General features: G+C 37.5%; 1 protein-coding gene and 1 long non-coding RNA gene across 3 annotated transcripts; one reads left to right on the top strand and one right to left on the bottom strand.

Annotated features, from left to right (window-relative positions):
* Positions 1-32,465: 32,465 nt before the first annotated feature.
* LOC136291761 (ciliary microtubule associated protein 1A-like) lies at positions 32,466-34,476 on the bottom strand. The gene is made up of 6 exons (XM_066186894.1): positions 34,365-34,476; positions 34,039-34,239; positions 33,718-33,819; positions 33,241-33,362; positions 32,701-32,838; positions 32,466-32,595 (listed from the first exon to the last, which is right to left on the bottom strand). Exons 1-6 carry the CDS (start codon positions 34,468-34,470, stop codon positions 32,500-32,502), a joined length of 765 nt encoding a protein of 254 aa, XP_066042991.1. The 5' UTR covers positions 34,471-34,476; the 3' UTR covers positions 32,466-32,499.
* Positions 34,477-42,601: 8,125 nt separating this feature from the next.
* LOC136292521 (uncharacterized) lies at positions 42,602-67,517 on the top strand. Of its 2 annotated transcripts, XR_010721916.1 has the most exons (4): positions 42,602-42,666; positions 42,779-42,933; positions 57,633-57,713; positions 65,323-67,517. It is a non-coding gene; the product is annotated as an uncharacterized lncRNA (long non-coding RNA). The 2 variants fall into 2 exon arrangements; XR_010721915.1 differs by lacking the exon at positions 42,602-42,666 and having other exon boundaries at positions 42,721-42,933.
* Positions 67,518-72,089: the final 4,572 nt, after the last annotated feature.

Genomic DNA, 72,089 nt, shown 5'->3' with positions numbered 1-72,089 from the left:
GTCTTAATTTCATTATTTCTAATAAATCAAAGAAGATACTGACTCATCATGGAAAATTGTATAAAAGTAGGGCAAAGATAGAGATAAATCCAGGAGATGTGGATGGAAGAAAGAAAATCGCTTTATTTGCAGAAAGTTTTCTGTGGAGTAAGCCTGGAAATGAGAATGTGTTGTGAAATGTGGAGGGCATTAAATCATGTCTAAGCCAACGTTAAAGCACCCCGTACACTGAAATGTTTTAAGTGAATCACAAAAATTACAGATGAAATTACAGTGCTAAAAAATACAGGCAAAATTAATGTGTGATGACCAAATATATGGTAACTGCACTAGAGTGGGAATGGTACTACTTCAAATTCTTTTGTCTTTAATTATTTCCCAAGTTTTACAATTGAGTTGTATAGCTTGAAAAAATGCTGACATCCTGCAAATGTCTACTGCAGTCTGTAGGTTGAATCCAAGGGAAATATGTATTGTGCCAGAGGTCGTTTAATAAAATTTGATTAAATCAATATTTGGGGGTAAAAATGCTCTAAAATCTTCCTGTCTGGGATAGATAGATAGGTAGATAGGTAGATAGATAGATAGATAGATAGATAGATAGATAGATAGATAGATAGACAGATAATTGGAACAGACTGAATAATTGGTAAGCTTTGCTTACCTTTTGATAATCCCTTTTGTATTGAAATTGGAAAAGTGTTCCTCCCTTTTCTTTCTTCTCTTTTTCTAGTCAATAGCAACTTGTTTGCAAAGGCAAAAAACAGTGACTTTCATGAGTCATGTAGAGTAAAATGTTCAGAATTTAGTGTCATCAAATTACTTTTTCTTTTATGCACATCACCCTAAACTATTCTGTTTTCTCTTGGGTACAAAATCAAGTCCTGTATAAATTTACAAGCTGTGAGGAGAAAATTTCACTGTACTTAGCAGTATTCTACTCAAAGCTTTCACTACAATAAGACATTTTATGTTAAACTCAGTAAAATTTTGTTTAAGTCGCATGTGCAGTCAGTTGGTTATATACTATTAAATTCATAATGGTTATACGTAAATGGCATTTTCTTCATATGTAACCATTTTGTTTCTCCATACAAGTGCTTTTTTTCTTGACAAAAAATTTCTTTATAAACAGAAAGAATTTCACTTGTGCTAAATGTTGTGACCAGAATACTTACATATGGGGAAAACAAAATCTCTAGGGCTTCTTGCCACACAGTTTGAAATTCAGAAATAAGACTATAATATGAACATCAATGAAATTATACAGACTAAATCAAGTTTTTAAGAAATAAAGTAAAAGATAATCCTTCACAGGAAGAAATCCATGTCATGTGAAAGAATATTTTATTTTCTTGCAGTGGTTTTTGCCCATTGATGGCATATATATTACTAAGAACAGGAACATCAGTATGACTGTGATTTTTGTGTGTGTGCATGTGTGAAAATAGGCATGAAGAATATTTAATTTAAAAATAATAATTTCTTAAGAAATGATGTAAATTAATGCTTCCCTTTTATCCACCAATACTAGGCTTTCTTTTTCTGTTGCATTTTTTATATTTACATTTTTCACATTCCAAAGTATTTCATTTGTACTCTCAGACACAAACACTAAAACTAATTAGTTTTGCATATTTCATGTAATGTTGAAGCAAACAGTAGCAACAAGAGCAATATTGTGGTATGAGGAAAAAAAAAGTTTACTTCTCAGTTTGGAATACCTTTTAGCTGGCAGTGAGGGCAGTTAGGACAGCTGTTGCACCTAAAACATCTACCTCTGTTGAAAGTGTCTGCGTATCCTCTGTTCTGTTCATTGGTCAAACACCCAGATTTGCAGTGTCTGCCAACTCTTAGGAGATGCTTGCAGTGCACCTGATTGGGCTGCCAGTCTTAATCTGGAGAAATCACTTTTGAGGGCATGTAACCCTAAATAGTAAAGACCTCGATCAAGCAATTACTAGGAAAAGGGTAAAAAGTGAAATCTTGTCTCACTCCCATTGAAAGTAAATTAAATAAATCAATGTTATTCACAATGAAGACTAAATATTAGCATAGTAAAATCATAAAGTATTTAACAATTTAAATCTTAAATGAAAAACCATTCTTTCAGTTTGTCATTCTAACCTTTCACCCTCTTTGGACAATAGAACAAAATCCAAAACTGTTCAATCTGAATTTATATAGATTATATGTAAAATAGAATAAACCTGGAAGCCAATACTTGCATAAATTAATTTCTTTGCTTTCAACGTGACTAATGGAAAATATTTATCAATGTATGTACTTTTGTACTGTGATGTACTTGGAAAACAGGCAGAAAGTTATGTTGACTCTGATCCATGACTTTAGATATTATTCTGTGGAGTAGAGAAGTTTGGATTTACTTCCCTGAACATCCAAGATTCAGAAGTGGCTGGAGAAAGGCTAAGGAATTTTCTTTTTCATAAATGTTGGAGGTTTTTTGCTAAGATCCAGGTTCTTATTGCATTTTCTGTCAAAAGCATGATCCATAGCATGTCTGGTTTTGAAAAAGGAAGAATCTTAGGAATGTTAGGAATATCAGCCCAGGAACTTAAAATCCTTTGTTCATCCTTACAAAGGTACCACACCTTTATCTCATTGCTCTCCCTCTTTGCTGTCTTGTGGAAAGCAAGATATTTAAGATTTTGAAGATGGGCTCTGTGTTCAGAATTCAGAAGCATAACAGGAATTTTAAAAATAAATAGTTTATAACTGTTGTTATACAGCATTATTATTCAATCATATTGAATTCATTTATTCCAGCACATATATCTAAATCTTATATTTTGTTATGATATGAAATGTATTCTATAGACCTTAAGTCAGAAACTGCTTTAAATAAAGGCATCATTTGACATATCCAATTTTTTCAATGTAGTATAAAACTTCATTATAGACTGGAATTTTTCTCCATATCCCTTCTTTTGCCTTGTTTGTTTTGTTGATTTGTTTTTGTTTTTTTTCTTGGCATAACATCTATGCTAACAACTATAATACTGTCTTGTTCTCCTTTTGTTCTATCCAAATTCTTTTCTGTTTCCCTGTTGTTTTCTTGCTGTTGTCTTCTTTACAATCTTCTTAGCATGGTTAAAACAAAATTCTTATCTCTTCCTTTGAAGTTGTTTTTGTACTTATGCATAATAATGGAGTTTCTTCCTCTGAAATTTATAATTCCTTTCCACTTATACAATCTATCAGTGCATCAGCTGGGGTATCAATGAATGCCCCTGTACATGTGCTTGGCCTTAGTGCACATCATCTTGCATTATTCTATACTGGCCAGTGTCACCTCTCAAGGCTTTTACTAAAAGTGCTTAGGGTGGTAATACCTTTCAAGAATTAAAATTTAACATGAGCTATTTCTAGCAATAAGTAACCAACACACAGGATTCTTTTACCTACTATCACTGAAAGCAATAACTAAACTTTTCCCATTCTTTATTTACCTTTATTATGTTGATAGTATCCGAAAATATCAAGGAAGCCACTTTAAAAATAGGTACAAATCTGTGATAATGGTCTATAATGTATTACCCAAACTGATGACTTTTTCTAGTATATGGCCGGCTGCAAAAAACAATACAAATTAAACAATGCATTCTTTTGGAAAAATGTGAAGTCATTGTGAAATTTAAGACAAAAATGTAAAAGGAGAGCTAGGAAAAAATAGCACATTACAAATTTCAGATAAAATTAGGATAAGAGAGTTTGAAGCTTTCTTCCCAGAGGAAAAATAACCAAGAAAATAGGACTAAGAACCATAGAAAACTATCAGAAAAGACCACTGAGAGGCATTTTTTGGACTTGTGCTATTTTTATACAAGTTATGAAAAAGTGAAGCATGGGAAGAAGACAGAACTACATATTTTTAGCATTTACTATTCTATTGCTCTTTCTGTCTTTCACTGTAATGTGTGGATACACATTTTAAAACCATATAGAAGCTTCATAGGTTGGTTTGGGGTATAATGAGAGCTTTATAAGCTGTATGTAATGGAAAATTATTAAAAATCATTTCCTTATGTGATCTCTTTATAATGTCCAGTGGTTCAGGAGGAGCACTTCCATGAGTTTTCTCACCTTCAACAAGATAGTTACTAGGGAAAAAACCCTCAAATTATAAATAGTTTAGAAGTTATTTATTTGAAGATGCATACAAATGGAGACACAGGCTTTAGTAACAACAATCCATGTAATCTCTGATGCTTGCGATTATCACTCCAGGTGTGCTGTTCTGTCCCAACTTAAATAAATTCAGAAATGCATCCTGTCCACTGATCTGTGCTTGAAGTTCTGCAAAGACACTAACATTTTATGCAAATCTACAACCTTTACATCTGAAGTTTTGTCCATAGGTGTTGACATTATGCGTCTGGGTAAAATGGAATCACTTGACCTCAATGAAATAGCTAATTCTGAAGTTGTAGATGTAATAAGGTACAGGGAGAGAATTGTATCACACATTTCTTTCTTAAATATCCCATCTTAGCTTAGGTTAGGCAATATTCAAATTAAAACAACATCCTTGTTCAGGAAAAACTGTTTCCCTGTGAAACGAGTGAGATTCCTTATGATGGAACACCCCAAAATTTTGCACCAGTGGTACAAACAGGCTTTGATCTTTGAATGCCATACATCCTCATGCCACACCCACAAAATACAGGCAACACATCTCACAGTACTCTTGTACACTCTGGTATCTTTTTACATTAATTCAGGCATTTTCAAGTGTGTAAAAATTTTGCATTATTTCTCCTGCAAATCATTTAGATGCAAAGAAGATACAGAACCAGAGATCATGTATCAGTGATATGCTCTTTTCTGTTCATAAGGTTCATTTTTTGCCTATTGTTGATTTTGAAAACAGAAATATATCCTATTAGCACTGCAAATATTCACTTAAATCTTGTCATGTACTCTCCAGTTCACACTTTTTTTCTGCTGTAGGAAGATTTCTAACAAACAGAATGAAATTTTTTATTCAAGGAGCAACATTTTTATTAGTTTTATCTAAACCTTATAATAAGAACTCACAGTGTCTTTTAAGGGAATGAAATGTGAAGTGAAAATGCTTGATTTTTGTCACACATTTATGTGACCTGCTTATCTAGAACCATTACTGTAATATTAGCATAACTGAAAGCCTTTCCTTTTAGGTTCATGTTTCTCTGTGTGTAGCAGCTGTAAACCACAAGTGAAGTTTCTTATGTTAGACAAGGTGTAGCCATTAGTTCCGCTATAAAGCTCCAGCCACCAGTACTCATTGATTTCTAGTTTCATATATCTTTAATGAGGAGATTAAATACTTGTTTAGAAAGCACAGTCTGGCTTAAGTCGTGTTTGCTCATATAGCACGGACAGTCAAAGACCTCCCTAATATTTCCCTCTGGTAATAGGAGTGAAAAACCTTTTTTGCCCCAAATATAAACCATTTAGCTCATTCTGCAGCAGCATGGAATGTCTTATTAAGGAAAAAATAATTAGAGATTAAATGCTGCAGAAAAAAACCCCCAGTTTCTAATTGATAATAGACTTTTTCCTCCCTGTTCCTTTTACTCTTTATGAACACCAGGGAGTATGCTAAATTGCCATTTCAAATCAATAAAGGTAAAAAAAAAAAAAATCTCAGGTAAGTTTCATTTTCTGATCAGTCATTAAAAAGCATAAAGGCTCTGTCCCAGAAAATGAAGTTTAATGCAGTTAAAGAAGTGTGGAGATACATCAACTAGTTCTCACTGAGAACTTAGAGTGAGAAGAGTAAGGAAAAGTGGGACAGACACTGCAGTAGCAAATACTTCTGTAATAAGTGTCAAACGGTAAGACTTGAGAAAAGCACAGAATCTCACTCTATGGGAAAAAGCAATGAAAAAATTCAGAATCTGATAGGGATACACGGAGAAAAAAAGTAGGGCTGTCCTTCTGATTGGTTTGCCTCACTAAATTCATGTCAAGTTCCTTTGCTTAGGGTATCAAAATGCTTTGGTAATGACCAAAAAAAAAAAAAAAAAAAAAAAAAAAAAAAAAAACCAACAACAACAACAACAAAAAAACCGCTGCGAAAATACCAGAATTCAGATACTCCTTTTGTCTGTATTATTTGCCCCATATCACAGCAATTTTCAAATAGGATCAAGAGGTAGAAAATTGGTAGGGGAGAGGATGAATCTTGGAGATCAGCATGCCACTAAATTGATACCATGTAAACACCATATAGTATTGGAAAACCACTGCTGGGGGTAAATGAAATGAATTCACTGGGGCATCTAATCCTATTTCTGGAACACTTAAAGTGTTTAAATGCACTGGAAAGCAAACAAACTTCAAAGTGATCATTATACCCCTGACACTAGTACTTGTGTGGCTGAAATCTTTATGAGATTAAACCCCTACAGAGAAAGGAGTTGAACACAGTCAAAACCACTTTGAAACTGTCAGGAGGATACCAGTTTGAAAGCTCAGTGTAAGTCAGAAATGCAGCTAAATGTTGAATATTAAAGAAAGTTCAATAAACTGCATGGAACTCCCTAGTACACCTACAATAGCCACAGACATAAAGTGAGTCACCTCCATGTCCACATTTTGTTCCTTACTGATTCTGTAAGTGCTAACATCAACAAAGGCTGATGTAACATCAACAATTTCCTGCTAAGTGAGAAAGCTGGGTGACTCAATCACAGTTCAGATTGAACACATACATGAGTTACTCCATTGCATTTCAACATTCTTTCTGTGATGAAAAAGCAAAAAAAACGTACAGCTACCCCAGCTGAAAAGAAACTACTAAAACACTTTAAAATCTTGCCACATTAGAATTTCAATGCTAAAAACACTTCCACCGAAGGCATAAATAAATTTAAATATGGAGTGCGTGGATTATGTTTTTAGCATGTGTGCACATGTGTGTATGTGCTAAAAAAAATCTACCAGTTGTGAATAAAAGATTTATTTGTACCTTGAAAAACAACGAAGCACTTGTTTATTTATTACTAGAAATCATCCTTCACACATTGTTTCCAGCCTTTTAATGAACTGCACTTAATGTTCCTTCTGTTTTGAAGAAAGTGCTCTTTTTTTGCTTTTCAGTCTGAAATCTTATCAATATTTGCCACTCCAGCAAAAAGTTTTACACAAATGAACTGGTGAAATGGAATGTTAGCCTATAATAAAAGTCTGTCACAAAACAGTCACACTGGAGGAGACCTGCCATTGATTTTTCAATAAATACAGCGAACAGTGGAAAATACAGCACACATTCTTCAGCAGTAAATATCCTGGTGACTATTTTTCTTTTCTGCTATTTTCAGTTCTTTTGTCTTCTGGCAATACTTAATAAAATATGGTTTCTTTAAATATAACTTCTGCAATGTGACAACCAGTTGGAAGCTGTATGGCAAGAGGATGATTACCAAGCTACTCATACTGCAGGGATGTTTTGCATTTTCATTCACTGGCAAAGCAAAAAACAACAGATTGTCAGTGATGTGGATGGAATGTAAAAACAGAAAAAATAACTATTAACTAGTTAATAGTTAAAATTAAATTAAAATAAAATTAAAGCTAAAAATTAAATATTAACCATTCTAAAAAGATAATTTAATTGTGAAAAAGTATTGAAAAACTTTAATTCATCTATAACAGATTTGTACTTCTGAAAACTGCATATACATATTTTTAAACATTTGGGACTATCTTCACTGATATACTATGGAAAGAGATATATATGTGGTTTTTCATTTCCTGTTGCACTGACTACTGAGATTTTGGGATCCAGATCCAAACCACATTGAATCAATGAAAGATGGACTTAGAGGCCTCAGTGAGCTGCAAGTGTTGCTGCAGGCAGCCCCTAGTCCAGACCCCAGTGCTTGGCCCCAAAACACGTCTGACTGCACCTGGCCTCTGAGGATCTCCTACAGCCTTGAAGAGTTCAGGAGCTCTAGAAGCCTCCTCCCATCACTGAAACTCGTACTGTCAATGCAAATTCTAAATTTTGCAGGATGCTTCTGGCCCTGATTATTTTCAAGGTGTAAACATTTATATGCATAAAGTGCAAGGTGAGGCTAGAGCAAAATTATTTTGAAGTGACAACTCCACGGCTCTATATGCATGCATAACCAGCTGTGTACACACTGCTCTTGTACACACTGCTCCATAGATCCTTAATAATCATACACTTGAAGCTTATTTGAAGGCCTTCTAAAGTGGACAAAAAAGCAATTCTTTTAAAATATATATAAATCTGTAATTAGCATGTATTATTAAAGGTCCCAGTGTATGCTGTGGTGTAATGCTGCTTGAAGTATAAGAATTTTGTTAGGTAATTTCCCTGAACAAGCAACACTTCTTTAAACTACACTTTAAGTGCATAAAGTGTCAGTAGAAGCATTCATTGCACAGGACTTGTTTTTCTATATGAAGAGGAAATATATTCTTTTAACAGGTTTGCTCTTCTGTAGCCTACTTATTTAAGAGGTGTCCCATGGCATTCATTTAGCTACAATGCTTCATCATAAAAACACATGAAAACTGAGCCTCTTATTTACAATGAGGCCCTGGAGAGAGAAAACAAAACACAAGGGAACTACCATTAAGAACACTTCTTATCACCATGGCACAAATAAACATTAAGGGTTGGCATCTCTTGGCAGACTTTGAAAATTAAGAAATGATTGGTCAGAAGCTATGTGTGTTGTCTGAAATTTAATTTTCTCAGTAGTCACTGTATCTTCAAATTCAGTTATGCATCATGTGTTTCTAGTGATTAATTAAGATGAGCAGTGGCAGTAAGTGGCAAGACACAAAAATCTAATTAATGAAATCGAAAAAATGCAGTTCTTTCAAAATTTCTGTAGTTGACCTTTTCTTGGAAAAACACTGATATACACAGGATCTTTCTCCAAATACAGTGGCCTCAGTCATTAATTCATCTCTTGAACTGATTTAATCTACATGCTTAGTACTATGGTAGTTTAGGCCAAGCACTCTTCCATTGCTTTGCAGTCGAATTATTCTGTAGTATATTTTGTAGTATAACATGTTTAGGGAAAGGCTAAATTGACATAACTGGTTTTGAGTGATCCTCGCCGCTGTGACTATTCCCAAAGGCTAACCTCAGCCTAGAAAGGACAATCTCTCCAAGCTCTCTCTAGTATAAATAGGCTCACTTCCATGAGCAGAAATAGTGCAGAAGCTTATATTTTAAATCACTTTCTAGAATAACCTGTCTGTCACCACTGACTGGAGGCTGAGGCTAGGCAGACTAGCAGCAGCACGCTGACTTGCGTCAGTATGATCATTTTAGCACTTGTGAATATGACTTCCTTTCTCCTGCCTCCAAACGAGTAATTAAAAAAAAAAATGAAACCTATCTTTATGTAAACTGGCAAACCTACACACACTTGTAGGCTTCGGAAGATAAGAACTTGGTGCTGACAGAAAGCTTCACTGTTCAAAATCATGAAATTTTCCTTGCCTAGGGCATCCATCAGTATTAGAGTGGAAATCATGGGCAAGCCACCTGCCTACTAAAAAATAAGCAATCCAGCTTGTCCCAACTAATTGTTCTATACCTGAATATAGAAGAAATGAAAGACTGGCTTTTAATATCAAGATAAGAAGTGAAAAATCAAATCTCCTTAAAATTTGCACTGTAGGAGGTGTTAAGTTTCTTCTAGCTTGTAGTTTATTTGGCTAGAGGAGACTTGGAAGGATATTTCAGCATTGAATGACCACAGTTCTTCAGCATAAAATCATCCTTGGAGCTAACTGTCTAAGCTTAAAAGCTTTTGAAGAATTGTGTTACAATACACATTTGTAACACTGGGTACAAATGGTGGGTGGCAAATGGAAGCAAATGCTCTGGATTTCACCTCTGGCTGTGCAGGATGATGTTCAAGTGTCCAGTTCAAGCACACAGCCACAGATAACCTGGTCGTTGGCTTTCACTACTGTCATGCCTCACACACCACACAAGTCATCTTCTCTGCTATCCTGTCAAACTACCTGCAGCTTTATTGCATGTCTTTTAATGTTGCAGAATTATTTCCAGAAGATAGGCTCAAGCCCAGAAGCCCATGGTAGGAAGAAATGGTATTAATCAGAAAAAGAGTACCTCTTGCCTGGTTTCTGTTCTTCTGTTTCTGCAGTAGTCACAATCTGTTAATTCTGTAAAATTACTTTTATAGAACAACCTATTTTCAAAATCTGACAGTAGAATTAGTTCAGTGAACTCATTCTGAAACCCTTCTATTACTACACTATCTATGCACATACAACATAAGAATACTACTAAGTGAAGGACTGTTCCTCATAAAAATGAGTTTCAGAAAGTTTAGCATTTCACTATGTTTAGAAACAACTTCCACAAAAATTACTAAACTTATAAGGTTAGGAAACAAAACCTGACAAAAGGAATATTTTTAAGGGTTTTTCAAATCTTCTTGTTACTGGTTTTAAGCAGTGTCTGATATATCTTCTCTATTCTCTTCATTTCTATACATCTTTGTCTTTACAGAATTTTGCTGCATTTTAACAATACACTTTGAAATGTTTCCTGCTTTTTTACCTTTTAGGAGGGATGGTATCCAGACACAGGTATTTAACATGAAGCTGTGCTATTTATTTTATTTATTTATTTATTTATTTATTTATTTATTTATTTATTTGAGTATTTTTATTACAATTTTTTCTCTCTTCTGAAAAGTAGTTCATAAATTGTTTGCTTTTAAAAATTTCACTGCATAAAGTTTTCAATCAGTTATTAAAATGATTGAACAGAGCACTCACTGCTAGTTCAAAAGCTCACTCAGCCCAGCACTTTTTACATTTTTCAGAATGTTTTACATTTATGTTACAGCACTGCACTGCTCCTACCATCACATTATCATTTGAAGATCTTTCCAAGTGTATTCAATTTTTTTCCTTTTTTGACCCTTTTAAACACTGTGTCAAAGAAAAAAACTGGCAGTCCTTTCCCATTTTCATCAGTTCTGAGATATGATTTTATATTTTCACATTTCAACTGTTTGTTGCAATTCATACTCTATTTTACTTACTTTACTTTACTTTACTTACTCGCTTTTCTGAATCATTAACCTGAGATTTTATCATAAGAAATTAAAAACTCCAAATAACCTACTTTTTACCCTATTCTCTTTTGCAAAGTAGTTTTTCTTTATTAATTTTGCTAGCTTGTATTTCTTTCTAAAAGCTTATTTTGTTTAATTTTCCTGGTACTGAAAAAGGTTTGGATCTGTATTGTCCTGCATGATTCATCCTTCAACTACAGGAGGAAAAAAAGCTGTTACCCTCTAGTCCTCTGGCATGTTGACCAGTTTCAATCAAAAACTGCATATTTATGTTAGGAGTTCAACTACTCTATCCTAAAATACTTTGGAATTCCTTCACATACAGCATTCCATTACAAGTATTTTTCTTCCTTTAATTTAACTGCTTGATCCAGTACTTCCCAACTGAAAATTTAAATCCCTGGCAGGCCTTAATTTTTCTTAAATGGAAACATTACTCTTAATATACTCTATCAAAAATAAAGTTTATAATTTTCAATATTTTGATGCTCCTTAAAGTTGTTGTTATTCAATTTGCAGATTACCAACTCACAGTTTTATCTTTGTTGGTTTTAATGCAGGTATTCTTTAATAAGTACAGAATCCACAAAGAATATACAAATGAAACTCTAAGTTACATCTATATTCAAATTTTTTATTTTGATACACTTGTGTCACTGGTATTAGGGAGTTTCTGCATCAAGGGAAGCTTTATTTACTTTTAAGTGTTTTGTGTTAAGAAAGTGGAGGAAACAATTTACTTAAATATGAGTCTGTGCTTCCAGAAGAAAATTAGTTTGTGTTTTGCAATCCATAACATTCAGTATCGTTTTAATTTTCCAATTGCAATGAAGGATGTATTCACCTAACAAAGCCAAATGTCATCCTACCAGGTCAATCATATTTCATGTGTCTTTGGACAAAAAATGGACCCACAGATTTGTGTGGACACACCAGGGTTTTCTTTTGTCCATAGGAGTTGCAGAAGCTCGTTTGCAGTTGTGTTTTGGGGCAAAAGCGAGAATACCCAGTGTGAAAACAGTGAGTTATATTCAAAACCATTGCTCACAGAAGAGAAAAAACAACTGCTGGTTTTCTGGTTCCTGGTGACTGGCCACATGAGCAGATCACAGTACCATGGTGTAAACCCAAAATTACATACAACAAGGCTTCCTTATGTTGTTGCTGGTTTCCAAAAACCAAGTCAAATTAGAGAAATTACTAGATACCAGAGTCCTCTAAACTACAGCATGACATTGAAATGCTGCCTGTACATGGCACACTAAAACTTTCAATTGATATTCTCTATGCACAAGTCTAGAGTTAGTTTGCAGCATCAAAAAGATTCAGGAGTCCAGAAGTGTAACCAAGAAAAGCTTAATTTTTAAGGAGACATCATACAGAAGAATGCTGTACACTGTTTTACTCCACATTTTGGTATTGTGGCCTTAGATACAGTGGCAGTTTTGCATTCTTTGCTTTTCATCTCCATTGTTTACTATCTAGAGAAAATTAGACAAGTCACTCATCATTTCCAGGGCAGGTGACAAGGGAAACTGAGAGAGGTTTATTAATATTTGTTTGTAGAGAGATATTATTTGGATTAACTTCTATCTTCCAATTTAAATAGGATTAAAAGGATTAGCTTGAATAATGGAAGCATACAGCACACTATAAATACTTACGCTTCTTTTAATTAATAGGTTTGGATATGAACATAAGATACATCAAATTATTCCAGAATAGTCCATAATTACACTATTTTTAAATAATAGAAAAGAAACTCATGAGTCATTAATAAGAAGATGACTTTGGAAAAAGGCAAACTCATTCAGCAAATATAATGTCTTACAGGTCATATTATCTATTTATATGTAGAGTTAATAGCATCTATTATGAAGTCTTCAACTTAGAAGCCTGTGTTTGCTGAGAAAAGTACTTTAAAACAGAGATTTAATTATATGGTGTGAGAGTCCTCTTGGCAATATCAAGAGGGAGAAAGTAATTTTTGTTTTAATTAAATGTTCTGAAGGAAAGAAACAACTTTATTAAAATACTCCAGAAGTTTCAAGCTGTAGAAAAAGCATTTGGACTTCAGTTTGCTCTTCCTGACTAAAAACTATGCTCTATTTACCATATTATGTAGGATGACTGCACAATTTTTGTCTTCTTGATTCTTTGTGTCTCTTTTTTGTTTTTTTTTTTTTTTCATAATGGGAAGAGTAAGGACATCCTGAAAGTGTGCTGGAGGGAGGAAAATGTTCATTTTAAATAATCTCTACAATGCTCTTACTGAGATCTTGTTAAACAAAGCAAGTATAAGAAGAATATAGGAACCTGAGACAAGGATGTAAGATGGACATACCCATCTGTATTTTACTTTTTGTTAAAAATATGGCATAGCTCCCCATGAAGCATGTTGAGAACAGTGTCTACATCCCTATCTTAACATTAATTATATCTGTTTTACAGATACAAGACTGACCCTGTCGATATATTGTTATCTTGGCTAAGGTCATCCTGATCTTGGTTCCTCAGATAGTTATGCTGTAGTTTGGCATTTGAAAATAGTGTGATGGCTGTAATATGAAAGACTACAGTGAATTTCCTATGGTACTGCATTCAGGATTCTATTCTCTCTTCTGCAGCTCACAGGAGAAATAATAGAAGCTCTTGACAAACTATATTGCAGGGTGCTTCTCATTTCTAGCAGTCCTTTGCCAAAGTACCACTTTGAGATGGTAAACACCTATATTAATGAACTTATGAAAGTAAAACCCATGTAAAAAAGTGCATCTGGTTTAGCATGGCAGGACTTTCCTCCACCAACCCACCACACCATCTTTCTTTTACTTTATATCAGCTCTAATTATCTTAAGAGATGCTGGAATAAGAGGCCTACTGTGAGTTAAGTGGGAGCAGGAGCAATAAAGATTTTTTACACCATCCAAACCATCTGTTTCAATTCAGCTTGGGCAACACCAGGGGATCAAGAGGAGGATTAGTCCATTCTTCATGTCCTCATATCTTCTAAAATTTCAAAGTTGTCACTTAGTGTTAGCTCTGGAGGAAGCTCGTGGGGTGAACTGTGCAGTAGTAAATGCATCAACATCATCAGAAGATTTCAGGAAACAATCAGAACAGAGGGAAACAATTTTCAATCACTATTGATCTATGCTGGTTTTGAACCACTGAGCTAAAAATGGAAGGAACACAGTTTCCTCAACTATTTAGCCCCCTTTAACATCCTTTTCCCCCTTTTTGTATTTTTATTATGAAGAATAGCTCAGTTTGAAAATGTGATGACTACAGCTGCCAATAAAAGTAGTTTTAAGGAGCTGGCTTACCCTTTCTTTCTTCTTCCACCATTACTTCTTTCTCCACTCGTGTGCTGTGCAGCCCTTCATAAAGACCTTGACAGATAATCATGGAATGGTTTAAGTGGGAAAAGATCTTAAAGATCATCCAGTTTCAGCCTCCTTGCCATGAGTAGGGACATCTTTCACTAGAACAGGTTGTTCAGAGCCCCATCCAGCCTGGCCTTGAACACTTCCAGGGATAAGGCTGCTCTCAATCTGTTCATTCCCAGCCTTTGTTGATACCAGGGGTTGTCCCAGCCTAGGTGCAGCACCTTGCACTTGGTTTTGTTAAACCTCATGAGATTCCCATGGGCACACTGCTTGAGTTTTCCAGATCAGGAGACCCATGCACTCACATATGGCAGAAACAGCTGCTGAGAGGAGCCACAGGTTCCCCAGCCTGGGCAGAGGGCATCTGCATCCAGCTGTCACAGGCCTCTTGTACAGCCCGAAACTTGGCCCTGCCTGTGGCACTCACCTCGCACCCCAGAGTCCACCCTCAAGGCATTGCAGCAGTTCAGTCTCTCCAAAGAGGGGCAGCAGCTCACACCAACCAACCCTACTCTGCCCACAGACCGCCAGCTGTGGCAATCAGAGCTTACTGATATGTACCAAATAACAACGTCTTGGCTGCCCCAGCACATTATTCATTTCACTATGCAGCACCTCACCTTTTATTGAGTTTTTAAAAAATAAACCAAGTCTTAACATAAGAAAGAGGCAAATCAATTGATCCATGTGCTCAATTTATTAATATTCCTTACTTCTGGGTCATTTTGGACTTGTAGCCTTCAGCTGGATCTGGAAAAAAAAATCTTGCAAAGCAATTTATGGACCCACCTCAGTTAGTTTTTTTGTTGTTGTTGTTGTTCTGTGAGATTTTAATTGGTTTTAAATTAAAAATATCCACTTTAAATTCATAGGAGTGGATTGCTGAATGTAGTCGAACGCACCTGTATGCAATAGTTATTGAATATCATTTGTACATGCAATAGTGTACAATTAATTTCACTAAGAGTTCGTTGGCTGTTGAGTCTCCACTTGAAACACAGCACTCAATAAAATGTTGTGGAAAAATGCAAGGCTGTGTGGACATGCACAGATGCTCACATGCACACACATTCATGCATACGCCCACGCAGAGTGCCCATTTTGCATTTCTAGTATTTCAGTGATTCTCAGATCACACCACCATGCATTTAGGTAATAAATACTTTTTTGAAATTCCTTGGATTCAGGCAGAAGAAGTTTATGTTAAAATGATAAGGAAATGGCTGTGGCATTCCCATTTGCTTTAAACATAGACTAAAAAGTGGAGAGTGTATGGGGGGAAAACTGCTGCAAAAAACACCTACTACGATTTTGCCAAGTTTTAACCCAGAGGGAATTTCTAGCCTTAAATTATAAATTCCAGAAAATAGGGGCCTATAATAGAAACACTGACAGAACCTTAGCTATAGCATTGCTAAAGGCAACACTGCAATAAAATGGAATGACCTGTGAGATAAAATGTTTAATCTTTTGAGTGAGATGTGGCCTAATAACTCAGAAGCAGAGATGGGGGAGGATTCAGGCTCTTCCTTGCAGCCTCTTATATGCCCTTTATAAAATTCACTGTCACTCTCAGCTGCTTTTCCCTTTCAGGCTGAATCTTGTTTCACTCCATAACCAAATGGACTAGAAGGGTCATAAAGAGCCAATTTATGGTCCCTAACTTTTCAGCAAAAACTATTTTTCAGAATATAAATTAATGGCAACAGAAGTGGAAGGATCAGCAAAAACACCTTCACACATGACACAAATAATAGAGAGAGAGAAATGGAAGGTACAGATGTGGGTTTGTATTTCTCTACTATTTCTCAGTAGTGCTTTTCCAAGACAGAAAACCAGCATGTGCAGCTTTATTTCAATGCAAATAGTTCTGTGAAATTTTCTTCTCAAAATCTAAGTTTGGTTTTTGTGCTATTTTTATATCACAGGGAAGGCAAATAAACCCCCTGAATTTTAAAAGAGTTTTGAAAAACATGATTGATATTAATTTTATATGACATATTTGCCTGTGCTAGCAAGTGGAACTGGGCATAATTACTTAGGTGGTCTTTTCAAATGCTATGTCTCATCAAATAAAGAAAGATGTAATCACTAGGCCTGTAGTGATCTCTGTCTGGTCAAAAATCTCAAATTAGTTAGAATTTTGCTTATTTAAACAGTGCCCTAGGCCAGGATAATGGAATGCCACCAACATTACAGTGGCACATTTAGAATTAAAATTTTTTTGCTGTTCTAGAAGCAGGGAAAAAAGACCTACTCTGTCTTGGTTGCTTCTGATTCCTTGAATGCTTCTACCTGAAGAAGCAAGGTCATACGAAAATAAATTCTTTGAAAGTTTGTGGGCAATTTTTTAACCGAGTACATAAGGAATCATTATTATAATCATGATTCCATCCCATTAAGAACAGCTGGAATTATATATGCAATTCCTTGTGTACCACCCAGAAAATTTACCCATAGCCTCTAGTCACTTCTGTTCCCCAAGCTTCCCTCAGGCTAAAACCACTATGAAGAACATCTGGGCTCTGTTCTTTGGGGATTTCTATTTTATTCTATCAATATTTTCCCTTGTTTTAACAAATGAAAATTGTAATTAGATATTCCCATATTAGGCATATTGGAGCATCCATTGCAGATGATGCTCCCAGGAAAAACTGGTTTGTGAATCTCCTGTACTGGCCACTATTATATCTGTCATTTTTGATTCAGTAGCATTTTGCACCTGTCAGTCATAGCTAAATTAGGCACTACATATTGAGGATGCATTTGGTTACTGTCCCAATGCTTGCATGTTGCTGGATTGCACTGGACTCCACAGGGGTGACTTACAGGCTCCCAAAATATTTAACTTTCCAAATGCTCTCAAACATTTAAAGCAAAAAAACAACCAACCAAACAAGCAAAAACAACAACAAACAATCACTCAGTGGTATCTGTAAATGGAGAACAGAGTGAGGCTAAAGAGGTTAAAACTTAAGATTATGCTCATGATTTTGTATTAACTACAATAATAAATTTATTAAAAATATAACAAAGAAAGGTGAAAAAATGGAGGATGCATAAGTAGTCAATAGGAGTTCCTAAATATTCACATACATGGAAGTATATTTTTAATATGTATTTGCAGGTATATATATGCATATATGTTAAAATATATTTTCTTTATCTGAGACCCTTTACTATAACTGACCTGTAATTAACTCTGGAGATTGCTTTACCACCATTATACTAATATCTTCTGCCACTTGTTTAGAAGACTCTGCTACACAGAATGTCAAGAGGCGAGGAAGGCGCCCAGTTTTTATGCTAAGCTCTCGCAGAAAAACAGACTTGGGTCTTATTATACCTAAGTAAAGGTAAAAATTTAGCTGTCTGAAAAGAATTTTTTTTTCTAAAGGGAACAGACACATTGCAGCTGAATGTAGGCTAACATTTGCCATTCTCTCAAATTTGAGCAAGATAGCTTCCAGTGTTGGAATTATGATTTAAAATACATAGATGGACCTATTTTGGTCAGTATTCTGTGTTTTCTTGCTTTGTGTACTCAAAAATGAAACTATGCCAAAAGCCAGTTCTAATTAATGTCAATGTTTTTATTTCTCATGTTATGCAGACCAGTGTGCTATTCATCTGTGAAAATCTGATTGGAAGCGATTTCTGATTTTACCTGATGCAAAGGAAACAAATACATAATTTATTTGTTTTCAGATTACAGCTTTCAGATCAGTTGTTGCTTTGCCTCTTGTTTTCAAATTTTCAAAAAATGTACATTTTGAAGTTATGTTTAAAAGGATTCAAAAATTATATTTAGAATTTTATCATAGCTGACCTTGGAACAAAATTTAATATTTTAAAACAAGACAGTTTGCACTGATGGACATCTAATAAAAAATTTCATTGTCGTGTGGAATAAGACTCTGTGTTTTCAGCCAATCAATGCTGAGTTTTGATACTTGAACCTCAAAATTCACCCCCAATCTGATATGCTATCCAAATTCTCTCAAAGTCTTGTACAGGTAAGTACAACATGCATACATATTGGTGTTATGTAGAAAGAGATTATTAATATTGACTTTTACATCTAGTGACACTTTATTTGATGTGCATATGCATGACTCTAAAATGAATATGGAAGAATACTGAAATATGGAAATAGATCACAACCATGGCAGTCACAGGAGACAATCTTGTAACTATGTTTTGTAAAATTCCTCTGTTCAGCAAAGAGGTTGTGCAAGTGCAGCTCAATATATTCTCTACTTCAGAAAGCACTTTTTATTAAGGTTACATGGAATCTTCTGAAATGAACGGTGTATGTGTGTTTGTATGCACACATTTGTGTGCTACACAGACAGGTTTTTGTATGAGCTTGGCATATTGCTTGTGGCAAGCTGCTGAAACATGAATAAAGACAGTAGGAAAAAGGCAATGCACATCCTGCTGGTAATCCAGGGAAGGGATTGCTGCACACTTAGCTTCTGCCAAATATCAAAATTCACCCAGAAACTCCCAAGATCATTTCTCAGCCCCTAGATTTTCATGTTGAATTATCTGTCTTGTTTGTTAAATGAACCTGCTTCTTTTTTATTTAAACCACATGAGGTAGGTGTATTTGACTTCCTAGTAGGGAATGCAATATTTAAGTAATTTAAGTATGCACAGCTGTGAAAAGGTGAAGTATATTTTGTGAACATAATTCGGGGGTAATTTTAAATGGCATACCTTTCCCTCCAACTCCTTTTCACAGCCTGAAGCTGGAAACATAAAGTGTAGCTCATGTGCTCTTTACAATTTACTCCTGAGAAACACTGACCACAAAAGTCAGTAAACATTCATCATGAGCTTTAGGCTACTTTCCTTGGATTTGGCCTCAGGCTAAGCTGAGGGCTAAAAACATTTCATGAGGGGGTTATGGTTTTAAGAAAAATAAATATATTCCTAGTACAACATGATTACTCAGCTTGGTCTCATGCTGTAAAAATTCCTTCTCCCAATAAATACACATGATTTTATGTTATCCTTCCACCACTTTATAACTGATACTGTGGTTTTAAATCACCAATATGTTAATCAACAGAGCTGTTGTGACCTACTTACCACATATTTCTGCCAGAGCTTCCCATAACATGTCACATTGAATCCTCTCTGAGAAGTACAAACCAAATCTACTTCAACCCATTTAGCACAAAGATTCTGGGGAAGGGGAAAAAAAAAAAAAAGAAAAAAAAAAAGAAAAGAAAAAAAAAAAAAAAAAAAAAGAGGAGCAAAGCAAAAAAAGCTAGGTCAAGTTCTCTTGTTTATCCTGGGCCTCTGTGACATAAAGCCATGTTTGCCACCATCTACTGTCATAAGTAATGACATGATTTCTCATGAAAAGGGCTACAAATTGAGAGGACAAAGCCTCCATCTAATACCATTTCCTGTATGGCAGAATAAACTTGGAAGATTCCTCACGAAGTGTTTGGTTGTCTTAGTGCAGTTATTGCTCTCTTTCAGCTAAACAATGCTTGTAATGAAAGGATTGATGCTTTAAAAATATCATCTTGCAATTTTTGTTTAGAAAAAAAAACCCTATTTAAGGAAGGTCTCTTTTACTTGAATTAAAAAAAAAATAATCAGAAAGAATAATGTGAAAATACATCTTTTTAACTTTACTAGAGATTTTAATAATGTGTCCATAAGGTATTTTAATTTTTCTGGGGGAAGTAAAGAATTGCCTTTTTATTTTTAAGTCTAATATATTTTGTTTTAATACTGCATCATTAATATAGGAAAATAATATGTCATGGAATTTTTATGTGAGAAGTGCAGAATAGAATGTACTTCAACAAAATTTTATGGAATTGGAAATGCTGTTATTGGGTGAAGATTGCAAAAGAATATCTGAAAATATTAATTACAGCTTAAAGCTTACTATGTCTTGAAAAAGAGAACTAACTGAAGCACGGCTCTTCTCCAAGGAATTTCTTGTTCTGGCCCTGATGGTCAGCCTCAATGTTGAGGGGTCAAATACTGTTTTCCACTGCAGCTATATGACTTCTAGTGAAAAGAAAGAGAGTTTTACATAGGCAGCCAAAAGCAGAACTTGTCTCTCTGTCTCAAATTGAATGCTTTAAACTACACTGCAATAATCACAGATGCTCTGCTCTTGGCACAATGAGAAAAGCTTGATACAGATTCACAAAATAGCTCCATTAAGTAAAGACGCCATCAGTCTTTATTACCACTATTATCATAAAGCAAATTTCACCTAACACAATATTGAATTAAACTTAAAAAAAGAATAAGGAGGAAGCTATGAGCTAATATAAAATTACTAAGAACTGAGGCCCAGGGAGCTTAAACCCTTTTCAACACCAAAGCAAAGACAGGAATCAAAGATGTAGAACACCATGGTAATTTGTTCCTGTGTTGACTAGAGCAGCAAAAGTAACAGTCTATCATGTCAGCATCTGCTAGTGAGTTTAAATGCCTGTAAGCATAGTTTATAGTTGACATTTGTTCAAAGCAGCTTTTTCAAAGGAGATAGTTTAATACTTCAACTTTGCCTTCCTATCTCTATTTAATTTCACAGGTTATGTCCAACTTCATCAGACTTCTTTCCCCACTGCTTTAAAGACAAAACTGTATGGCATATTTTTTCAAAACTCTAGTTATTTTTATGGTTAAATAAAATGGCTGTTTTTTAGAAAGACCAATTTTTTCACTCCAATGGTCATTATCATGAGATAATTTCCCAGGTGGCCAAAAAGAATGTTCTAGGATTTCATGAACTATGGAAAAAGCCTTGCCTGTCTTCCCCTATTTTCTGAAAAGCAAGCAGCATGCCTTATATATGGTCTGATGAAGAAGGGAAGACCCTTTGAAAGTGGAGGCAACACAAAATCATTTGTGAAACATTGCCTTAAGATTGCATCATTTTCAGTTGCCATTAAAGAACCTCAAATAATGAAAGTAAGTCATTGTAAGAATGCAAGTCTTCCCTCAAGACTTAGAATTAATCCTAAAGAACACTCATATTTATTTTTTTTAATTCATCATTTAAAACACAGAAAAGTAATTAACTTATTTCCCCTGGAAACTAAGAAAATACCACTTACATACTCCAGTAAAAGCAAACATCAGAAAAAAAAAAATCGACATTCTACTCCAGGTCTTCCCAGGAATCCTACTTTTTCTTTTACCCTATCTCTGAAAGCTGCTATAACGGTAGCATAACCAAAAGAAGCAATCTTGAATACTTTAGATTCTGTTTTCTACTTACAGCCCAAATGATGTGCCAACATCTTGGAAGTGCTAGTCCTCCAACACAGGAAATTTTCATGAAGAGGAAAAAATATAGTTTGGTCTGAACAGCTCAAAGTCCACTGTTCTACATCAGCTCCTTTTCCAGTTACACCCTAGCTGTGTGCAAACCAAATCACAATTATTTAAACAGGTTATTGCTGAATTTACACTCATGAAAAATAAGGTGAAGCAAATTTTCAAGTGGTGGTAATTAAGGGGTGAACTTCCATCAGTGTAAATAGCGCAAAGTTTATTTATGCAAGCTGAGGCTGCGAGAACCTGCGGAATAGTACTTGCTTTGCAGAGTCCAGTAGCTGATTGAAAATTTTCTGACATAAAACCTTTGGATAAATTCAAAGAGGGGGGCACTGAAGAACATATCCGTGGAATCTATCACACATTTTATATTTTGAACGGTGCACCTAGTCACACCAAAGCTCCCACACAGGGTTCTTGACTCTGTGTATGTGATAGAGTATCATTACTCTCATGGGAAAACAGCTCTAATGATACCTAGATTGCTCAAAGTCTTACTAGACATATGGGATAATAGAATGTCTCTGAGCTTTGGGCTATGATTTTACTTATTCCTTCCTCCATTACTAAGAACAAACTCTGGCAATCTTTCTTTGAAGATGAACAAATATTACAGGGAACATACTACATGCCAGACAAATAGCCTTGGCTTAAAATCCTGCCAGATGAATATGTTGCCTTTTATGGATCTGAAATGCATTTTAAATCCACAGCACCATATCACAATCTCATGAAGGTAACCATGGATTGGGACCACATTAGTAGTATTACCACTGTGTCTCGTGAACAATAAAGCTACCAAAATTGACCGAGATAGATAAGTGAGAGATTGCAGAGTCTTAAAATACTATTTTGCAAAGCTTTACTGTACTGTCCAAAATTCAAACCTTCAGTAGAAAGAATGATTAGATTAAAGAAAAAGATATCAAGATATTTTCCTCAGGTAATAAGTTTTAAACATGAATGTCTATTCACATAACAAAAATGCTATAGGGATGCAAACCTTGACCTTCATTTGCTTAACTGAATTTGAATATTCCAGTGGCTTATTTTCATTTGCTCTGTTTTTTGAAAATGAAAAATAAGATAGAAGGGCAAAAACAACCTTTATCCAAACCTTTTGAAATGATACAGTTTTAGTCACATCTCCATGATAAATTAAACACCTTATGTGACAGGTGTGAAAGTCTTGAAAAGAGTTAGTATAGCATCCTGAAGTTTATGAAAATAAGACATTTTGTGTACATCCCATAAAAAACCTCAGTCCCTATATAGGAACATATATCTGAACTTCATACTTTGCATCAAAGAATTAACTTAATAAACTCTGATATAAATAAACATCATCAAAGTACCATTTTACAGAGCATCAGCTGGGTCATACTTGGTATGGAGAGCAAGAATATATTTGAAATGTTGGATTCTCATGACCCTAGGACAACCGTGTTATGTGAAGTGCCTTCACTACAGGCAATCTAGCCCAAGACTGTGAAACTTTCTGTCCTAAATCTGTGGCAGTCCCTTTGGCAAAGTCAACCCCGAGCTGCAGATCCCAGAAACCTGCCATCCTGGCTTTGGTTAAACCACAACATCTGCAAAACATGACAAGTAAACACTGTAAAATCTAGATGTGATGGGATACCTTGAGGCTATGATATATTACTAAACCAAACTCTTAAATAACCGTTCTCTGGCTTCTAAACCAAACACCATGGCACAGTGTTTATGAAACCAAACTCCCTCTCCATCCACCACAATGCCCAGCACACTCTATGTTCCTTGGCCTAATGTGATTCCTGAACCTTGCCCAGATCCTGACTAGGAAACTGCAGTTTTCTTGGACTAAAACCATGCCAGGGATCTTGTCTACAATTAAACAGTCCAAATGATTGCTAAATATCACCCAAACACGTCCTAGCCTTGTTTAATTTATTAGTATGTGGAAGGTTGTAGCACAGAGACATCAGAGTTTCCAAAGCTGTAAGTCTACAAGTGATGCCTTGAGTCAGGGCTCTACAGGCATCCATGCTTCTTGATATGTAGCAGGAAATGTGTCAGCAGGAAAGCCAAGAGTGTCTGAGTAATCTGAGTGGTAAGTGTGCCCCCAGAGCTCAGACTTTTGACTCCAAGCATCATGGAATAAAAACTTATGGACTACAAATCTGCCTGTACTACTCATTCCAAGGGGTTCCAAGAGCCCTAGCTTGGGTGGTCTTACTTCTCACCATTCTTTGGCTCCCAGCAGTGGAAATAAAAATTCAGTTCACCAGTAGTCACATATTAGCTTCTGCTCTTTTTCCTTTTTTTTTTTTTTTTCCCCAGAAAATAAAACAAAAGCCCACAAACAAAACAATAAAGCAGCATTTCTTTGCATGTTCTGTTGCTAGCTCACTTCTTAGGATGAAATATGGTTGTTTCTCCTGATTGAAAATGAATGTGTAAATCATTATTCATGAAAAATAAAACTGTTTCAAAAGACTGATGCAAGTCTGGGAAGATAGCAAGAACAAAGTTTTAAAGGAGGATGTTAATATTAGCTGAATGGCCACAACAAGAAATTGGGACCTATGTCTGGATGTGAAGAATAGCTTTATTTAAAGACAGGTCTCTTACAAAGCAAAGATACACCTCTGTTCAGTGATGGATCCAATCGATCCAAAGACTTTCTTCACAACAGCTATTTTGGTTTGTGCTCAACTTCACAAATATATTTACATTTAACTCACCAGTGAATACCAAAAGAACATCTTAAATCACTGCACCATAATCCTCATCATTTTCAACCCACAAACCACCTCACCACCACAAAATGACTGTAGTCACACTGCAGTACTTTATTAACTATTCTTTTGGTAAGTGCATTCTTCCATTTAATCACTTGTGCTCTCCAAAGACCCAATTCTGCACTCCTTAATTGAGAAAAAATTCTATTAGTACCAATATTTTTTTTGTGGGCAGTGGATTGGGCCATATATTCTATACGTGTGAGGAATGTTGGCTGCTGTCTTCTCCCATTTCCTTAGCTCTAAATGCAAGAAATTTCTAAAACTCTCTCTTCAACAAGCTGGTATTACCTCAATCTTGGATATATCTCCAAAGATACCAGCCTTTTCTATCACTTAACTGCAAGCAACCCTTTTTTTTCATGGAACATAAACAACACAGGCTACACTGATTTGCCCTTGAACTGCACTACAGCACAACTGTGAGAGCAAAGAAATCAACACTGTAACCAACACTGGTCCATTAAACCAATATAATGACTGTTTATAACAAATTTCTTTTAACACACTCTGGCCAGAACAGTAGTTATTTCAACCCTTCTGCCAACTAAACACTACACAGCTGTTCACTAAATCCAAACTCCGCATCCCCTCTCAGCGGAATGGGGAGGAGAAGCAAAAGGGAAACTTCTAGGTTAACAGTTAAATAATTGAAACGAAAAAAACCCTACAATAACAGTAAAGTAAAAGAGCGGTAGCATTCAAGAAAAACAACTTTTCAAGAGATGCACAATGTAACTGCTCACCACCTGCTGACCGATGGCAAACACTGATTGAGTTATTACTCATTTCCATGCACCAGTGCTTTAAATAGACAACTTCCATTGAGTATAAAAAATTTCCTAAGGTTTTGAAGGAGATCTCAGCTTTTGGGAAGAAGGTTGGACAGACTGCAGTTCCATGGTACCTGTCAATCAAAGGGGCCAACACCTCTATTTTAGAAACCCTTCAACATTTTCACTGTCCAATTATAACAAGGAACTGAAGCTGTTGTCTGTGAGTGATTTGTGACAAATAACTGAAGTACTGCTGTGTTCTTTGGTTGTAACAATTGTTATTTTTAGGGCTAAAGGAAGGAAGAGAAGGCGTTGCAGTTATTTTAAGACAGATTTAGTTTAAACAGTGAAGCTGGAGTTGTATATAGATAATCCATTTTGCAGGTCTAAAACTAGCAAGGTCACATTAACAAGATATTTTTATTTAATGTACTTTAGTACGAAGTATAGAAATTTATGGGCAATCCAATTCTTTGAAGAATTAAGGGGTCATTCAAAGAATGTGTGCATATGTGTGCACACACCTTTTTTTAAGATGTTCCTAGATTGGCCCAGGATTGCAGCACAGCCTTGAGAAATTTGAAAAATGTGTTTTGTTAGCCAAGATTAATAGACTGTTTTGAGATATTTACACCATGGTACTGTGACACTTGATGTTGAATTTTCCTCCTTTAGGGATGCTAAAAACAGGAGGAAGAACAGAGGTGTGCTTTTTGGTTTGGTTTGGTTTTCTTTAAAGGTGCTCTTTTACTTTCATGTATTCAAGCAGCTGCAGAAATTCCCTGACTATGATGTGTTACCTGCTGTACTTCTGCCTTTCAAGGAAAAAGATTTTGCAGGAAGAAGTGCCAGGTGTAAGGATGACTTTTTATTATTATTATTTCTTCATTCAGAAGAAATGCTCTTCAAAAAAATTAAAACCCTTACCAGCTTTTGAAGTAAACAAAGATGGGAAAACTAAGCAGTTTCTCTGAAAGCAAATAATTACTATTTTTCCTCACTGTACATCATTTGCTCATCTTTAAAAGCAAATCATTCATGGGAACATTAATGACAAAAAGTAATTGGAGGGGTGGGTCAAGAAACTCCTATGGAATTTCAACACACCTGACTACGAGGGTATATTATATACGTGTGTTTGCAGTTTAAGGCAGGGAAAAATCAGCTCCTTCTAGTAAGAGCCGAATTTAATAGGAATTCCTCTTTTGCTTTGGGATAACATCTTTCATTGATTTAATCTCTTCCTGTATGTACTTGCATCATATGAGGTAGTTGTGGTTTTCATTTTACCTTCAAGTCTCCAGTATGATAAATAGCTATTGTCAGCTTTACTTCACCCTGACCAGTGGTTGCACCACTGGAGGTAGGCTAGGGTCAAGGAGATGGCCTCAAATAATCTACAATTTTCCTAACCTTATCCCTATCCCCCCTTCCTTAGAGCCTTCCTTTATTTATCTTTTTTTTCCCCCCCCCCCTCTTTTAGTGCCTCATCTATCTTGCAGCTTACTGAGGCTGGAATTCTGACTAGAAATGACAGATCACTTCGTATGTCACACTTTATTGTTTGTTGCACTTTTATCATATTTCCAGCATCTTCTTTCAAAATCAGCCCAACTCTGAGGTATATGTTTCTAATTTGTATTACAGAAAAATCTTGCCTCTTTTATTCACTCGGGCATTTCCTTTTGGTCCAATGAATTATTTACAGCACAGTGGAATCTAGCACTTCAAGCATTGACTTCATATGATTTACTACACAGTAGTGTTATTACTGTATTAATAAACTTGTAAAACCTGGCCTTGATAGTATTTGATTGAAGCTGATTTTTTCTGGAAGTTCTCGACCAAGAAGGTGGCAGCTCTTCTCAGAATAAAAGTAGGGATAAATTCACTGCATATAGCTAGTGACAATTTTCAATGAGAAACCAGGAATAAAAGCAGAAATATAGCATAAAGCATAGACAGGTAGGAGTGGGAAGGGGAGAGATTATTAATTAGCGAACATGACTTGTTAGAGGAGGTATATACTGGGAATTTGAGACGGGAAATTCAGGCAGGGAAGGCTTGGAGTTTGTTTGGTGAGAAGGTTGGGAGGAAACAAACAAGCTATTTAGAGTGGGCTGGACACATAAGACAACAGTGCAAAGGGCTGCAGTGGGGGAAAGCCTGAGCCCAGTGAACAGCACACTTCTTTTTATGAAGCTCAGGGTAAAATTTGCCTTCTGGGCTGCATACACACATTGCTGACTCATATCTAATTTTACATCCACAGTTATACCTAGGTCCTTCTCTGCAGGGCTGCTCTCAATCTATTCACCACCCAGCCTGTATTGAAAATGATGATTGCTCCAATCCAGGTGTGTGACCTTTCATTTGGCCTTGTTGAACTTCAGGAAGTTCACACTAGCCCACCTCTCAAGCCTGTGAAGGTATCTCCTCCCTCAAGTGTGTTTCAGTTAGATAAGCTGTGATGCTTCATGAGATAAAAAAGGGGCTCTTCAGCTTCAGACCATTAGAACTCAACAGGGACAGACCTAACGCAGACTTAAAGAGCCTTGCCATTGTCAGAACTGGGGTTTAAAAATATACCATAAACATAATAAGGAATAATTTGCATATACACTGAAAAGATAATATTTTTCTATATATATGTGAACTGTGCCTATGTACTGACCAGTAAGCATCCTTGTCAGATTCAAACAGCCTATGTAAAAATGCTGAATATTAGATGAGAAGCAAAAGGATTATTGCGAGATAAAAGAAAGATAATTAGCTAAACATACTCCTGAGGGTGCACCATAAGCACCACTATTTTATTGGATAAGTAAAATACCAAACCTTGTTAATTTTGAGCTACCTGACAAACTAGCTGCAGTTCTAGCTGATAATCACTGCCTTTAAAACTAATGATTTTGATACAGATTCTCTCCTGCAGCCAATTGTTACAGAGATTGAAACTGTTGAGCAGCTAGCCACATTTTCTGATTCTGAGGAACTTATTTGCAGTTTTGGCCCAGACATGAGCAAAAACAGGCTAGGAGCTGCTTTAATTTATGCCACTGTCAGACTCTCTCACGGTCTCTCTACCACTGGAGTTTCTCTCTGCCGCAACCTTTCATGCTCTGACTAGGGATTTCCCATGCAAAAATATACATATGTGCAATGCACAGATGGTTTGCATATGCACAGTAGGCTTAACATAGCTGATTTACTGTGTATGCACAGACCATCTGTGCAGCACATGTGCAGCAGGTCTGATGTGTACTGGACACATTGGACTTACTGTGCATGTGCTACACAGTTAATCTGTACACACACAGTAGCCACAGCTCTGACTGAGTTGCCAGACATCCAGATGGCCAGAGTCCTTAAATCCCTTCCAGAGAAAAAGTGAAGAATGGAATAAGGATGTTTGGTTTTGTTTGGTTTTCTTTTCCTGGTGTATAACATAGCTTATCCTTTATTCTCAAATGTAGGAACATATTAAAGTGGATATACCACCTCATCACATTTTAGTCTTAAAAAGAATTTCCCCCAGACAGCGAGCAACTCCCTCTGGTCATGCATGTCCAAAAACAACCTCAGAAAACAAAACAGAGCTGTGATAATAATTCTTCTCTCTAAACTTTTACAGAACAAGCATATCCATAACATGTGAACTACACAGGCTTCTTTTAAAGAGGATAGGAAGCTACTTCAGATTTTCTGACTATAAAAACCTTATCACTCTGGAAATATTTAAATTATTCTGGTTAATGCTCAGAAAACTCAGCAGCCCAGATCAATCACAAGTTATAGTCTCAGGAAGAGAGTTTGTTGTCTCGGGCCTTGCCTTTTGGGTGGTTGAGCTTCAGTGTTTTAGAGTGTACATGCTGCTTGCTTCCCCATCATTAAGACTGTGAGGTAATAACACTGTCACTAATGTTTTTGACAAATTCCCCATTGATAAGTCTTCCCTAATACTTAAACATGAAAATAACTATTAGACCCACAAATATTTTCAATAATTGCTAACACTGGCAGTTCCAATGTATGGAGAATTTATTTATATTTACGTACTGGGGAGAAGTCTGAAAACAGCATGTGGCTGACATCCAGCTTTTTTTGCATGACTTGAAAATGCTCACTTTCTTCTGCACTCTGGGGAAAGGCCTCTCTTGCATTTATTTGCATGCTCAGGCCATCAAACTCCCAAAAGTGGCAGCACAGAGGTGTTCCTAAACATTATCTTCATTAGAAAATTCTGCTTACAAACACCAGACCCAAATCACCCTCTTCAGGAAAAAACATAAATTAAGGGACCACTGAAAAACAAGACATAAAACAGAAGTCTGAGGCATTCAAACCTGCATTCATACTATGTGACTCAAAACTACAAGAACATGTAGCTTTGAGAAAAACAAAAACATTACATTGTTTTTTCTCTCATTGCATGTTTCTGCCTTGCAGACATCATCAAGGTCTGCTGGCTGTGTTTCCGAGAGGAAAACATATTAGGTACCTTACCCATAGACACCAGGTTGTGAGGTACACCAAGGCCTTCTTCACTCCATTCTGAACCAGTCCCATCCACACAGACCTTCTGTGCCTCCCCTGAGCCTCTTAAGTTTGCCAGCCTGCCTCCAGGAACCCAAAGAGGACATAATGCCTGAATAAGACCTGATGAGTGCTGAGCAGAGGGGATCACCCTTGAACCCTCTGGCAACAAGAGAAAATAGGAGAAGAACCTGTCAGAGCAAGCGCCTGTGTGGCACTGGGCCTAGCAGTCCCAGGATCCTATTCTTGCTGTAGGCTTTGTAGCCACCAACATGGATGGAGCCCCGGTGGGCACCTACAGGTTTCATCACCCATGTGGCCCTATCATGACAGAATCCCACCCTGGGATTCACGTACACAATCCCTGAGATGACAGGTAAACCAGGAATAATTGAGGATGGGACAGGGGCGGGGGGAGGGGGGGGGGGGTAAAGGAGAACAGCTGGGGGATCACAGCACATCTGCTGCTTCCACTTAACAAACTGTGTAAGTTTAACACCTTGCAAGGAGCCAAGCATCCCATCAGAGCCAAGCATCCCATCGTAGACAGCTGCTCTGCAGGTACTCAGTGCTACATTCGTCCCTGTACCACCATGAATGGGAAGGACTCGGGTCCAGCACTGCACATCTGCAGATGTCCCAATATGAAGACCGAGGTCACCCTGAGTACCATTTCTCCAGCCCTTCTTTCAGGCAAGACAAGCACACCTTACTCATAAGGGCACAAAACATGTCCAGAACAAAATCTGTCCACCGCTGCTTCAGCACTGTTCCCATAGAGCACAGCATCACTGACTTCATCTGATGCAGGTAGGACAAAATTCCTTTTGTAGATCAAAAAAAAAAAAGTTCTAAAATTTACCTGCACCACAAGGACTGAACATCCAGTCTGTTAAGCAAAGCTTCATTTGCCTTTGTCCCTCCCCTGCAACTGCAACTTTTAACAAATCTTTTCCTATTCTTTGTGTTCTCCTGTAATCTTTCTGACTCGCTTAGATCTTCGTGTAAGTTTAGTTAAAATACTTCCCATTAACCACGGGCGTTTCAAAATAAAGAGAAGGGCACCTGAAGCCCTGACAAGGAAGATGCCTGCTCGGGGTTCGACTGAGAGGAGCGGCAGGCAACCAAGGTGCCCGCGGCCCCTCCTCAGCAGGAAAACAGGCAGGGAAAACTAGGTGTAAAAGCTCGTGAATGGAGATAACGACGCGTGAAACGGATTCGGCTGGAGGAAATTAGTGTAATTTGCTGCTATTTATTCAGATAGCGAAGAAAATTAAACCCCACTACCACACATCCATCGCTCCCCTTTCGCCGTCGGAGCAGACCCCCACCCCTGCCGGCTCCCGCCCGGAGCCACGCTCATGAGCGCTTGAGCCCGCTCTGCCATAGCTCCCGGCTCTACAGCCCCTGGACACAGGCTGTTCCGGCTCGGCACCGCCGGACAAGAGCTACCGGGGGACGTCTGCCAGCCGAGGACACGGCGGGAATGTGTGTAGCGGTCCCGAGAATTTGCGTTCCTTTTCCCCCTCAGCCTGTCCCACCCAGCCTTTCCCTCGGGTTAACCAGCACCCAGACGCTGCCGCCGGGATATTGGGGCCAGGCACGGGGCTGTTCGTGCGGCAGCGCTGCCGATTTGCCTGCGGGGCTGACCAGGGGCTGCGCATGGGGCTGCCACGGAACTGGCTCCGTCCGCCGTGGGGCAGCCCCAGTTTGTCCTCAAGAAGACCTGCTTGTGAGCCGATGCACGGACGCCCAGCACAGCCCTTTCTAGACCAACCCTTCCAGATCACAGGGCGTTTGTCAAATGGCTTGAGTCTGACTGAAGTGCTGGCCACAGAACTGAGAGACGCTCCTGCCTTGGAGCAGCCGTGAGAGACTCCTGCCCGCACTAATTCCCACTCTGCTCCCTAGCAATCAGGGATGAATCCTTTTGGCATCACCACTTAGCCAGAGGAGAAAAACAGCCTCCTTAGGGTTGTAGAAGAGTCCCATCACTGGGCACAATCAAGTTTGCAGTTGGCTTGGTGCTGGCTAGCCTCTTCCAGGCTGCCTTTCCCACATGAAGGCTGGATGAGGTCACCTTCCAAGGTCCATTCCCACCTGGGCTGTTCCAGGATCCTATGACGATTGCATTTTCAGACTGGCAGTAATGGTTCTTTCTCCTTAACTGCCAGTGGTCTGGGGACATGCCTGCGAAATGAGCCCTTGGCTGTGGCAGGAAATGATGCAGGGCAGCTCTCTTTCTGGGCACACCCTGGGCAGATGCCACCTGTGTGCATCAAAAAGGGGGAAGCTGAGATGGGCTTTGTCCTTGGGGTCAGCAAGGGCCATAGGGTGAGAGGGTGCAAGACAGAAAAGCTTTCACAGTGTTCTGCTCTGATTAGGTGAAACAGTGCTGCTGTTGGAGATGTCAGTCTGGCTCACGCTGTCACCTCGCTGCTCTCCCCTCACCCTCACCCTGCCATGTTCTGGCTGAGGCAGAGACATGAGACAGTGAGAGTCCATGGTCTGCACCCACGCACACCTAACCCCACCTTGCTGCAAAGGAGGAACAGGAGAAGATCTCTGCAGGTAACTGTCTTTAATCAAGATGTGTTTCAGGTATTAAAGAAGCTTTGTAGAGAGAATGTCGGAGTCCAAAAGTGAAAGCAGGATCCCGGGCCTTGGTCACTGACAACTGGAAGGGGAAAGTGAGAAGGGGTGAAGATGGTGCCTCATTCTCCAGAGTTGTCCTCAAGCGAAGGCTGTCCAGCCTAACACGTTGGTGGGCAGGCTGCCTTACCTTTCCCGGGAAATAGTCTGCTGGACCTGGAATCATACCCGTGCCACCAGGTTTGGTTCTTAGTCCCATTGTGTACTTGGGAGAGCTTCTTTTGTAGACATCCATGTCCACATTGGCAAACGCTGCAGGACCTGGTGTCTGCAAGAGAAGCAATGAGGTTGGTGGGTCCAAGAGGCAGTGTGAATTCTTGCCAGGCATCCATGAGTACTGTGCTGCCTTAGGTGACTGGCCAGAAGGAGAGTGGGAGGTCTGGAGCCTCGGGAAGGACAGCTCCTTGAGAAGAGAGGTGGATTTCCCAGAGGACGAGTGATATTAGTGTTGTTAGTACCAGTGAACTGTACCATGGAAAAGTGAGAGACTGCAGGTGTCTGTGCTGCTAACAGCAGAGCCAGAGGCCCTGTGGCATCTTGGGTTTTGCTGCAGGTGCAGAGAAGCGTGCATTACGTGGGGATGCAGTAGGCACCGGGACCCTTCTGCCCGGAGGAGAGCAGCTGAGCTTCTGCTGCTGATGATGTGAGAGAGCAGAGGAGCACAGCTCACCTTTGCCAGGTCTTGAAAACAGCTCTGGTATAGACTCTTCCATTTCATGGAGTAGCAGGGTTCAGCATGGGTGTACACTGTTTGGGGTCCCAGAACCCTGGGCAGTGTGTAGGTGCCAGGACCTGGAAACGGAATAGGAAGAGAGCCTAGGTGAGTCCCCTGGGAAAGGGTGCAGTACCTGGGTGGAAGAGAGTCAACCTGCCATGCTGGCTGTGAGGAGCAGGAAGGTTATCATGCCCCTCATCCCAGTGCCTCTGGCTTCTGTGGCTCATGGTGTGCATTGGCTGTTCAGAGCCAGAGCTGCTGGTTGTTCTGTGAGATGGGAGAAGTTGGCGCCCTGCGACAGCCAGAAGTTTGTTGAGCACACACGGTGTCCTGCTGCTGCCTAGGCTTTTTGCTAGGCCTGTTGAAAAAGCTGCAGCCCCTCCCTGAAGGACACACAGGCTGTAAGCAGGTCTGTTTCCCCAAGTTCCGTACCTGGCGTTTGGAAGCCTTTTAAGTCCTTGGGTCGGAACTTCATGCTACTCGCCGGTGCAGTTTGGTAGATGTGTTTGTTGGCATTATCTGTGGTGTAGTCACCTGGGACAGAGAAGGAGGTGGAAGAAATGAAGCTGGGGACCTAACTGTAAGCCAAAGAGGAGGAGTCAGGAGGAGATGCTCAGTCTTGCTTGTTTTCTGTCTGGAACTCTCTGAGGCCCATTTGGGGCATGAGCGGAGGGTTTTGTGCCCCAGTGGCACAGGGCAACAGTAAGGCGTGCTTGTCAGGCCTGGAAGAAGGGCTGCAGAAATGCTACTCACTGGGTCCAGGGGTGACTCCAATCTTGGTCTTGGGACGTGATGTCACATGTGCCGATGGAGCTACATGCTTCCCAGTCTTGGTGATGGATGAATGGATGAAGTAGCGAGGACCTGGTGAGCAGCTGGTTGCGGCGGGACATTTGGTCCCTCGAAATGAGTATGCAGGGGCTCTGTATCTGGTGGGATCATGAGCCGTGTGACCTGGGAAGAAAAGCCTGTGAAAGGACATGTGCCTGCAACTGTGTAGTGAAAGAAAGTTTTGAAGTGGAAGCAAGCTGTGTGCTGTGCTTCCCATTGCCACTGCCTCCCCGTGATAGTTGGCTTACCTGTGGTACCAGGGAGCCAGTACTTGGGACCTGGAGTGGCAAACTCTGCAAGGATTGGGCCCCGTCGGGGATGAGGTCTCCAGCTGCCTACCCAGGGTCCCTCCATGGTGGTGGCTAGAGAAACTACAGGAAAAACAGGAGAGCTACCAAGGGGCTTCCTTGACACAGCCCTGGTAGGGAGCTTTCCTTTAGCCCAGAGCAGGAAGAAAGTGAAACTAGCATCACGAAACTAAGTGAAGAACAAGAAGAAGGAGCAGATGGAGGAGAAGGAGGAATGGGGGGGAAGCAGCAAGTTAGGAGCAAAGATGCAGCAAAAACTCCCAATTACTGCCCTCAGGCAGTAACTGTTGGCCAGGCCAGCAGCAGTGTAGAAGTGCAGTGCTGGCCTGGCAGGGAGGTAGCCTCTGGCATGTGTACACACCAACTTGCTCAGCTGGAGTGTGGCACTGCCTAGGTGAGGTGCAGGGAGGGACACCAGCTCCTCAGTGACATCATAATCCATTGCTAGGTGGGTCCATCATCATTGATGTCCCTCAGCAGGTGACATCCCAAAGGGCCATTCTCACCCAGTGATGAGCAAAGCCCACTGTGATGCTGAGACCCTCAAGTTGCTATATTGCCTTCAGGGCTCCTCTGGGGCTGGGTATGGGGCCGCCATGGAACTGGCTCAGTGTGGTGTGGGGCAGCCCCAATTTGTCCTCACACAGACCTGCTTGTGCCCTCATGTGCACAGAGATCCAGCACAGCCCTTTCTAGTCCAGCAGTGCCTCAGCACTGGGCTTTTGTGAAATGGGATGAGTCTGACTGAACTGCTGGCCTCAGAGCTGTCAGAGCTGAACTGCTGAGAGCTGACAGTGGCTTCTGTCTCAAAGCATCTTTGAGAGCTGCCCACTCTAATTCTCACCTCGTTCCACAGAAACCCGGGGAGAATCCTTTTGACATCAACACTTAGCCAGTGGGGAAAAAACAACCTCCCCAAGAACCAGAAAAACAGGCTTTGTCTCAAACTTTGCACTTTTCTTGCTTCAACCCTTCCATTAACTCCGGCTCTGGGGGAGAAAGGAGTAAGTAAGGAGTGAGAAAGGTCAGCCAGCTGACCTGGCTTAGTTTCTGTCCAGGCTCAACAACTGAGCTCCTAATCTTATTTAGCAACAATGTAAGAATGGCCTTCTTTGGCAGTGAATAAATGTTGTGTGTTAGCTGTAACTGCCACTTACTGTGCCTGCAGGCATTTACAATGGGAGATCCCCTGAAATGAGCTGGGGAGTTGATAGTGACCAATGCCCAGCTTGTGCTTTGTATCTTTTGATGCTTTTCCAAGGTCTTTGTGACTCCAAGGTCTTACTGTCAGAGAGGAGGGACAGAACAAAGCTATCAATAATCTCAGTTGTTCTGGCCTCTTCATTTGAGGGCCTCCGGTGTCTGCATTATTCAGATGCTACCAGTGTCTTCAAGCAGGTCTCCCTTTAATGCCCACTTCTCCAAGTTGTTTTGGGAGTTCATGGTCACCAGGATTTTCAATGTTCATGCTTCAGGAACCTTCTGGGAAGGTTGGACAGAGTTAAGTTTCATTATTCTAATTTTCCCAGTAGTATATGAATGTCTATGCCTGCACTATGAGTGCTCCTGCCAGGCTTTTCAGTCCCCAGATTTCATGACTCTTTGTTAATAACCCCTTGTTTAGTGACCCTTTAAGGTTTTTAGTCTCCAAGTTTTTATGGTTTGAGACCCTTATGGCTTTTCTTTCATTGCCGTGCTTCATGGGCTGTGGTTAATATAGCATCCATTAGGAAATACATTCTGAAGCATAAAAATTGTGATTTGAATGGAAATGCTGTGGGCAAGGTAAAACAATGGAGTGGCAAACCAGTTTAGAAGACATACAAGTCCTTTAACACAAGCTGATTCGTAGAGTGAAAGGCACTTAAACTTCAAAGGCACACACAGATAGAATTTTCTCCCACTGGTCAAGTACTCATGAAGTATAACCAGCAGTTTTCATAACACCTGCAGTCTTTGGTACACTAAGAAAATCATATATGAGCTTGCTCTCTTACCATAGGTGAAGCAGATATTGAGAAGACTGGCAAGAGTTACATTACCAGTTCAGCTGACTAATAATATTTCTTGTTGGATTATATTAGAAATGCCAGCATTAGTTGATGAGTCTTAACCAGTTCTTGTGTTCTTGGTGACATTTGCCTGAATCTTCTGCATCCATTTTTTTTTCTTCCTACTTTCCTCTGTGTCCTGTATCAGTGCTATCAATTAGGTTTTGTTTAGATGATGCTTTGGAGCCTACTGATGGCAGCTCCTCCAGACTTGGGGCATTGTTTTCACTCTGGAGAGCTAAAAAACAGCCATTCTGGTAAACAGCCTTCTTGGGTGATGGTAAGTTAACTCTGAAGCCTACTGATAACAGCTACAGAGGAAAGCTTTGCAGTGGGTTGGAGGTGTTAAAGCTGGAGCTCAATGATAACAGCCCCCTAGAAGCATCCCACAGAAGGGGGCATTTACCCTGCAGCATACTGATAGCAACCTCAAGAACCATCCCTTGTGCAGAACATTCAAAAAATGAAGGGGACAGCCCTCAGACCAAAGGCTGTTTCCCAGAGCTGCCATCAGTAGGCTCCAGAGCCTAGAATGAATGAAAACTAGAAGTTTATTCACATAGTCTGTGAATAGAAATAGGCAATGACTTGCAAAACAGGCTAATTTACTGGTATTGAAACTGGCAGTGGGCATAACATATTTGGCACATTATGAATATACTTAGCATATTTTATTTCAAACTTCTTAAAAGGATATGCTGTAATTGATCCATGTTTAGTGAGAGTATGGAAGGATGTTGCTGGAAGTTGTAGCCTGTATCAACACAGAAGGAGGGCAGAATTAAAAGATGCCTATTAAATCTGATTAAACTCTTCAGAAGTAATTACTGTGTATGATATATTATTCACAAATAACTAGATACCTATGTATTTTCACTGCATGTTACAAGATCTTTGTACAGTGCACTTTAGGAAATGACACAGTTGGCTTAATTAAAACAAAAATTAGTATAACAGATTTTACCTGTATGTTTCAAAGATAATTTCAGTGATGTGGAGGATCCCTGCTGTACCAGCTCCCAGCACAATACATGCTGGTGCAGTCAAATATCAAATTGTATGAGCTCTAGTGTATGCCACACTAGATGCCTTCTTTGGACAAACAAAAGGAAAAAATGTTAAAAATGTCATCAATTAAGTTTGATCTAGTTTCAACTTTTTGTTTTAAAAGAGATGGAGGCTTAAATAGCTGTAAATTTGAAGGCTTTCGTATCTGTGCAATTTCCATTCTGATTCAGTTAAGGACAGAATTTGAGTCTTTACCTCTCATCAGCAAGGTCATCTTAACAATTAATGAAAATGCCTAGATAAATTTGTCTGGTTTTCTTTTTTCTGGTACTCCACTGTGGACCTTTAACAGTAGTGCTCCAATGCTAAGGAATAGTACTTAAAAGTTTAATTACATGGAAGTGGCAAGAAGTACCTACCATGAGCATTCTTTTGGTTCAGAGAATACAGACTAGACTTACTGGACCCTGCTGTACCTCTGTTTTTTAAGAATGTTAAGCATTTTCATTTACATCGATTCCACTAGTGTGTTTGGTGTCAAGTGTGTAAATGTGCTTAGAGGTCCTGAGGCTGTCTCTATAAGCCCTTCAAAATCGTAGAACTGCTGTTTCAGTCTAGGGACTCATGAATGCTTGCTGGACCAAACAGTATGACAGATGCTTTTTGACATCAAAATAAAAATAAAAGAGAAAAATAAAAGAGAGACATAACATCCAAATCACTAATTACATTTTTGTTATTAGAATATATGATGATAACTATATGTTCATAGGAGAAATTAATTTGATTTACAGCTCTAGTAATTAAATAAATGCCATGTATTTTATAAATCTAAAACAAATATTTAAAACAAAAATTTGAGATCGCACAGGCATCAAAATCTATGGTATCACATAACTTATGGTTTATACAACCAGGAACTGGCTTGTACAGCTCTAATCCTTCAAGGAGGACCATGGTATATGTCGAATAACTATGAAAACTAGCATGAGATGGGAGAATGTGTTCTATAGCAGGGCTGTGTTTCTGTGTTTCCAGCCACCCTGTACAGGTGGCTAGCCTAGGGAAAGGTGTAACCCTGGCCCCTTCCTCTCAACCCTTTTGTTGAGCTGAATGGAGCTGCTCACTAAGGAAAGAAATGTATGCCAAGTACAGCTTGGCTCTAGGTTACTCCACAGCAACGGGATAATCCAAGGACAGATCAGGAGTCTCACCGTGCAGCATCTTCTTCAGGGCTAGCTAGTTTATACCAAAGAAACCATTACATTAATTTTACATAAGTTAACATTTTAACTTTAATTCTTCAGTTATCTTAGTGGAAAAAAAAATTTTTTTTTTATATTCATGTAAGATAGCATAGGTTGGAATTAAGTCTGTGATAGGTAATTTGGGTTTTTTAAATAATCATAGATTTATTGATGAACTTTTCAAATAAAAAGCAGAAAACCAATATTATCTTATAAAGTAAAGAATATTATCTAAGGAAAAAAGATTAGTTTGCAAGAAGAGCGTTACCTCCTATTTTTGGAATTTCTCTAAGATTCCTGTCTCGGCTGTATTTCAAGAATCTGTCTATAGGTTGCATTCCTGAGCCTATCAGCCTTACAGATCGGTTAATAAAAGTCAATCAGTGGTTGTTTAACTTGCCTGCTACTGCCTGAAGCAGAATTACAAAAGCTAAATGTGTTCAAAACTCCACCAGGAGTTTCTGTCATCTTAAAACTCCAAGTGTATGACCTCATGGCAACTAAAAAATAAATATTCCACAACAGCTTGAAGAAACTTGCAGTTACTATGCATTCATGTCAACAAAATAAGAAATCACGCTTGAGGAATAGCAATGTTTTCACTTTCTGCTTTTAGAATGATTCATTTAGAAATGGAAACTAATGGCAAAAGGACCATGAATATGAAACAACTGACAAGGAGAAACAAACAAATGCAATTAATTAGAAAATAGTAATTTGATTGCTAAGTGAGAAGGTTTATAAGCAACATAGAATTGTCATGTGCATTTAATCAGGTTCACTGCAGTTGCAATTAACTGTTCAATACTAAGCTTCTTCACATATTCTGAATATTCTGACTGATTTACCATTAATTTCTACGTAGTCCTGACTTTGAACTTTCATTAGTGTTCATTCTTCTGCATACTCAGCTAGGGTATATTTTGTCTCATGAAGATGACTTTCAAATGCACTAATTTGTTAATGCAAATTGTTTTTCTTTCATGAAATCACACACAATTTTTGCTAAATATGAGGAGAAACACTCTAAGTAATTGCTATAGAAACAAATCTGCAATCAGCTTTCATTATTTTTAAGTGAATTGGGGGTGTTATTCTTATAATTAAACAGTATTATATCTTCTTAATCCATTGCTCTAATTTGTAACTTTGACCTGAGAATTAGTGAAAATATTTTACTCGTGTAATGGGAATTGGAGCTAGCAAATAAAGAGATTTTTTTAGTTCAATCAGGAATTTTAGTTCAACTATTTTAGCAATAGTATTTTCAGATGCATTTTCTTTCAAAAATAATAGCATTTCTTCTCACTAATACATGTTCTAGAATCTTTAAGATTATATAAATATAGCTTTAAGATGTAAAAAATTTGGAAGAAATTGTATCTCTTGTATACAACCAGAAACCTATATGCCATTTACCTCAAAATCTAACAAAATTAGATACTGACTATTTTACAGGAGCCTTAGCAGCACAATAGTGAGAGATTGGGCAATAACACAATTCATCCAATTTGTACACTCTCTTCCTTCAAAGACTGACCAGCTTTTGCAACATGAGGGGTTTATGTGCCTAATACTAGGGATTGTGGCACTGTTGCAAAATTGTTTGGGAAGTACAGAAGTGGACTTGGCCAAGGAGGTGTATCTAGCTTTGGCCAGCCCAGTCCAGCAATGCTATCATTAGGAGACTATTAGGCATGTTTTACAACATAAACTGAGATCTATTTCTTAAAACCATATCACATGCTGTTCCTATTTTTCAAAGCTCATGACGGATCATAGTCTTGAATTTAAAGGACATACATGTAAGAAGAGCTCAGGTTTTAGAAGAGGCATGGATCTGAACTTACATTAGAGAAATACTGAAGAAGTCTGTGTTGCTTTTAATTAGCATGGATTATTTAATCTGTGGAAAGTCAGAGTTTAATATTCGAAAAGTGAGACTTGAATGTCTTTCATACTGTTGTGAAATTTTGCAAAATGAAGAGTCAGATTGGGGCTTTAGTTTCTCATAATCAGTTTCTCATTGATAGGCGCAGTGATTTCCACAGTCAACATGGACTTATTTATACATGTAGTTTAATTTCAGAATGCATAGTTCAATTCAAAAGGAGATTAGAATATCAATCAGTATCAGTGCATTTTTTGTGTTTTGTTGTTTTTTTTGTTTGTTTGTTTGTTTGTTTTTTTTTTAATATTTGGCTTTTTATGAGTAGGATTTTTGAAAAAAAATCCTTACAGTAAGCATCTCAGTAAGCAACGCTCATGAAGGCTATCATGAAATAGCCTTACACTTCGATAGAAATATTTTCATTTGGTATGGCAATCAGCCTAACTCCTCTGAAGGTCTCTGAATCAGTTCTACTAGCTTTTCTCTTTCCTCTGGTTAATTCCTCAGGAATTTTGAGGGAATATCACCCAAACTTGTGCTACTGGTTCATTTTCCCCTGAAGCTTTCAAAGGAAACTGTTGAAATAGATCAGGCCACGTGCAGTCTTGTTTTACACAGTTACCAGACTTGTACCACTAGAAAATGTGCATTTATTTTAAAGCATCCTTTCCACTGCAGTTGTGTGGAACAATGATCTGCTGAATTTAATTCACAGATCAAAGAGGGAGGAAATTAACCAACACAGTAAATTGATTATTTCATGGGTGACATAACCAAGGCAATGATTTATCTTAATAAAGAGCAACATCCCTCTAGTCCTTAACTGAATTCCAGCCAATGCAATAATACTCAGTTGTTAATGACTTTGATGTTGATGTGGAAAAGTGAATGACTGTATAATCACTGAAATGAGACCTCATCACAGTTGGAAATGTTTAAGCCAAATCATTTTGGACTGTGAAAAGAGCCCTGAGTGGTATAGATTGGCTGGGTCCCAGATTTTCAGCCTTAACTAAACAGGGCCTGAAAACTTTATCATATTGCCATGCCTCAGGCTGGTCTGCAATTCTGACAGCCCCAGAGAATTGCAGTTTAATGTGTATGTGTGGACTCGCTGCAGAAAAAGAATCCAGCATTTACAGAATGCCATGGAGGTACACAAAAGCCACCTCACGCAGATAACGAATGCAAACTTTAACTCCCAAGCAAATCCAATGGCCAAAACTGGCAAAGAGGGGCAACCGCGACATCCTGGTGACACTGAACGGGCTCCGGGCTCGGCGTGCCGGTAGTTCAAGCAGATCCCGAGCAGTGTGGGTGGGGGCAGCCCAGTCCCGGGACGAGCTTCGCGCTGCCGGCCCGCCGCTGACACGGCCGGGGCCGGGGCCGGGGCCGGGGCCGGGGCCGGGGCCGGGGCCGGGGCCGGGGCCGGGGCCGGGGCCGGGGCCGGGGCCGGGGCCGGGGCCGGGGCCGGGGCCGGGGCCGGGGCCGGGGCCGGGGCCGGGGCCGGGGCCGGGGCCGGGGCCGGGGCCGGGGCCGCTCAGCCGGCTCACGGAGGAGCTGTGGCAGGCCAGGCCAGGCATGGGAATGCCCCAAGGCCAGGCATGGGAATGCCCCAGACAGCCGCAAAATGCCGGCATCGGCCCCAGGGGGAGCTGGGCGCGCCTGCCACACTGCACCAGCCATAAATCCCTGTCTATCAGCAGCTGTCTTTAAGAGAGGGAACAGAAGAAAGGAAACAGAAGTCAAATAGGGAAAAAAATTGTACTGAGAGCTTATGTTTATATCCCACATCACTAAATATGGCTTAGGAGGCTGAAATGCAGCATTAGTCATTTGTAGCAGCCTTCACCTCCCCCTTTGCCCTTCCCTACGAACTCTTACAATAACAAACCAGGCTAAAATTAGAGCTGCTTTATAGTACGTTAATTTGATTATCATTGTCTCGGCACTGATTGAAGACCTCACATCAGTAGGAGGGATACCCTTTACATCAAGCTTCCCTGATGCTGATGCTCAGTTCTTGGATCCAAGGAGGAAGTCAGGTCATTTTTTACTGCTCATGTTTCCTTCACAGCCACTCAATTCCCAGAGAAGGATTCCTAGCACTGACATTACCCCATCCATGCCTTGTTAACTTGTCTTTTTTTAAAGCAGATGGGAAGAACACTTTGCATCCTCCCAGCCTGGCTTTGCCCCATGCACACTGTGAGAAATCAAGAGGAGATGAGGGAGAAAGAAGATGATGGCAAATTACAAAGTTTTCAAGTCCACTTTTTCTAACCTCAGCAGAGAGGCAGAGGCAGCTGCAGGTAGGTTTGGAGGAATTTCAAGAACTCACCCTATTTGAATACCACACAGCCTCCAGGCTCCAGAAACATGATACTCTGATGCTGATCATTTAAGGAAAAAAAGGGCTAAGGATTATTAAACTGCTCATCCAGGCCTGCAGCTGGGGGTGACTCAGAGTACAGAGTTGGAAAAATGCCCATGTGGCAAGATTAGAAACTCATTTGTGTAGTTTATATGGCCTTGCCAGGAGCCTCCGTTTTTTTCCAAACCTTCAGTTTATTAACTTTAAAAGCACTCCTTTCCTGTTGGGGATCTGGCATGGCTGCAGCCCGGCAGCTCTTTCTCCTTTTGCATTAACAACACTTAAAGGCTTTCTTTCCTTTTCAAAATCGACTGTGTGAGATCATCTGGAATTTTCAAATGTGCTCGCTCTTTCTTTTCATTTCTTTCTTTGTCCCAGGGTTCAATTTAAATCCAAGTGCTTTTAAACTAACTGTATTCATCCAGCCAGCACTTTCAGGAGTATATGTTATGAAAGCAGGAAAAGAAAAGGCCTTCTTGTCATCAAAACCATAATAATTATGTGTCAAATGTAATTACTGCTCTGTGGGTAATACATCTAATACTCGGTGACAGAGTAAGCAGCCTGCAGAAGTAGAAAGTAACTGGTGGCAGCATCAAATTGATATAAAATTAACCATCATGCTTAAAACTCTGTTTCATAAAGTTCTACCAAAAATGCAAAGGCAAGGAAAAAAGGGGTTTTTTCTTCATCTAAAATTGTTAACATGCAAAAGCTCAGTTCTCTCCACCTCCATACAATGAATCACAGCTCTTTTAAAATATGAAACAGTGCTATAAATGTGTACATTACAAGGATCACACTCTTGTGAAGGAGCTCATCTACCAGGAAGGAATTAAGTGTGGGAGTTCTCTTAACCCATTATGTTTCCTCATTATTACCTTCACAGTGCACACTTGATTCACTCGATAAGAAACAAGCTTTCCACATTTCCCTACCTTCTTTAAAATAAACAAACTAATGAGCAGCTGGTGAAACTGACATGTGCCTGTGAATTTGAAGACTACTGAAATGTGTAGTCATATTCTGAGGGAGCAAAAAAGTGCTATGTCAGGAAACAATATTCTAAATATGACAGCATGTGTGAGAAACTTGTCCAGTTTAAAGAATACATGTTGTCTCCTCCCTAACACTCCTCTAAGTAGACTTAATAAAATCTAACATATTCAAAAAACACTTTAAAACTTAATGATTTGCTAATTTGAGTCTAGATCCTGAAAACAGTTTTCAAAAGCTGTGTTTAGCAGTTACATTCTGAGTAAAAATTCACCTAATTGTTACCTAAAGGCATAAGTTTTTTGTAGGATTGACAGTTTTTACTGGAGCTAACATTAGGTATCTTTACTAATGTGTCTTTACTAATTTGTGTAGGACTAAATAAAGGTAAAGTTAAGAATAATAAGAATACACTAGGTGGCTCTTCATTCTACTCCTCTGTTTTACATGCTCCTGCATGATTATCAGAAAAACAGGATTTCTGTACATTTTCATTTCAGCTTTATTAACATGCTTTGATGTTCTTTACATTTGCTTTGTTTTTCTATTTCAGGAATATTATGTTTCCTAGCAGATGTTTTTAATGAAATATTGATAATATTAGAGATCTTTGAAAAGTTTGAAAGAATTTCAAAGTGTCTTTACATCAGAATTAATTTTTTCAATCTAAAGTTTCTTTGAAGTTTTGTAACTTGAAATACTCATCGAGTAACTATAATGGTTCATCATATAAGGATAATATATTACATTGGAAGCCTGATTTTAAAGATCACAGTCATTCAATTAAACAACAGTGTTCAGTCACAGAATTAAAATTGGGTTTTTAAAAATCCCGTGCTTAAAAAGGTGCTCCCAAATGAGGAATTGACCAATATTTGGTGATTTTTAAATTGCAGACTTGGGGGAAAAGAAACCCTGGAAAATGCTGGACAAACCACCAGCTTTTAAAGATTTAGCATGAGATAATTATTCTTTTCTCTCTAGGCCTATTCTCCTTTCTCCACATATCAAAAACAAAGCCCAGTGGGTTTGTTTTTTTTTTCTTTCTTTCTGATTTTTGAATGCTCTGAGTGTTCTATAGTAAAAACTATTTTTAAGGTAAATTCAGAGTTTCTCCAATATTATGTATGAGAAAATGAAGACATCTCATGAACTTGTTTCTGCCTACTCAATAGGTATGTTCAAATACTATTCTGCTTTGTAGTAAGACCTCGGAACACATTTCATTGACTGCCAGCCTATGCATATACAGACATACTTAGCAGCATTTGCTGTAAGTCTCAGAGCAAGAGTGTTTATACAAGTTACTGGTATTACCTAGAACAGGTGGATTATAGGAAAGTATGTCCACTAATTAGGCGTTCTCATGTGTTTATTTCTTGAAGAGGTATCACAAGTATGTCTCCTATAAATGGCTAATTGGCACCAGTTTTCATTTATGGAAAGTAGGCACTAGAGGAGGTCCACATTCAAGTTAGCAGTGAGAAACTGATTGTACCGTAATGAAAGAACAGTAATGACTAACAAGGGTTCTTTCCTCAAAAAAAAAATTCATCCTAATGGATGAAATATTTGGGGTTTGCCTGGTACACATACCTTGGGTCTTCTCAAGGGTGCTTGCTTTAAATTTCAGTAGTATTCCCAGTTCCACTGGGTGTACCATGTAGCACAAGCAAGTGCTGTCAATACGCACAATGATCAGCACTTGAGGAACACAGGCCCAAAAGCATTCTCTGGCTTTCTTTGATAAATAAGACTGATGAAAAGAATGGCTCAAAACTGCCAGATTTGGTTATGGTTTCTGAAGAATTAAGTCAACACGAAAGAAATCATGTTTTCAAACAGTATTGTTCTCTTTAGAATGATGCCCCAATTTATTGAACTGTACTCATTGGATCCCAGATTCAAATGCTACTTCTGCTTATCAGTCACCACTTGTTGCTTGAACTAAATAATACATCTATAATTTTTAACATGACTAGAATTAGCTCCCTGCCCTGCCAAAAAAGTTTCAAATACTTCTGACTGGTATCTAAATTGGAAACACCTGTAAGAGTTAAATCTTTTCCTGACATAAATTAGTGATGAGGAGTTCATATAAGAGCTGAAGACATAAAAATAAAATAGTACAGTAAGTATTTCAGGTACCAGAAAAAGGATTGCTTCAGCTAGGTAGGTATAAGAGAAAAGAATATGTGACCCCAGCCTGCTGACTTCCTATAATACCAAAATAGATGCTCGATACCTCTGTTGTGTTAACCAGAAAATGACTGCCTGAAGCAAGATCAAATGTCTCATTAGCACTTATAATCGCTTCCATAAGATGAAAACAGATGAAAGAAGAAAGGATGAAATTCAAACAGTAGACGAAAAAATTGATCCCTTTTGTTCTGTGGTGTGCGTTCTCTCTGAGATGGGCCTCTCTCATATTTAACCTGAGTTCAACAAAGTCATTATAAATGGAGTTCCAGAAAACTTGATCCCACTTTTCACAGTGTTCATAAATACAGTGGATGGTTCTTTGTTTAACTACCAGTAATTACATTAAAGCATAAAATTTCTTCCTGAACAAAATTTTAATAATAGACTTACTACTACCCTCCAAATTGATGACAGCACATTCTCTTACCTCCATATCTCTATATTTTCAATGTGGAAAAAAAAATCAGCTTTAACCATTTAGAAAAGTAATGTTCTTCCAGAATTCCAGAAATCCACCTTGTTCCCATCTCATAAGGGAAGTTATCACTTAATTTATTCTAACCTGTGGGTTGTGCTAACCTATGAGATTGCTATTGATGATGCATGAAGAATTATATTCATTCATATTACAGTTGCATAAATTGGATACATGGATAGACCTACCAACACACTGAATACATGAAGTATGGGATAGCTACGTGCAGTTGCTTGACTACATTTAATGACTTCTGACCTGTTCAGGACCAGAATGCCAATAAGAATTTGTTTTTAAGTGATGCTAAAGAGACGGAGGCTATTGCAGTCACTCTGCATAGTGCAACATGGTAAGGACCAGCAGATTTCATCTTTCAGAAAAAATGACTGATGGACCAAAGAATATACCAGGTGATGCTAGGTGATGTTATTTTTCCATGCTTGTGTTTCTCCTACATCCAATATTTAGTGAGGAAGCCAATTCTGTGACATTACTTACCAGAAACTACAGGGCTCAGTACACTGTGTTGTTATGACAGAAAGCAGTTGTAAGGATCCATAATTTCTTCCCATTTAATTTGTTATGGTTTAGTAAAACACAATATGTTTAGATGACTGTAGGTACTGTTATACTTTGTTGGCACATAGATTGCTGGTATTGGTTTCTATCCACGAGTATAATAATTCAAATCTACTGACTTGACTGTGAAAGTATGTATAAGTGCATTAAGACCAAGAAAGATCTGAAGGAGTTTGAAGATTAGGATTTCCTGGTAATTTTCCTGTCTTCCACTTAAAAAAAAAAAAAAAGAGTCCTCAAATATCTCTGATAGAAGAATCACAAGGAAGAAGGTCTAGCACAATCAAAATAAGTAATTTGCATTTAAGGATAAGGCTAAAATGTATGAAAAAGATGGGTAACTTTCTTCATATGATTTCCTTGGTGATGGTGGTATTTACCTCCAGGTTCTCTAAATCAGTATTATTATGAAGGATTTATGAACAAAATGAACTTTCAAAGAGACTGGATAGCACTCTACTGAAAAATTCTTTATGGTCCAGTTGGGCAGATACTAACTTCTGGTTTCATGGTATGAACTGAACATAAGTGGATATCATCACAGAAATGTTTGGTTTTGTCAGAGTTTTAAGAAGTGACTTGTAAATTATAAAAGTCTGAGAGTGTTCTCTGTGAAGAAAATGTTTCTGTCATATTTACACGGCCACATTTGTTTTAGTGACACCAGACAAGCACCGTTTTCTGAAGTGGACCAAAATGAAAAGTTAATGATATGTAGGATGACATGTAATAGTGTGAAAGTGTGTGTGAAAGTGACAGCATTTAATTCATTGTGAGAATACTCAAAATGTAAATTCAAAAATTACACATAATCTTAACTGGTCAGTATCATTTATCAGCAGCTGTGAAAAATCCCCCACACTGATGAAAATGCTGTAAAAAATGCACAACAGTGGAAGGTTGATGCTTTTCTGGTTTCTCTCTTGGATTTATTGGTTCTGATTGAAGGATGAATGTAATGTATGCTCTCCACAATGGGAAATTGTACTTTGGTATACTATGCTTTTCATGCTGACTTAGAAGTTTCTTCCATTCAAGACACATGCTTACAACTGAAAGATCAGGCTGTAACTACAGTGACCAGGGCTAAATTTAAGTGAGAAAACTGTTGCCTCTGTTTTCCACAAAGAAGAAAATGTTAATTTTAAAAGTAATCTTCAGTTTATAACTCCCCCTCTCTCACCACTCTTTGAGTTTTCTAAAATTCCCTTCCTTTCCCTGTGCAATTCTTCAGAATTTCTTCTATCCACTTTCCTCCTACATACAACAAATATGGCTTTAATATGGAATTTTCTGTACTTAATAAAACAAAGTGGAATTTAAAAAATCATGCAGATTATCAAATTATTTTTCTTTTGCAATTGTCTTAAAATTTTTCCTATCTCCATTTCCTGCCTTCCAAAATCATCTTCTTTATGAGAAATTGTATATGTATAATAACTAAATCAAGACAGAGATGACTATAAGACTTTAAGTGTGTATCGGTTTTGCCCCTTAGTTCCACCATCTGCTGTGATACACACAGTGCACTTCCAAAAGAAAAATATTTTCTGCTTTAAGATCATTATAGGACTGACAAACTTAGATAGGAAAATAATAATTTTCTACATTGTTACTTTTGCTATTTCAACATTTACTATCAACTGCTACTTAAATTCAGCTCATTGCAAAGCACACTGCACAATCTACTTCAGAAAAATACACGTCAGCATCCAATCAATTTGGTTTGAAGCAAGAAACACAAAGAACTGCCAAGATATACCTTGGGTTGTAAAACCAGAGTTATCAGGTTCATAGGAAACCTGAAGTCAATTATAATTCTTAGAATGTTCTGCATCTTTCTTCAAATGCAGGAAACTAATGCAAGTTTTTAAATCATGAAAATGTGTAATGTCTACAAAAGTAATAGAGACCCACACCCTGTATACAAGAAAAATATATATTTTCCCACAAAGAACCTATGGTCTCCTTGTTTTGTAGACAATGCTGTAACAGAACTAGCAAGAAAAAATACTGACACTGATAAGTATGATAAAATATTACTACCATACTCTATTTTGGTACAACAGCAATATATATTTCAAACACAAAAAATTAACCAGGAAGACACATTTCTCAGAAGTTCAGGAAAACAAATTCTGTTTTATAAATAGTATGATCATTAAGTCATTCTAAACAATGGGTCTTTCTCTCAACTATAAAAAGCTTCTAGATATGTTTTCTAATGTATTTTTATAAAACTAGGCTAAAAAAAAGAGAAAAGGAAGAAAACCTTTTTATTAAACATACGCTATTCATGTTGCTTCTTTTACCTTTAGAGATATACTAGATGCATATGAAGGTAAATTATAGTACATAGAGATGCACAGTGACCAAAAATGAATTATGATTAACATTTATTATATACTTTGGTAAAAGCATTTGTATGACTTTTTGCATGGTAGCATTCTGTGCTCTGTCTGGAATTCACCCCTTACAAACTTCAGGAAATGCTGAAAAACATGTGATTGCTTGTTACCAAGTTTATATAACCTTGCCCTGCATGAGAACTGCAACTGTCCCCTCCAAAATAAAATAAGGAAGGGATACTGGGGTTTCCCTCCCCCTTTGCCAGATGAATACATTTCTGTGTCCTGTCCAGGCTCCAAGAGGAGGAAGTTGGGTTCAGTTGTCAGAGTGCCAATGCTGTGGCTCAGGAGAATAGAGGTCCAGTGCCTGTTTTTGCACTGACGTCCTGTGTGAACCTGGGTATCCCACAGTTCCCTCCCTGCCCCTGAAAAATGAGAATAGCACTTTCCTAAATGAGAAAAGCCAGCTGTGGCACTGATAAATAAATAAATAAATACAAGGCTGCAAAATATCGAGATTGTGTGAGGGGTGGGAGCACAGGCAAAGCAGTACAATAATTTCTGTTCCTCAGTTTGCCCAGAAGTATTGCTGCACAACATACCTGGAATATACAAATAAACTTTCTCTTTCAAATTATCCAGCAGAGATAAAGATGTCTAATTCTAACCATTTCAGCATTCAACCATTTCAGAAAACTGAAAATAACAAAGTCTGGGAGTTTGGCATTGTGACATCACTACCTAACATTACCCATCCATTTCACCATTGTTATTAGACAATAAATGTTACCTCTCTTATTACTGGAATAGCCACAGACATGACTGTGTTAAAGTATCCTAAACCAAAATATTTTTGGATCCAGGAATTTCAGATACTTGTTTAAATGTGTAAGAGAATAGTACTGGGATAGTAGTGGTACTGCTTGTACATGGCATACACTTGATGATATGTATTGTACTGTTCCAGGCAGAACTGTTCTACTGATCTCAGTGATCCATCTTCCATTTTTGTGATTCTGTCTTTTCTTCCACACATTCTCGTTTCAATTTATTAAAAAAATTAATACCTGATTTATGTAATTGAAACATATTCCTTTAATTAGACTTGGAAATACTATTGAGAGTGGAAATACTCTTGAGTACTAAATGTACTTCCTTGATTAGCTTATTACTTTTTATGGGAACTTGCAAAAAAGGACAAAAAAAGCTAACTAACAACCTTTTGAAATGAAACCATTTAGTCTTCTAAGTATTTTCCTGTGAATATTTGATTCTCCATTTACCCACCATATGTCCAGTAAAAACAAGGGATGGAAAGTGGCCATTTTAGTGACCTTGTGTCCCTCCCTTAGAGGAAGACGACTGACAGGTAGATATATGAACAGTTTGTTATTGCAGATTCCAGATCTTGTGATTATGTCTGACTCAACTTCTGGGGTTTTATCTGGAATTCCTGTGGCAGGTCAGCTTGTGTACTACTCCTTGTCTTTACCTTGTAGTGACCCCAGGTTAAAAATACACCTTACAATAATACATAGCAGTTTCCAAAATTACTGTTTGAGTTGAAATGATGGCAAGCTCCAGACTTAGAATGATCCAAAGAATGTCTCAAAATGTAGAATTCAGTTTATCTGTGAAGATGTTATCATTATGAGTTAATCTATTCGTTTTTAATTTAGTTTTCAGCTTTACTTGATGCAGTACATACAGTCGATAATTGCCATTCATTTTCTTAATGAATAAACCATATCAATTTTACCATCTTTCAGCATATTGTGTGATACTGCCAGATGACATATTTTTACACTAGCTTGTTAGAATTGCTTGGGACTTATTTGATGAGGAAAGATAAGTATTTACATGTAAATCTCTTTTATATGTTTAGAATATAAGTCTATATTTATTCATTGTAAAATAAGCAAAATATAGCTTATTAATCAGTGTCACTAACATCTAGAAAGTACTCTAAGTTCATCTGGTAAATATTTTGGATAGAAAGTGGCATACATTGGCAAATTTTGTCTAAATCTTCCTGCTCCTTCATCCAATATCAGGTTATATTTCCTTGCCTCCCCAAAATAAATTTTAAATTCTTCTGATGTCATGTCCTTTGCTAATATTTTTTGCTGCATTAGGCCTCTTCAAAAGCTTTATTATTTTCTGCATCAACAGTTTAAAAAAAAAAAAAAAAGTGAACTTTTAATCTTTGAGAGCTATGGATGTCTCATTTTTTAACACATCCTAGTAACCTAGGATAAGGTCATCTCTGGCCTTTCTTCCAGCAAAAAATAAATGCATTTTATCCCTCTTCCCCATCATTCACTTCCTCCTGTAGATAGCATAGATGTTCTGGCAGAGATTTGCTGACATTTTGCTTCCTTCTCATTAATCTCTATCTTCTGAGCCCTCACTATAGCACACCTATCATTCTCAGGGTAGTGTTGCAGGATTTCTCCAGTTTCCTGTGGGAATATCTTTCTAGCAAGATGCAGAAGCCAGGAGAGAATTGTGACACTGCACTATAAAGTGAACAATGCATGTGTTATTGGAGGACTAAGGGAAGAACAGGGTACAAGGGTTCTGCTATTTTTGCTCATGTCTCAACACAAGATTAGTCTCCCCTGCACGTAAACACAGGAAAACAGGACATCTTCTCCTTCAAACTTGGACTTCAAACTGCAAGTTAGAGCAAGAACCTAAATTTGGATGGTTTGCCATGGCTCACTCCTGTCCCTGTTCTATGATTTGTTGTTTCTCAGTAGTACTGGCTCACTGGAATTTCCTGAAAAGTGCACAAGTACCAAGAAATACAGCAAAATAAATGGATCTGAAAAACAATAAATAGCACTTCATTAGAGATTGAATTTATAATGTAGAAATATATTTATTTTAATTTTTTTTCCAGTTACTGTGGTACACAGCCTTTCTAACCAGGCTTGGTTAAAAGAAATAAGGAGGAAATACATAAAGGGGTCTACTGCCTCGGCTAAGGCATGTGGCTGTAGCTGTTGAATAGATCTCTACCATTTTAGATATTCTGTGGTATTAACCTTGCCTCCAGCCACCACTCCAGAAGCAGTCAATATTTCCATATGTCTTGCAGCACATGTTCTGTCTCCACGTGAATATCCCAGGTACCTCAGAACATCTCAGATGACACCAGATGTTTAACTTAGAAACTGGGGACCACCCTTCACACCTGCATGCTGTGAGCCTGTTGAATGTGAACTCAATAAGTACACTACAAGCCCCTCTTAACATGCAGGCAGTGTACGCCCAACTTCAGACTCAGTGTTTTTATGCTTCTCTGTTGGCATTTGATGATCTTTTGTCCACTGTCAGAGGACAGAAGAAGAATTCCCTCACTCCAAAGCTTTAGACTGAGACTCTCTATCTTCTCAGTTTGGAAGCATAATGAAGAGAAGATTAAATACATTTTAAAGCATCAACGCTTTGGAAATGGATATGGATAAGGTGAGATCCATGCACCTTAAACCAGCACTTCCCTTCATTGTTTCCTGTTTTCTCAGCTGCTAGAGGATAGATTTTTTTTACCCCCTCCCCACTTTTTCCATATGCCTCTGCATAACATATTATCTATAGGGTGACAAATTTGAAATGCATACAAGGAATTAGCATATTTAATTCTTAGAAAATACACACATTACAATTCTTTGTTTGATTTAGAAGAGTTTATAGCCTAAGTGGCATTGTATCAATTACTAGCTCTTTCCCAGAAAAAGTAACAATAGATTATAATCCAAATTGTTTAGAGAGAACACATTGCTAGATGACCTGGGAAGTTCACTGTTGTGAACGTGGCTGTAGAATTTTTTTCTTTTTGACACCATGCTCCACTGGAGAAGTTAAAGTGCTGCAATGTCGTAGATGTTGACATAAGTGGAAAACTGAAAAAGAAAAATTAGCCTATGAAACAAGTTATCTGGCATTTAATGGTGAAATGTGGAAGGTCAAAGATGTTAAGATTGTAGCTGATAATGGAAAACTAGAAAACAACAAAAGTAGCCTATGAGCTAAGGCTTTTAGGCATATAGGAGAATAAATCTCTGACTTGAAAGGTTTAATCCCTAACACCTTTACATTTTGCAAGAGAAGCTGCTTGTAGTTGGACATTTTACGTCTCCACTCAACAGACCAACATGCTGGCATACAGTGGCTGAGTCAGAAATATGGATTCACTGTCTAACCAAATGTACTGCTCAACATAAGGCTTCTTGATTCCGCTCATGTTACCAATTTCTTTTAAGCTTATTTGTTACATCTGTGGAAACACTAACCTATCGTGTCAATAATATTATTCTAATGATGGAAGGAAAAAATTGAACAATTAGCAGGAAAATAAATATTTACAAAAAGACTGGTTACAAGGAAGGAAATAAAATGTAAATAATGATTACATAATATCTTCTGTTTGATAGTCTGAGTTACTGCTCTTCCTTCACTCATAAAATGTTCTTTCTAGTTTTGTTCCTACATACAAAATATCCTAACAGTCCATTTATGGAAGAAATAATTCAGCTTACATCGTAACTGACAGCTTCTTCTAAAAGTGTCTATAATGCATACATTTGCATAACTCTACGTCAGGTGCAAAACATTATGGCTGGTGAGTCAAAACAACACCTAACAAATGCTTAAGACCACCCTTACCCAAGAAATATCTTCACTGAGGTTGAAATAAAAGCAAAAGGGGACAGTTTTATAAATTGAAGCATGACACATGTTTTAAAAAATATTCCATAAGAAATAAAAGTGCAAATAAAAAATTAGGACATTTTCTTATTGACACAACTTGTGCTGTCATAATTTCAAAATGCCTCATTGAACTGAGGAGCCTGTTGCTACAGATAATATGCAGATGAAGTAAGAAGCAGACATATCTCATGTCTGCTTAAGCAAAGCAGACTGTACAGAAATATACAGAAATAGCTGCATGGATGCTATAAGTACCTTACCAGCATGACAGTGAAAGAGTAAGCTTAAACTGGTGAGTTACATGATGAGAATACTGAAGTTTGAAGTCCTTAGACCTAGCTAAATATATGTTTTTGCTGTCCATTCAATAATTTTCTCTGCTTTTATCTGTTCTGCTCATACAGCACACATCAACATGGAAAAAATTAAAATAAAAAAAATTAAATTATTGCTGTACATGTAAAATAAGTGTTTCTCCAAAGGATGTGTTTTTTATGGGTGTATCTGTTCATTCAGAATCACCATTAAGGTCATAAAATTGTCAACTCACTTTTGTCAAGATTTGCAAATGAAAGATTAACAGTGTGAGTGCCCAGAGTCTTTTACAGATTGCAGAGTTTTCTCAGTATTATTGACACAACTGGATAAAAGACTAATTATTGGAAAGTAGTAAACACCTGCTGGAAAATATGCTTATTCAAGACAAGGCAAGATCTGACACATTTCAAATAATTTCTTAAATCTTATTGAAACTATATCTCTAACACAAATGACAAAATAGATGTTAAAAATTCTGATTGTATAAGAGCAAGAGATGTTAACAAAGTCACTTGAAAGCTATTTTTCATATAATAAATTTAACTAAGTGCAAAAAATCTGGAGTGGTTCCTCTCCAGTGCTATAATGTGTGTTATGTTAATTTATTAATCACTCTTCTTTTGCTAGCATCATCCCTAGGACATTATACCCCTCATATTCTTGAACAGGTGAGGGAGACTAACTGCACAATGCATGTGGTAGCCAGAAAAATTATTCATGAATTGCCTAGGAAAAAACAGACTTAAATAGATGGTATGCAACAGAGAAAAACAGTTAACAAAATATGGATTTTGCAAGCATCCATTAATCAAATAAATGCAAATATTTGGTTAGAAAATTGTCTTTCACAGATCAAAAAGAGTGAACAGTATCGTCAAACATCACAAGTCGAGCATTTGGCTTGATATCAAAACAATTACTGATAGTGTAGTCTTTATTTATATTCAGGGCATCTTCCTTTATCTGGAGTCCCATTCCTGTTTCTAGGACCATCCAGAGAGGCAGGTGCAGTGCAAAGGAAATAAGAACAGTTCAGTCTGCTCCTTGCTATCCTAGTTGGTGTTTGGTGTGCCATTACCTTATGCAAGGAAAAACAAATCAAAACAGGGAATTTTGCCAGCAGATGATTTCATAGTTAAAGCTAACAATTGTAAGATGTATATTTGCTCTGTTTGCTTGTACTGCAGATGTATCCATACTTTCAGTAATATTATGCTTTTTTTTCTCTTCTCTTCTCTTCTCTTCTCTTCTCTTCTCTTCTCTTCTCTTCTCTTCTCTTCTCTTCTCTTCTCTTCTCTTCTCTTCTCTTCTCTTCTCTTCTCTTCTCTTCTCTTCTCTTCTCTTCTCTTCTCTTCTCTTCTCTTCTCTTCCCTTCCCTTCCCTTCCCTTCCCTTCCCTTCCCTTCCCTTCCCTTCCCTTCCCTTCCCTTCCCTTCCCTTCCCTTCCCTTCCCTTCCCTTCCCTTCCCTTCCCTTCCCTTCCCTTCCCTTCCCTTCCCCTCCCCTCCCCTCCCCTCCCCTCCCCTCCCCTCCCCTCCCCTCCCCTCCCCTCCCCTCCCCTCCCCTCCCCTCCCTCCCCTCCCCTCCCCTCCCCTCCCCTCCCCTCCCCTCCCCTCCCCTCCCCTCCCCTCCCCTCCCCTCCCCTCTCCCCTCCCCTCCCCTCCCCTCTCCCCTCCCCTCCCCTCCCCTCTCCCCTCCCCTCCCCTCCCCTCCCCTCCCCTCCCCTCCCCTCCCCTCCCCTCCCCTCCCCTCCCCTCCCCTCCCCTCCCCTCCCCTCCCCTCCCCTCCCCTCCCCTCCCCTCCCCTCCCCTCCCCTCCCCTCCCCTCCCCTCCCCTCTCCTCTCCTCTCCTCTCCTCTCCTCTCCTCTCCTCTCCTCTCCTCTCCTCTCCTCTCCTCTCCTCTCCTCTCCTCTCCTCTCCTCTCCTCTCCTCTCCTCTCCTCTCCTCTCCTCTCCTCTCCTCTCCTCTCCTCTCCTCTCCTCTTCTTTTTTTTGTACTGTAATGTGGTATAGACATCCCAATGGTCAGGACTCCCTGTGCCAGCAAATTCTAAAAGATATTCTTAAAATAAATACACGATGAATGACAAGTGGCAATAGAAATCCATATGCTACCCAGAGGATAATGCAGCAGTCTTTCCTGAACAGCCTCCATGCTCCTTTAGGGCTGAGATTAGATGGAACTAGAATTTAATCTGCCTGGCAGCAATCACAAATGAGGGATTCAGCAAAAATTTGGCTGTTCAAAATAGAGAATTATGCTTACACATGTGTGTATACTCAGTGGAAAAAAAGAATTTACAGCATGTAATATATATGCTTTAAAAATTAGTCTTCCATTAAAATGTGTTTTATAGTCTTTTTTTCCCACATAATTTCTTCTTTTCAGCTGGCATTCTTTCTGTATAAAAGTATTAGAAAACTTGTAAAAAATCAAAAGTAAACAATCTCTCTTTTTTTCTACTTTGTCTTTCTGAGAATATCTTTACCTCAAAATGCCTCCACTGAAAATTCCACAAGATAGTTACATAATCCATATACATAAAGCTTGGTTTTAACAGACCTGAAGTATATGTAAGATAATTTAAGTGTTTTTGCTTTTTTGATTAATTTTGCTAGTAAAGTTAAGTACTTTTAAGTATAAACTTAAAAAAGATTGTTAATAAAAACTGAGATTGATAAAACAAAATACAAGGTCCAAAACTTACAAAAAATTATTTTATGAAAACAGGTTGTTATCATTTCTTTAAAACCAATAATAAATAGTTTTATGTCACCAGCTGATTTCTTTTTTAATTCCCAGTGGACACTTTGCTGTAATATAGATATTCAAAACAAAAGGGAAAATGAAAAGACAAGATGAGGAACAAATTCAGATAATTCTCTACCTAAAATTCACCTTTCATCCTATGAAGTCTCCTATTTTTTATTTACACAATAAATAACAGCTTTAATATACTGGTTGGATTAAATCAGAAACGAGTTTATTTCCTCCATTTTTTACAGACAATGGTGAAGATCCAGCTAAAACACATAGAATCCACACTGAAGAAAAGTACAGTCATGAGTAATTAATTACAGCATAAGGTGAGACAATAATATAATTTTGCTAATTTCAGCTTGGGGCCAATTTTTCAGTGCAGCGGACAACAGCATGTGTTTATTCTCCACAATAACAATAATGGGATACATCATTAACCCTATTTTATTATTTCTTAATTTCTATAATACCAATAGCAAAGATCATTAACCTCTGTTCTGTTTAACATCTAATCAGCCATTTTAGTTAAATAAATATCATATGAAACATTAAACATTGTTTTGTTTAGCTAGATTTCCTCTCAGGAGGGGAAATTGTCCTAATGTTATATTAATACCAGTTGACTCAACAAGTGTTAAAACACCAGAGGCAACATGGTAAAAGATCCATTGCAACACTCAGTGTTATTTGATAAACATTTTCTTTTAAAAAAAGGCAACTTTTCCATTAAAACATATGTTGAATGTATTTAAAAACTTTCCTTTTGATAATTCTGTTATGTTCTGGAATTCAAATATCACTGAGATTCAGGTATTTATAGATGTAAGGTTTTTGTTCAGTCCAATAAATCATCCTTTTACTACAAAGGTAAAAGTAAAACCTTCCTCTGACAGTGAAAGTAAGCCGAATTAAGAAGGGGGAAAAGAATATATTTCAGCCAAGGAGCATCCATTTTACATAAATGTCCCAAGGTGCAACACAATAATACAAGTAAAACCATATAACCGATATTTTGAATCACCATTTCTAGTGACTTATAAAAGGTAAAAGAGGAAAATGGTGATGTATTAGTAAGCAAGAGGTATGGTTTTGAATTTCAAGCTTGAATATTGAAGTATATTTGTTTACACAGGTATAAGGGTAACATTGAATAAGACCTTAGTTTTTTAGGTGAGTAATGGTAACAAGATAGTATGGGGATGTAAGCTGAAACAGAGATGAAATTATGTAATTTTGGAAATGACAAAAAAAATTGTACTAAAAAAGATTAGAGTAGTTCTGAATACCACTGTTGGAACCAGAGGAACCCAAGTCTCTTCTTGTATTTATTTATGTATGAGTGCTGCAAGCCAAGATCATCTTTTAGAGTGATGTCATGTACAGATCGATAATCAGTTGATTTGAAGAGAGCATCTGTGAAGCCTACACATTTAATATAAGGGTTATGGGATATTACTTATTTAGAAGTGATCCAACAGGAATACATAACCATTCGTCATTTTAAGGCCATAGAGAGTTCTCAAATGCTCAGATCTATGGGAACATGTTGACTTTAAAATCCTATGTGATTTTTGATGAATATCTGTTCGGTCTGTATGCAGTACCTCTCTGCCTTAAATTAGATATATTGATTTTTTTCACACTTCTGCAGAACTTCTATAGTATTTATTCCATATTACGCACAAACAGTCCACTTGCCCACAAATTAAGCATTCAAAAAAAATCAAAAATTGTTATAAGAAGTCACAATTAGAGCAGAATAAAAAAGGGCATCCTGAAGTACAAAACTCTATTTTTAACTTCTTTCTGCTATATTTAAGAATGCTAAAAGCAGCACCTAAGTTTGAGTTAAGCTATGAATCACAAAATAAAGATTTTCCTGTTTGAATCACAAAATAAAGATTTTCCTGTTTGTCTACATTTCTTGAATTTAATGAGACTTGAAACTAATTTCAGTCTAACTTTTACATACTTGCCCTGCAAGTCATGTATATTCTGAACAGCTTCAAGACTTTAGATTAGGAAGGACAACACTTTCAATTATATCAACATAAGACACTGCTTTAATTCTGTCACAAATGTTTATACTACTACAAACCTTATGAGAAACAAAATAGAAGAAAGACATTCTCTCTAACTCAAAGATACTATTTAGTTTAAGATGCCATTTAAAAATACCATTCAGCTGCTACTGAAGTAGAGTTCTTTTCAAGGTGGTAATGCTTTACTCTTACATTAAGTTAAAAATATCCTATCCCTTTGTTGCAATTCCTTGGTCCAAAATGTTTTTCCAAGCAAGCATAAAAAGCATGTGTTCTTACCTTCACCAAACAATTGAAAATACACATAGCAATCCTCAAAATTGCCATGAAAAGTACAGGTAGGTGATGCATTTAGAAAGAATGAGGAATTAGAACTTTGAGTGTAATTCTAAAACTAGAGAGACATGGTTGATGCCCATTTTTCGTGTGAATGAGATTCCCTTAACTGTAGATAGTCATTTTTGCAAGGAAGAGGGACATACCAGTTTTTCTTCAGCTCTACAATTTGATTGCTAATTAGTCTAAACACTGTTAGAGGGCAGAACAGTTGATCTTCTTCTGCTTTATCTATGACATAATTTTATCCACAACTTATAACTTAGGTAAGCAGACAATCGACTTAGAAGTCATCAAATGTCAAGAAGATCATTATACTCAGCTGTAGTAAGCCAAACACAAGCTGATTTCTGAGGTTCTAAGGGTTCTTGGTCTTCTTAATTTTAATGGGATTTCATACAAGTCCTAGGATATAAATTTATGCAGAGCCATGATTCTGTTCTAATCATTTTCCATTCTCCCACTACTTCACACAGCTAGTACACTGGAGAAACCATCAAGCTACAATAAAGCTAAAGAACAGTTGTCTACCTGTCTTCTCGTCCTCTTTTTTCTTTCTTTAAAGAGTTGCAATTTCCACCTTCAACTGCACAGTTTTTCTTGTTGGTTTGAACTTTGTGAACAGCTTTGTGAGAAAAATACTAAACAGCATTTCATTGCAGGTTAAACGACAGGTAAAGAAAATTATTACAATTTCTGCTGTTCTTAGGAGGAATGCAGGAACAAGAGTTTCTACTTAATAAAATTAAAAGATAAAGTAAACTTCAAATGTTTAGTTATAAGAAGCTAAATATTAACCAAGCATTATGGGTTTAGTTGGTGGGTTGGAATTTTCTTCTGGTTTTTTGTTTGTTGATGACTCAGCATTCTTCTGTGACACCATACTCCCTCACCTTTGCATTGTAAGAGAAGATTATGAACAGCTGTCTGATAGAAGTGGTTCAGAATGCTTTGTTTATCCTGTATTTCAAAGAAAGAAGAAGTGATTAAGAGTTGGCTGTGATTTAACGCAACCCCAAGCTCCATCAATCAGTGTTACTCACTATTAATGTGAAAAAACAAAAGGCAACAAAGCCTTTACAATTGGTATCATTTAATTAATCTCTGTCTCATGTAAAAATACCTGTTGCAAGAATATTTCTGAAAAATGGGGGTTATGAATAAAAGGAAATTCTAAGTGTTTTTTAGACTTTATTGTTGTCAAAACCTGAGAATTAAATGTAGACATTACATATGCATAAAACAGATCTATTTATAATAGAAGTTCTATTTATAGAACCCAGAAAATTAAAAACATTATGTAAACCATATTTTATAAATAAAAATGTAAACCACCAAATTTTATTAAAAAAAATTATAAAATTTTGATTCATTCTCATTGCTGAAAATCACATTTAAACAATTAAGTTGTACATTAAATTATGCAATATACCTCCCAAAATGGGGTAATCAAGCATGAAGGCAGTCTATCTGAATGGTTCTCTGAATGAACCAGTACTCATTGGTTTAGTTAAAGAATGGGGATACATATCTCTGCACTTGCAAGCAGTTAATATTTTTGCTTTTATCCTGGGAAGTATCACTATTTGGATCACTTCTCTCTAGGAAAAAAAGACAGTAAAGTGGGCATGTCTACACATCAAGTGCAATTTGCTTTGTTTACACATAGCCATCTGTCCTGTAGCGGAGACATACACACAGCATTTAGACTATTTTTAACAGGATTTATAGGATGACATAAAAGGCCAGTTTCTCAAGGACCAGTCTCAACATCAAGGTCAAACCCAAAGCTTACATGATTCTCCCTGTAGAAGATAGTGCAAAAACTTGCAAGTACATACAATTCTTCTCAGTCCTGTTTGCCCAATTGTTTTAAAAAGATGTGTAGCAACCACAAAATGTATTTTATACCACCTGAGAAGTCCAGTTAGGCATGAAGTTTGCTTTATCTACTCTGCTCCACTCAGCCATGCTCTTCATAAAGAATGCTTTTTTCTGCCTCTGCATTTTCATTCATTAACCTGGATGTGCCCTGTACACATACAACAAAGCTGATGCAGTTGCAATTTGATTTCCCACACAGCATCAAAACTGTGGCCCTGGTTCCCAAAAATAAGGGCAGATGAAAGGCAAGCAGCACCTCTGCATGATTTTTCTGTTGTAGACTAAAATACAAAATACTGAGAAGAAAACTATATGCATCAATTATCACTGAAGATTCAGAGGACTACTGTGCAGCATCAGTATCTTCTGTTTATTTTAATGGGTGTATGTTTTATATTTAACAGCAAATTTACAAAAACACAGTATTCATACTGCTAAAGACAGAGTTTGCAAGAAAAGAAGCTAGTGTTAGCAAAAATCGGCTTCTTTGTTAAATGATTGCATACTTGCCGAGGAGAGGAAAGAATGGAAAGTGGACACAAATGGGGCAGTGATAGAAGATGCACTAAACACCACTACCAGCAGCTGCTGAAATAACTTTGTAGCAACGGCAGGAGTAGAGTTTTAGGGTTTATTTCCAGCACTATTACTATTATCATCCAATAGAAGAATATAAAAAAAAAGGAATCATACATTCTAAACCTGTGAAAATACAGTAAACCTAGCTTCCTAGTTACACAGAAGATATAATTCTTGAACTCCTTTTGTTCAGTTTGTGTAAGATGTAATCAGGTGTTTTTAATGTGATACATTTTTCTATTTGCTTACTCTCTTCTTAAATCCTTTGCTTAGTTACTTGTGCATTTGACCTGAACAAGCTACAACTGCTGAGGCTTAGTATCTTCTTTGTGGGTGATAAAGCCCTTTCCATTTTTTTCACTAAAGACAACTCTCATGCATACCTTAGAAAGGATCACTTTCCAGAGCTCAGTATATAATCATTCACTGTCTTCCAAAAATATATGTAGATTTATGAATCTTCTTGCATATAATTCAGTCTCTTTCTACTGTGTAAGTTTTTTAAATCTCCACATACCAAACTGTATGTCTCATTCTTTTCATGGTAGTTATAAGTTTCATGCATAATACTCATCCTTCAGATAAGCTTGTCTCCCATCTCTGCCCTTTAAGAAAGAAAACAGTCCATAATTTGCAGCGTCTTCTCAAGTGAAGATCTCCTATTTTTAATTGTAGTAATGCATATGGAGTGAAGTAGGAAGTTCATTGTCTATTTTGCTTATGGAAGCTTACTGTATTTGTTACAGCCTTAATTTTGTCTATATGTGAGTTAATACACAATAATTTTCTTTACATTTCCTATGTATTTCATCACAGTTGTATTCCTATCTTGAACAGACTGCAGATGACGATGCATTTTCTAGTACTGAAATTTTTATTGAAATCTGTAAACTTGGAAAATTACAGTCAACTTGACGTATAAATGGAATACTCTTAGAACATTCCTCTGGGCAAGTTTACTAAGGTCCCTCCAGAAGTTTTTTACCTGGTGGGAGGGGTTGTTAAGCAGTGCAGAAAACCTACATAGGGATTATTACATTGAACTCTCCTAAAGAGAGATTAGTATATTTTATAAATTATTTTCTTATTCTTAATTTATTGTTATTTTCAATTTTATGAATTATATTCAATTTTATGAATCACATGAAATAAGAGAAATTTATTAGAAATTGTGTGGCTTTGCTTAAAGTTCCCCATAAGTAACGTGCATTAATTCTGTACTGCTGAACAATGTGGACAGAGATTGAGATCTACCTTACCATTGTATCCAGAAGTAAAGTGTCTAGAAATGAAAATGTTTCTAAATTAATAAGACATTATAAATGTTGAAAAAGAAGATGCGACAAATTAAACTATTTCTTTGTTCTTGGTAGGAAAGCAAATAACTCACAGTCACACAGATAGTGAATGCTGTTTATGACAGAAAGTTCAATATGCAAGTATGTAAATCCAAGGCCTTAAAATTACGAAAGAATGTTCTTTCAAAATATCACTGTAGATCAAATTTTCCTCTAATTTTTAAAGTTAGTGGATTGTTTCATATCACAAAAGAAGGTATTTAATTACTTAGCATTTCCCTCCTTACTATTTTTATCATTCTGGTCCTGAAATAACAGATAAGCAATAGTCAATTAACAATAGTTCACAAAGAGTTCTTTCAAATCTTGGGCAAAGTCTATAAATAGACACAAATAACAGAAAAAGCTCCTTCTTTTTCTTTGAAATGCCGTACATAATGACCTAAATATCACATGTGGAAGTAATTTCAGTATTTTATACTTGTGGCTCTTTATAGATGCGCCCTTTGGGCGCAATCCAGCAAAGCTTTGCACATATGCTTAAGTTTATGCATTTTGAGTAGTCCCAAGGCTTTTGTTTGTACTGTTTGTACAAATGCCACATGATTGTTCTCTTTCATGTAATACCTTTAAGAAAAATAGAGAAGGAAAGAAAGAGAGTCCCTTAATCTTGGTCCATACCAGTTTGAAACCTCTGACACTCATAGTTGCTCAAGTTATTGTGAAATTTTGGGAGTTTTAGAAAGATGAGAGGAACGGGTTTATGTCTAATTACGGGGAAAACCGGGCTTGATTTTGATGAATTTTCTGGTTCTTATTCAAACTAATTTAATTAACTGCAGTATTTACCTAGCAATTCCATGAGAGCAGACTTCATGCAAGATTTCTTCTGCTCTTTGAGCCAGTGTATGTACAAGAATGCAAGACCAGCACTTTGAATTTTACCTTGGCCCTTGACTCAGAGAACCAAATACTACTAGGAAGTGCAGAGGAACAAGAAAATAGGAAACATTTTTTGAAGCCTTTGACAAGTTCACTTCTGCTTTAGTTTGAATTCTGGGCACTAATTCAGGTTACCTCTCATTTTAGCCAAATCTGGAGGCCAAACCTTTCTGGTTTTGTTCAACCTCTGCCCTTTCTTCCTGTCCCGCAGTACCCAGTTAACATGCTACCTGTGAATCTATTTTGACAGCTGTATTTTTGCAACAGGAAAATGCTTTACACATATGTGATAATTTCAGACTCAGAACATGCAGCTCCCTCTCTTATCTCAATATGCCTCCCCTTCTATTCAGTTATGCTTGTGCAGGCTCAGCCTAACACACAGCAGATAATCCCATCAGTGTAAAAACACACTGAAGACAAACAGTGGATCTAATTATTTTTGGATATTGTCTAAACTTGTAATATGTTGCCTTGGGTGCATCTCAGAGTCAGGGAAAGGAAGTTAAAAAAACAGGTTTCCTCTTGGAAATCTCTTCCAAAGGTTTTAGACAGCTTTTTGTGTAAAGTAAAAAGATGCTATTGCAAAAGTGATGAGAAATAAGCCGTGATTTTAATTTACTTTCATGTTGTTTCCCCACTAAGTTCAATCTAAGGTGAAACATAGTGTTGATGTCAAATTTTGCTTCAAGCAAAACAATAGAAGAGCTCTAAAATTAATGTAAGTGTCCAGTCAGAGGCCTTATACAGCCATTAGCAGCAGTACCAGCTTGAGATAATGCATTATAAGCATGAAAAATTCAACAGTCATTGCTGTGTTCTGATCTCTCTCCCTTTTTCTTTGTTTCCTACAGAATCTGATGCACATTCCCAAACTGGTCTTTCTGCTCGTTTACCCCAAAGAAATGCACTGGATCTGGATCATTATGACTAATGAAATTGCTGAGAAGGGATTTTTTTTTTTTTGTCAAAACATAATGCCACTCTAGAACTTTCACCATATATTAGGACTGTGTAACAAGGGCTTATGGTTGCCTGAGGCATAACTTTGATTCAGTTTCACTCCATCTTTAGCCACCCAGTTTAATGCACTATTGTAAGAGGAGCTGAATACTGAAATTCAGTGCAACTGGGAGATGAATGCTATTTTATAGCTATACACTGTAAAATTGTTAGGTCTTCTGTTATCATCTATTGACTTTCAAAAAAAGTGAAAAATGTCTCTGAGCCCATTTAGAGCACAAAACCAAATTATAACAGCATTAAAGTACAGAGTGCTGCATTAAAATGAGTTGTTGTGCAAATTCCACTGTAAATTTTCAATCCACATGTCGTGATTTAAGATTCAAACTTGTGGAAGCAATTACTGTTGGCCAGTATGCTTTTTATGTGACAAATGACTTGGCTAACTTTAAAAATCAGATCTTATACTCTCCAGAGGACAAGATGCTCTTATCCATGAGCTTTAGGCTCTTGGATATTTCACATACAGTTTTTAAAAAAGAAACACCTGAGGTGTATTGATGCTTCATGTAATGAAATCTTTCATAAGAGCAAAAAAAACCAAACAAACAAAAAGTAACTCTTTTTTTCTGGACACAGGTGTACATCAAAACATTTAATTTCAAGTCAATAGGTTTGCCTCACATTAGCATTTACAGGACTGAAGACAGGAATAATTTGGTTTCCCTGAATGTGTTGTTATCATTATCAATTCCTGCAACCTCACAATAAGTTTTCCATAATTTTAAGATTAACTATTATTTTCTTACCTATTAATAAAAAACAATCATCTTAAAAATCAATGGTGGGAAAACCATCAAATCCATTAACCTGACTAAGAATTCCTTCAGGCCAATAATATGAACCACACTGCACTGGATCTTTCATTTTATTGAGCTATATCTCTTTGTATGGCAACCAGCAGGGAAAAAAAGTCAAATCTAAAATCAAAGACTAAGGGGTTTTGTTCTGGAAGCCAGTGAGGTAAGGATTGAATATTTTTTTATGCCTGGAGTTAATTTTTTTCACCTTAATTTGCAATCAGACACAATAAAAAAAAGATATTGCCCCTGGAAGGAAGCAACTTTATTACCATTCCAACTATTTTCTGTACTTTTTATCACTTCTAAATCCTTTGTTTTTGAATTCACCTCCATAACCTTGCAACAGTAAACACATTTACTTGTCTTTGCTGACTGTCAACCAATACCATCTGCTCTTTGGAGCCTTAAAAATAGTAACACATATATGGGTCACAACTGTAGTCTCTAGATAACCATGTGGCAGATCCAGGTGATTAATTTTCCCACAGCCTTTATCTTACCCAGGGGCAGGCTTTTGCTATGTCTTTCCCTAGTGAATGTTTCTCATAAAATGTGAAATTAACAAAAATGCAATCGTACCAAAAAACGGTATTTCATAGAGAACCCATGTCAACTAACAGAAGGGGTTGTTAGTCAGCTGCCTTGTTTGAACTTGATCCAAAGGCATTTCTAGTCTTTCATAAACAGAAGTGGTTCAAGCCATAAAACTGTGAAACTGGGACAAATCAACAGGATCTTTTTTTCTGCAAAAGAAAAATAGTGGCAGTAGCTGCTGCTTTCAGGATGTCTTGGCAGTTTTGCTTCTCTTAAATACCACTTTTTCTGTCTCTGAGTTGGAATTCTGCTTATACTGTTTCTCATGATGCACACATTCAAGCTTTTGAATCCCAGACCATACAGGACAGTTTGATGAGCTAATTGACAATATGATGATATGATATGATATGATATGATATGATATGATATGATATGATATGATATGATATGATATGATGTGATATGGTATGATATGATATGCCACAGTGATGTATTTCAAACTCAAATTAGATGGAAAACACCAATGTTAAAAAGGCTAGTAAAATTATCCAAGCAAAACCTGATTTCCTCTTTGACTTTGTATGCATAAATTACATAAATATATGCACTATCATAATCTCTTAAACATTCTTTTAAAGACACAGCAGAAAATATTTGATTCACAATAAAAGGAATCCTAATTTTCTTCTGTTCTTATCACTTCATGTGTCACAGAGCTCTTGCTTATAGAACACTATCCAAGTTCTACTTTGAAGACAGAATTTCTTCGTTTGCTATTAAATTATTCCCATAATCTCAAATTATTTTCTTATAATAAAAACATCATGTATTTTTATATGAATATATCTGGTTTTTCATCCTTAATTCTGCAGGACAAAGTTGTATAAAGGTTCAATTACACCCATAAAATCCTTTAGACATAAGCAGCTGACAAAGTCTGGGGTGAAGACTGGATCCAGCCACACACACACTCTTCTCTGAGAAGGACTTTAGGAAGAAAGAGGGTCCTTTCTGCATCTTGTGACTCAGAGGGAGGGATTCACTAATAAACTTGTCTGAAGACCCCACTATGCCCACAACAAAGGGAAAATCACCTATTTAGGAACTAGATTTTAATATGGTTTTAGTTTTAATTCTTTCAAATGCTTATCCTTTTTTTCAAATTAAAGTTCTACTGTCTAAAAAGGATTAATTCATAGCAAGGGCTTTCCCCTTGCTGGGAATTTGAACTGTCACACTCATTAACAGTTATGTACTAATAGATTGAAAGGCTCTTTCCTACTAAAATTATAAACATTAGAAAAAAACCTGCTTTATTTTGGCATGTCCCGCTCAATAAACTATTTGTTTTTACTGACAAAAATATTCAGAGATTTAAGAAACTATTTTTAGTTTGGTTGTGCTTGGAGCTACTTACAAAGAAGCCCTAAAAAAGGTATTATTTTATGAAAGTGTTAGTCATATAATTCTTTGTCTCTCGTCAGCAGTAAAGAACTGAAATAAAGCATTGCCATTGTTAATTATACTGCAATAGATGTTTTCTACAAAATTCCTTTTCTTCCCCCTACAACTTCAGAGACAAAATACAGGAACAGATGTCATTAAAAACTGTAATATAAATAATTCCTCTTCCGTGGCCTGCCCACGAACATGTATTAATGGACATGCACATTATGCTGTGCCTGTAACATAGTATAAGACCTCATAGCTAATGACAGAGTTCATCTAACATTCCTTTGAATGACAATATCAAAATCAGGAATATATACCTGTACAATAAATTGCATTTAAAATGTTATTTGGTTGCTGTTGTGGTAGATATGAGGGATGAAATTTTGATTGGACAGATAGAAAACTTAAATCCTCTTGTGTCTTCAGAAGACGGGTAAAATAAGAATTCTGCTGACTTAATCTGGAATCTTCCTTCCAAACACATATATGTAACTGCATAAGTTTAAACATAAGAGTTTGTGTGTATGCTGTGGGAACTGCACTCTGAGGCCAACCAGAAAGATAGAAACTGCTCAGACATCCAAATCAAAATGTGACATCTGAATTTACAACGTCTGCTTCTGAAAAAAACCAAAAACAAACAATAGAACAGAAACAGGACTTATACACTGAATAAGTAATCCCTATAAATAATAGTAATCCCTATAAATAGAAAATACTTTTAACTAGTCATTTTGTAAATATTTTTTTTCCATTAAATATTTAAAACTTTTACAGCAGGTATGTTTTGTAATGGACTGTAAATATTTTTGTGGTCAGAAAGGTTCCATGAAAATACTGAATATTCTCAGTCCCTGGGAGTTTGAGCATCACCAAGAATGAGACATACCTTCAAGGTAGTAAGGATTTTGAGTTTGATAGAAGCTCGATTTCAGACAAGATTAAGGGAGCAACTGTCACAGACAGAGTGGGAGCTTCAGACAAAGTTTATTAGGGAATCCCTTTCATTGAGTCAGGAGGTGCAGAAAGGACCTCTGGGTGCAGCTGGATCTGATCTTAGTCACAGATTTTGTCAATCATTTATGTTTGTGTTGGTTTTGGCTGGGGCAGAATTAATTGTTTTCACAGTGGCTGGTATGGAGCAAAGCTTTAGATTTGTTTAGAGCATGGGGTTGATAACACAGAGATGTTTTTGTTCTTGCTGATCTGGGCTTGCACAGAGCCAAGGACTTTTCTCCTTTTTGTACAGCCACACTGGCAGGGAAGTTGGGGCTGCATGGGCAGCTGGGAGGAGATACAGCAGAGACAGGTGACCCCAATTGACCAAAGGGACAATCCAGCCCATGTGACATCATGCTCAGTATATAAAGTGGGCAGAAAAAGGAGGAATGAGGGGATATTTGGAGTGATGATGTTTTTCTTCCCAAGTCACCATTACAGAGAATGGGTCCCTGCTCTCCTGGGGGTGGCTGAACACCTGCCTGACCATGGGAAGTACTGAATTGATTCCTTCTTTTGCTTTGCCTGTGTGCATGGCTTTTGCATTCCCTGTTAAATGCAACTGTCTTCATCTCAATCCATGAGTTTTCCAGCTTTTACCCTTCCAATTCCCTACCCAATGCCTCTGGTGGGGGAGTGAGCACACAGCTGCATGGGGCTTGATTGCCAGCTGGGGTAAAACTATGACAATGAATTGAACCTTTATACAGCTTTGTCCTGCAGGATTAGGGATGATAAACCAAATATCTGTATATAAAAAAAAATTATTTATTATTAAAAGGGTTGGACTGAAAGATCTTAATCAAAATTATTTAGTATACAGCACATGTATCTATAACTACTAGTACAGTATATTGCACTATTGTTTAAGCAATATTCAAGCAATTATATCGAAGCAAGCAAAAACAATTATCAAGTAGAGATTGATATTAGTCACCCACACCTACAACTGCAGGCAAATCTCTTTCATTCAGCTTCGAGGAGTAGCCTTGAGGGGCATCCCCATGCAAAAGGAGGAATCTCCACACACACTCCAGGAAGGGCTATGCTACAAGAACCTGCCCTTGAAAAGTGGGACTGCACTTTATCATATGATTGCCAGTCATATGTTTCAGCTAGCTGTCTCATCTCAGTATCTTTAGATATCAGTGGTGTCACTTGTTTATTCTTTTATCAGGTACTTTAGGAAGTCAGCCACAACTTTCAGCCTCTCAGGCTGATTTCACACCATAACACCAAATGCAACTTGATGCCCCCTTCTCCATTCACTACTGATTACTATGCAAATAGGGCAGTTTCAGATATTTTACCCTACTCCAGGCAGAGATCCTGCTACAGTGACATAAAATGATCAATCTGTAATGGGAGTCACTGAATACTTTTTCAGTTTCTTTCTCCACTGGCCTTTGCACTTATTTTTCAGAACAGGAAACACACAGATCTATTGGAGCATGTCCAGAAGAGGGACACCAAAATTGTCAGAGGCCTGGAGCACCTCTCCTGCGTGAAAAGGCTGAGAAAGTTGGTATTGTTCAACCTGGAGAAGAGAAAGGTCAAGGGATACCTCGTCACAGCCTTTCAATACTTAAAAGGAATTTATAAGAAAGATGGAAAGAGACAATTTATTAGGGCTGATTGCAACAGGACAAGAGGTAATGGTTTTAAACTGGAAAAAAAGGTCTCTTTATTTTAGATATAAGGTGGTGAGACACTGGAACAGGTCGCCCAGAGAAGTGGTGGATGCCCTACCCCTGGAAACACTCAAGGGCAGGTGGACTCTGAAGAACCTGGTCTAGGTGATGTCCCTGCTCATTGCAGGGAGGTTGCACTAGATAAGCTTTCAAGCATCCTTCCAACTCAAAATGTTATACAATTCTGTGATTAATCTCCCTACTATTCATCTTACATTTGTTCATTAACAACTTCAAACACTAAGAAATTACATTTTGGAGCAGCATTGAAGGCACAGTAGCTTCCTCCTACAGATCTCTCTTTCTCTCTGTATATATATTGATATATATAGATATAAATATATATCTCACAAATAATCATTAACCTAACAAACATGTTTAATATACTGGGGATTACTCCACCAGTATATGCCTCATTCAACTCAACTCACTTGTTGCATTTATTTTTGATCTTGCAGTAAGTTTCCCATCCACATAATAGACATTGCCTAAACTGCTGGGGATTATTATTATTATTATTATTATTATTATTATTATTATTATTATTATTATTATTATTATTATTATTATTATTATTATTATTATTTTGACACCACCACACATGGGGTATTTTCAGAGATGAAAGAGATGTTGAAATAAAAAGAAGGCAAGGCAGTGGAAAAGATAGACAGGAGTGTAAACAAACGAGAAGAATGCTTGCAAATTTAAGAAAACTATAAATGCTTTAGATTGCAGGTTCTCTCTACAATTTGTCTTTTCCTCAGACTGGTCAATAGTTTGTAACGACAAATAAATGTGTTCTGACATAGAGTAGTGGCAAAGTTGCTTACTTTTGCAAAATAGAGTTCAAAACTATCTCAGGAGGTAATTTCATAACTACGTATATCAAAATATATGCCCTGATTAGTAAAACATTGAAAACAATGAAAGAGTTAGCACAAAGAAATTTGATACTGAAATAACTGCAATGGTAATATCAAGGATCTTTTAGGATAAATGTCTTTTGGAATAAACACATGCTTCATAATTTCTAAAGCAGCATTTTCAAATAATCCAGTAACATCATAATAATAATACAATTACATTAAATTCCTATAGACATTTTGTCATCAACCT

This window comes from Chamaea fasciata, unplaced genomic scaffold (genome assembly GCF_029207755.1).
Source record: "Chamaea fasciata isolate MVZ Bird 193981 ecotype frontalis unplaced genomic scaffold, bChaFas1.0.hap1 SCAF_7, whole genome shotgun sequence".
Taxonomy (NCBI): Eukaryota; Metazoa; Chordata; class Aves; order Passeriformes; family Sylviidae; genus Chamaea; species Chamaea fasciata.
Note: the sequence above shows the minus strand (reverse complement) of the source record. Positions and strands in the feature narration are given on the sequence as shown.

What these genes read in the sequence shown, in the direction of transcription:
- LOC136291761 (XM_066186894.1), bottom strand. Translation starts at nt 34,470, where the DNA reads ATGGAGGGACCCTGGGTAGGCAGCTGGAGACCTCATCCCCGACGGGGC. An exon ending in AAAAGGCTTCCAAACGCCAG is followed by an intron (nt 33,363 to 33,717) that starts GTACGGAACTTG and finishes TTCCGTTTCCAG; the next exon opens with GTCCTGGCACCTACACACTG. An exon ending in CAGACTATTTCCCGGGAAAG is followed by an intron (nt 32,596 to 32,700) that starts GTAAGGCAGCCT and finishes TTCCCCTTCCAG; the next exon opens with TTGTCAGTGACCAAGGCCCG.